At 35.3% G+C, this 61,368-nt stretch overlaps 1 protein-coding gene across 7 annotated transcripts; it reads left to right on the top strand.

Annotated features, from left to right (window-relative positions):
• Positions 1–1,493: 1,493 nt before the first annotated feature.
• On the top strand, positions 1,494–38,917 carry LOC136027478 (uncharacterized). Of its 7 annotated transcripts, none has more exons than XM_065704781.1 (3): positions 1,494–1,727; positions 24,536–25,400; positions 38,748–38,917. In XM_065704781.1, the coding sequence occupies exons 2-3, from the start codon at positions 24,554–24,556 to the stop codon at positions 38,900–38,902; spliced, it is 1,002 nt and encodes a 333-aa protein (XP_065560853.1). In that variant the 5' UTR covers positions 1,494–1,727; positions 24,536–24,553; the 3' UTR covers positions 38,903–38,917. The 7 variants fall into 7 exon arrangements, with proteins under 7 accessions (XP_065560853.1, XP_065560856.1, XP_065560855.1 ...); XM_065704784.1 differs by having other exon boundaries at positions 1,494–1,734; XM_065704783.1 differs by lacking the exon at positions 1,494–1,727 and adding an exon at positions 11,486–11,597.
• The last annotated feature ends 22,451 nt before the right edge of the window (positions 38,918–61,368 follow it).

Below are 61,368 nucleotides of genomic sequence, written 5' to 3'. Positions count from 1 at the left end.
TGTGGTACTTTTTCTCATATATGACCAAATTGAAAGTATAGACGCATAAAATGCAATTGCAGGATTTGTATCACATTGAGATATATGTCTGGACACTTTTTCCCTTCGTTGTCAAACACCTTCGGTCCTCAGTTTCATCGATTATGAGCAAGCTTTTGATTCTGTTGATAGAACAGCGTTAACAAAGGTCTTGTCGTTATATGGTATACCTGAAAAATACATTAAAGTGATTTGCGCTATGTACGAGAATAATACTGCTGCCGTTAAGGTAAGAAATGAGGTTAGCAACTGGTTTTGTATTTAATCAGGAGTTAAGCAGGGTTGTGTTCTATCCCCCTTTATATGGATCATTTTGATGGACTTTGTCTTAAGGAGCACAGTAAAGGCAATTGGAGACCATGGAATCAAATGGGGAGGAGGAACGCTCCTGGACTTAGATTATACTGATGATTTAAGCATATTAGATGAAAGTGTGAGCAAAATGAACGAATTTTTAGAGGTTTTACGAGTTCATGGTGCTAAAATAGGCTTGAAAATTAATGTTAAGAAGACTAAGTCACTAAGGCTAGGAATAAGTGAAGATGAACAGGTGACATTAGGTAACGAAAAGATTGATCAGGTTGGGAGCTTCAGTTACCTTGGTAATATTATTAGTAAAGATGGTGGGAGCAGTGAAGATGATAAAAGTAGAATAGCTAAGGCCCAGGGTGTTTTTTCACAGTTAAAAAAAGTTTTGAAGAATAGAAAGATAAGTCTACAAACCAAGATTAGAATATTGGAAGCTACAGTGATGACAATGGTCAAATATGGCTCTGAAGCATGGGCACTCCGAAAAGCAGATGGAAATTTACTAGATGTTTTCCAGAGAAATTGCCTACGGATTGTTCTGGGAACCCGGCTGACTGACCGTATTTCAAACAGTAGGTTGTACGAAAAGTGTGGTCCATGAAAGAAAGGTTGAGATGGCTAGGCTACGTTCTACGGATGAAGGATGACAGATTACCGAAGATTGTCCTTTTTGGCCAACCGTCTGGGGCTACACGGAAAGCAGGTCGTCCTTGTCTGGGTTGGGAGGATGTCATAAATAAAGATTTAAAGGAAATGGGAACTTCCTGGGAGGGTGTAAAGAGGGAGGCTTTAAATAGATTAGGCTGGAGGAGGAGCGTGCGTAGCTGTGTTGGCCTCAGGCGGCTTGGTGCTGCAGTGAGTTATTAATAGTAGTAGTAGTTAGTATAATCAAAATATATTTAGATCCGGGATATGCATGTGCTCGCCTACAATTCCCATTCAGCGCTCTGATCAGCTCAGGATACATTTCTATTTCTTTACATTAAAAAAAAGATTAAAAATTGACTTTAAAGTAAATTAAGTACGCTTAGAGAAAACATGCGCGTGTTGCGGTGCAAGCCGTGACACGCGCCAAAAATTTTCGACTGTAGGACTGAAAATCGCTGTGTAGCATGCGAATTTTTGCAGTTGTAGCATTTAAGGAAGTGAAAGCAGCGGCAACTCTGCCGCTGAAATTCAAAAATAACTGTTCCTATTCCAGGAAGTTGAGGCGAAAATTCATCATTCTCAAACTAAATTGAGCTTTTTTTTTGCATCTATCAGTCTGGACTTTCACTTTCCATGTTTCCTTCAGATTACTCATAAGATAAAACTTTGTCTCATGTTTTAAGAACTAGCCTTGCGTAGCTGTGTTGGCCTTCAGGTGGCTTGGTGCTCTGGTAAGCTGTTAGTAGTTTGTAATAATGTTTTTTTCATAGGCTATTTCTAAAATATTGATATAACAGGATATTATAGCCTAATTCCAAACTAGCCTGTTGATCTTGGGATTCCAAATGTAGCATCAAAAATAGCCTAAGAAAAGTACTTAGTAGCCTAGTTTTACTCTCCATAAGTAAACATGGTATTAATACTGTATTCGGTAAGATTCTAGTGTAAAATTCTAGTTAATTGACTTCTTGCTATCTCGGAAAAGGTTTAGGCTAGGGAAATGAAACTTTCAGGGATAGGTCTACAGGCTAAAGTAGGCTATGTCCTTGGAAGGTATTATAAAGTACCCACCTCCACTCCTACTCTCTCTAGAGGCCCAGAAATTTGCCAACATGACAGGTTTACACCTACTGAAATTTTGATAAAACAACATTTTACCTAAATTTTCAGTTACTAGTTGCTTTTTCTTTCCCTTTAGTTCTGAAAATGCAATTCCTGTTATTTGAGTAGAATTTTGAGCCATATCAATGGTTTTTTTTTAAATTTAGGAAATGTATTTGCATATCTTTAAAACCTTATAAATTAGGATTGAGCAAAGTTATGAAGCTGAAAACAATTTTGTTGTACTTCAATTAAGCAGAAGATCTATTTTGCAAGGTTTTACTTTTGTAACACACATATTTTTAAAGGTCATCAAAGTTAAGGGCCCTCTAGAGGGAGAAGGAGTGGAGGTAGTTGCTTCAAAATACCTTCCTGGGACATACTTTAGTCTGTAGATTCATCCCTTAAAGTTTCATTTTCCTAACCTAAACCCTTTCTGAGATAGCAAGAAGTCAATTAACTAGAATTTTACTAATTCTAGTTAAGTGACTTCTTGGTATCTGGGAAAGGGTTTAGGTTAGGAAAATGAAACTTTTGGGGATTGGTATACAGGTTAAAGTATTTCCTGGGAAGGTATTTTAAAGTACCCACCTCCACTCCTTCTCCCTCTAGAGGGCCCTTATCTTTGATGACCTTATAAAAATATGTGTGTTATAAAAGAGAAACCTTGCAAAATAGATCTTCTGCTTAAATAAAGTACAACAAAATTGTTTTCAGCTTCATAACTTTGCTCAATCCTAATTTATAAGGTTTTAAAGATATACAAATACATTTCCTAAATTTTGAAAAAAATCATTGATATGGCTCTGAATTCTACTCAAATAACAGGAATTACATTTTCAGAAATAAAGGCAGAGAAAAAGCAACTGGTAACTGAAAATAAAGAAAAATTTTGTTTTGTCAAAATTTCAATAGGTATAGACCTGTCAAGTAGGCAAATTTCAGGACCCTCTAGAGGGAGAAGGAGTAGAGGTGGCTACTTTAAAATATCTTCCTGGGATATACTTTAGCCTGTAGACCCATCCCCAAAAGTTTCATTTTCCTTACCTAACCTTTTTCCAAGATAGCAAGAAGTCACTTAACTATAATTTTACCCTGCATTCCCATTTTTCAGAAGGAAAAAAAAAAAAAATTCTGCAAACTAGGCTACTTCAAAGCATTTTTTAGATACTTTTTAATACTATTCTTTAAGATGCACCAATAAACATTATGGTATTTGGGTATAAATTTTACCACTAGGTAGGGGATTATAAATTTTATTGGTGCACCTCAAGGAATGATATTAATAAGTATTTTAGAATGTTTATATTACCTTTCAGAATTTTATAGTTTCCTTATAGATAGTAGACTACTAAAAGTTTACCATCATTGCTTATTATGGTAATACCTTTTGGAGCTCTGGTAAATTGGTTATTATTATAATCTGTTTGTATCAATATTTTAAAATAATAAAATATTAAAGTGTACTGTAGGTAGAGGGTAAGGTTAAATAAATTTTTAGTATTAATGCACAATTAGGGTCATTGAGAAGGAAACATGTTAACAAAACAATTCTTACTTCATAATATGCAGAAAAATAATAGTTAACACATTTTCAGGGCACTTCCAGTATATTTTATCCCCAACCTCTCCCCCTAATATATAAATATATAGGTGAATAATATATTTGCCTTGTGTTTTTTTTTTCTGTTTCTTGATTTTGTCAGTATTGATTCAATTTAGGGGTATTAAATTGAGTCAATAGCGATGCATAGAGAATATTTGGCTTCAGCTAAATATTTGCATATTATGGGGGGAGGGGTAAGGTATAGTAAAATTGCCCTCAAAACATGTAAGCTACAATTTTTCTGCATATTATGAAGTCAGAATTATTTTGTTAACATGCTTCCTTCTTAATGGCTTCAATTGTGCAATAGTACCTAAAATGCATTTAGAAATAATTAATAAGTAATTAATTAACTAATAAATAAGTAAGTATTTTTGAATGTTTTGAAGTAGTTTCCAGAAATTTATTGTGTTTCTTATGGGAAGTAGAACTGTTTAAGCATTTAAAAGCAGCTGTTTACACAACACCCAGGTAGCCAATTTTTTTTTTTATGCATAACATGATGTTTTTATTTTTTAGACATTGCCAAATCTTAGATAATCATTTTGATTAAAATTTGTCTTTCATAAACATGGACAGTATGTTCCTATTTTTCAAAATGAGGTAGGTAGTTAAGATTAGCTGATGGCTAGGGTATAGATTTAGTTATTGGCCCCTCCAGAAGGAAACACTATGAAGTTCTAAAAGCTACTTAAAAAAATTATGAAGCATTTATCATTCCTAAAAGCATATGTGCAAATATATAGTGAAAATTATGTATACACTATAATTTCCCATTGGTTGTTGCTGTTAGCATTGCTTGTTTTCTGATAAATTAGTTTGAAGAAATGATGACCCAATAAAAAAATTCTTCAAGTATAGGTTATGTTATTGGTCTGCATGTACCCATATTAGGGTGTGAGATTTTGATAAGGCAAAGTGATGTGCTCTTAGGAATGATATAAGTAAGTATTTTAGAATTCTCTAAAGAAGTTTTCAGAATTCTATAGAGTTTTCTTCTGGAGAGGCTAACCACTAAAATAATACCTAGGCTAGTTATGATTGGCTGGCTGTACCTAAACTTGGATCTTAGCCTGTTTACAGAGCAGTTAAAAAGGGGGGAGGGGGGGGGGGGGTGACCAGGGTAGCTACCCTGAGCAATATGGTGGGGGGCTACCCACTTTGATCCACTTTTTCACTTTGATTTGGCTTTTTGTAATTTGAGTTGGGATGGGGAGCACTGTAATTAATTCTGCTTCACAACAGTTGCTTAGGATTGAATTAATCCATGATATAGTCTGTGTATGATTTAGATACTTAGTTCTAACTTTAAGATCCCTATCCAAGATTTGGCAGTTTTTTTTGGTATTAGTATACAATCTCAACTTCTCAGAAGGAAACAACAAAATTCTGAGAATAACTTATAAAATTCCAGAATACTTGCTTATATCATTCCTAAAAGAACTTCACTCCACTCTACTCTTCTAGCCCAAAATATATATTCTCCATACATTTTTCCATTTCTTTATTTTTTCAATGATGTTTCTTTGCTGTTAAATCTACTTGAAGAAAAGAGTGAAATATGAAAATAATGCATGCAAAATATATAATTTAGACCATACTTTTGCATATTTGTCGGGGGGGGGGGGAGGGTAAGTAAAGCAAAGTGCTTTTCAGAATGATATAAGGAAGTATTCTAGAATTTTTGAAGATGCTTTCAGGATTTTATTGTGTTACCTTCTGAGAAGGAAATACTTCAAGTGTTTCCATATGCTAGATATGTTCTTTTAAATAGGGTGACTCAGTAAATGCTAGTATTCTATGTACTTTTTTCAATATTAAGCCATGCTTTAAATAAAATTCTAAATTCTTATAATGTACAATGTAATTTATTTTATTATGTAGGCTAAAGTTGTACTTAGTTTATATTGAAAATGTTCTGGAGCTAGTGGTAAATCTTTTTGTAAACTATGTAACTCACTTGGATATTCTAAATCAACTTCATAAATTGCCGCTACATTATCCTTATTCATTTCTGATTGAACATAATATCTTAACTGTTGGTAATGGTCTGAGGTATCATTTTCTTTTAAATAGTTGGATATATTAATAAATGTCAAGTCTTTTACAGGCAAATTTTGAAATATTGCTCAACTGTATAAGTTATTAGAATCTAAATACATTAAATAAGTTGAAGGTTTTGTTTTATCAAAGGTTTTCATATATTTATTATTAGCTTTATCATATCTTTTCATACATTGAGATACACCACCTTTCATTCCTCTTTCTATGAATGTATACATATCTTCATCAGAAAATAAGGGAATTTCAGCTTTAAGGTGTTTGAGAAAAGCTTCACATGTTTGTTCTGGTGCTGAAAAGAAGTGCAGCTAAGCTAGTTTACAATTATTTGGCCTACATTTCTAATGATTTTCAAAGACATCTGGTAAAATTAAAACATCACTTTTTAGGTATAATAATAATTTATTTTTAACCCACTAAAATACAAGACAAGCAGAGTAATCTGTTTCCAATTTTGAGTCAAACTTCCTCAAAGAAGTAATAATGTCAGAAGCCTGGAAATGCTGAATTCTAAGACCAGGGTAAATAAAGCAGAAACTTACAATAGCAGAAATATAATATACACAATTCAGCCAGATTTTTTTATATTCAGGATAGGTGAAATACCAGACAGGGAAAGTATTGAATGGTCACAAGAGCTAGTATGTAGCAATGCAAGCACTTTTCGAGAATAATGACCATAATTAGCCACTATTTTACCATAACCCACTTGAAGTTTTTCTTTAACATCTTGTACAATATTGGCCCCAAAAGTTAATAGATTCAAACCAATATGAATGCCTAACCACAGCGATTCAGAGATACAACAGATGGGGAAGTTAGAATACAGAAGACAAATGGGCGTAGACTTTGCATTAAAGACTAGGTGCTCACACCTATCAATATTCAATGACAGACCAGAACTTTGGAAGTTTTGAAATAGATGACATGGAATTCAAGAGGCTAGATCTAGAATGAATTAAAAGAAGTATGTCTTCTGCATATGCAATGTAAGAAACATTTACCCAATCACAAAAAAGGGAGGGCATAATTTTGGATAGCACACTGTGGATACAAATACTGAAAAGATACAGTGAAAGAATATCACCTTGATGCACTCCTGAACAGATTGCAATATTCCCACAAAAATTAGATTGAAACTTTAACTGAACATGGAAATTACTATACCAAAACTGAAGAACCCAAACAACAGAAACGTTGACTCCAGAACTGACTAGGGAAAACATAGCATGAGCCTGAGAAACACTGTCAAAAGCTTTATACAGATCCAGGGCACGAAAATGGGTCACAGAGCCACTGGCTTAAGCCTTTAAAAGGACAGAAGCTAAAACATGGTGGGCATGCTGGCAACCAATATGCCACCTGGATCCAAACTGACTGTGACTGTTATCCATAATTTCTGTTGCAAAAGGTAACAAAACTTAGCCAAAAACTTTGCTAACATTACAGCCCACTGTTATGGGTGTATAGGAATCACAGCTTAAAGGATCCTTTCCACGCTTTAGCACCAAGGCTACTGTACCGCTTAGAAAGGAGTCAGGCTCTAGAGAGAATGCCAAGTACCATTTGGAAAAGCAGCTGCAGGTGGAACACTCAATTTCATGACTGTTCAAAGGTGGGAGACAGCAACACCATCATTATCAACAGATTTTGATTTAAGTTGTTTTACAATTTTAAGCACTTGTTCACAGGAGACTGGGAATACACAGCATAATTAACGACAATGAATATACTAGAATAGTGCTGAATTCAAGAAGCCACAGGAATTAAACCACTAGAAGCAGAGGGTTCCAGCTTAGGGGAATTGATCAGTTTTCTCCATTGGGAAGCAGTTTTGGGAAATTCAGAGCTATTATACCATACACTATGCAGATACCGCTTGAATTCTTCTTTGATCTTCTTTTTAATATCAAAAACATGGCCTACATTTGGGCGACCATAGATGATTTAGATATGAAGCCAGGACTTCCCTCTATTTTTAATACCTTTTACTTCGGGGATATCTTTCCAAATGTAACTACGAATTTTTAAACGAATTCGGACACAAGGGACGGCAGCAGCTTCTGCTTGTATCAAACAAGCAACAATTTGAAGGTAATATGTGTTTAACAGGGAGCAACCATTTGGTAAGTAAACACTAGTGCACAGCAAGCTGAGCAGGATTTGAATATTTGAGAGGAGAGCAGCAAGGGTAGAAATGTATAATGGAAGTTCAATTTTCCTCCATTCACTTTTATAACACCACTTCTTATCAAGCTTGCTGTCAGTTACAGGCAACCGGAATTGTAAAAAAGAATTGGAGACGCTTAAGGATGTTGGGAGATGGTCATAATCACGCTCATTTTCGTCCACATGTACATCCAAAGAAGACACTGTAGCAGAGCATAAACAAAGGGCAATGATGTGCAGAGTTCCACTGTTATGAATGTACATGTGTCTTTTGGAACAATACGGAAACTAGCAGGTAAAGCCTCTAAAATAAGTTCAATGTGGCTTGATTTGTTGCATAAATCACAGTTGAAGTCACCCATTGGAACCCAGTTGTATCCATGACTTTCAATATTTTTCATCAGACTGCTGATGGAGGAGCACACAGTTGCAAATTTCGTCAGAGAAGACAGTGAATCCAAGTTATGAGGAAGGTAAACAATCGCCAATGCAAAATTACTAATTCTAATAGCCAAAAAAATATCAGCCATGTGGTACAATACAGGAGTGAGGGGCAAGGATTGTTTAACTAGGCAAGCAAGTCGACCCGAGGGTCTTCCTTTGGTTTTATGAGCGTTTGTTGTATAAACAGTATGATCGTCACATCTACAGAGCGAATTGATACTGACTTGTGGTAGAAGATGCTCTTGGAAGAACAAGACATAGAAATCTTTTAATTTTTGGCTAGTTGAATGATCTTTGTCCTTTATGCCATTAATGTTGAATGAACGTATAGTTAATTCGATATTGGCAGTCATTTCTTTGCCTTTTGGCTCTTTTTGAGAACATCCTGAATGACATGACACCAGACTGAAAGCAAAATGAGCATCCCCGCAGTTAGCAAACTTTGGGATGCCTTGGCAGGGAATGTCTTTTGTAGACAAATGAGAACCAGGACATCTAGAACATTTTATAGCTTGGTCACATTTTGCTGTTAGGTGATGCGATGATTTACACTTCTGGCAGCAACGAGGAGTCCAAATATGTTCAAAAACTTGGAATATTTCTTATCCCATTTTTAAGCCCAACCAGCGAGCATTAGAGAACGCAATAGTGTCTTGGAAAGACACTTTCACTGAGGTCAAGTTGCCAATCCTCTTTAAAGCCAGTGCAACTAATAAACAGATCTGCTGCTCATGCTTTATCTACGCCTTTCACAATTCCAAAAAAGTCTAGTGTCACAGTTAGTTAGCACGCTAGAAGTAGCGTCACAAAAATCTTTTGTTGCAGTATTGTCAATCCAAACAAAAAGTTTATTGCATGAGTCCTTTACACTATGAATAGCTTCAAGACCGCAGATTTTGGTAATTGCATCTTTATGCTTAATTGGATTGTCCAAATCTGATTTTCGATTTTGTGATGTTTTGATTTGTTTTGATTTTCGAGTTACCACGAACTGTTTGAAAATGTGGAATTTCGTATGTTTAGCCAGAAGACATTTTTCCCCCAGGGGTCATCGTATCGACCAAGTGGTCCTAGAATGTCGCAAGAGGGCTCATTTTAACGGAAATGAAAAGTTCTAGTGCCCTATTTAAGTGACCAAATAATTGGAGGGCACCTAAGCCCCCTCCCACGCTCATTTTTCCCCAAAGTCAACCGATCAAAATTTTGAGATAGCTATTTTGTTCAGCATAGTCGAAAACCATAAAACTATGTCTTTGAGGATGACTTACTCCTCCACAGTCCCCTGGGGATGGGCTGCATGTTAGAACATTGACCAATGTTTACTTACAGTAATGGTTATTGGGAAGTGTACAGACGTTATCAGGGTGATTTTTTTGTTTTTTTTTTTGGGGGGGGGGTTGAGGGGAGGAAGCTATGTGGGAGGATCTTTCCTTGGAGGAATATGTCATGGGGGAAGAGAAATTCGATGAACAGGGCGTAGAATTTTCTAGCGTTACTAAAAAAAAAAATGAAAAAATAAACATTTAAAAAGTTTTTTCAATTGAAAGTAAGGAGTAGCATTAAAACTTAAAACGAACAGAGATTATTACGCATATGAGGGGTTCTTCTCCTCCTAAATACCTCGCTCTTTATGCTAAAGCATTTTTAGTAATTTCAACTATTTATTCTACGGCCTTTCTGATTCAGGGGTCATTCTTAAAGAATTGGGACAAAACTTAAGCTTTAGTGTAAAGAGCGAGGTATTAACGAGGGGACAAACCCCCTCATATACATAGTAAAAATATAAGAATAAAGAAGTTTGTTACGTAAGTTAATTCTCAAGTTACTTATATTTTCTACTATACGTCCCACTCGTCCTGGCCGAGTGGGTTGGTGCGCTGGATTTGGGATCCCTTGTCTGAGAGGACGCGGGTTCGAAACCCAGTGTACCCAATTCTTCAGTTTGGGACGGGGGTCAGTGGCGTGACTCAGTAAGCTTAGCCAGAGTTGACCCAGCTCTAAAAGGGTACCTGGAGAAATCTGGGGAAGGTAAACAGGAAGGGTGTGCGAAAGCGCAGGATGGCTGGCCCCCAACCCCCCCTTGCACTTCCTGGCTGAAGGGCCAAGAAACGGAGATCAGCACCGCCGGTACGGACTGTAAAGTCTAATGCTGTATCCTTTACCTTTTACCTTTTTTATTTTCTACTAATAAAAACGCTCGTTAAAAATCAAAAGTTCTAGTTGCCTTTTTAAGTAACCAAAAAATGGGAGGGCAACTAGGCCTCCTTCCCCACCCCTTATTTCCCAAAATCGTCTGATCAAGAGAAAGCCATTTAGCCAAAAAAAGAATTAATATGCAAATTTCATTTTAATAATTTATGTGCGGATAGCCAAAATCAAACATGCGTTAATTCAAAAACGTTCAGAAATTAAATAAAAAAAACTAGTTTTTTAACTGAAAGTAAGGAGCGACATTGAAACTTAAAACGAACAGAAATTACTCCGTGTATGAAAGGGGCTGTTCCCTTCTCAACACCCCGCTCTTTACGCTAAAGTTTTTTACTGTTTAATAAAAGTAGAATTGAGAGAAAGAGTCAAACTCTAGCTAGAATGCAATATGACTTTGACCCCACATTCTATGGCTGGTCGCGCCCTAGGGTTAGATGTTGGACCAGGTAGAAGGACATTTTACGAAAGTTTTTCAATATGACCGAAATTGCCGCTGGCGAGCCCCTCCTCATTGCTGCAGAGTGGTCAACCCGGAGGAGCAAAGCTGCTACGCTCTCTACGCCACATATCATGGGACAGGAGCGTTGAGTCAAGTAACTTATGTTCGGCAAAGCTGTAAGTTGTGTAATTTTATTCTTTTTCTTCATGAATATTTAAGAAGAACAGCAGAATCTGCCAACATGTCTTCTATCACATGGCGTTAGATTTATTAACTCATAAATTCCAGTACTTCATACTCGCCCAAGTGGTTATATAACAAAAACTCGATCTTCAGCCTCCCACTCTCAATCTTAAATCAATTTTTCTAATATTTTTTATTTATGTCCTATTTAAGTTACCAATTTTCAACGTCATCGTTTCTTTTCAAACATTCTTTGTCGACGCAGGTGATATTTGTTTCCAGTTCGATTATATTTTGGAATTCCTTAGCTCCAGAAGTCAGTAACTATTTGTAAACTGGCCTGTATCAGTCTGTATCAGTGCTTGTTTACCTATGTGGATATAGGAAAAAGTAAGAATTTGAACTTAGTTGAGAAAATGTGGGTACATAGAGCTCTTTGTCCAAACCAGATATTTCCTTTGTCAAAGCTCCATTTCTGTAATAATTTTTAAGTCCCTTTGCCTCTTTGAATCCATGCCTTGCACATCTGCACGATGCATAGGTACTCTTTTGAAAGAGGTGGATTTGATTAATCAGTCAAAAATATGTAGATACATGTGCTTTTAAACCCTAGTTCCCACCAGTATTGGCACTCATGTAGGAATGACTGCGGCAAGGTAAGCGGATATTTTATTGTGTTGCATGAGCTATAAAAAAACGCAATTAATAAGGAAATTGTATAGAAATTATAAGGCAATGCTGTGAAATAATAAGATTTTGGAGAAAAGTTGGATAGGCTTACAAGTCTCTTTGGATCTGGCCCCTCTACCTCTTAATAGATAGGTGTATGTACATGTATTGTGTGCATACATTTCAAATGCTAAATCAACTATCTTCCATTATCCTGCATACTTTTTTTTTAATGAGGAACTTTTGGGAAGGCAAAAAAGAATTTTGTGAAGTATTTTGATACTTCTGTATTATACCGAATACAGTCGAGAAGTTTGCTGAATTTAAGATATCAGAAAACCGGTTTCATAGCCACAAAGACAAATGACGCCTGATAGAATGCATTGGACTTGTACAACTTGGGTTATATATTTATACATTAGGGGGGAGGGTAAGGTCAGGTTGCTTCCCTCCTCCTAATGTGCAAATATATAGCCCAAATTATATGGTTATATTAACTAAAGTATTATATTTTCATCATGTTTTGGTACATTTCATTATGATTAATCTTACTTCACTTCTTGAGTGTGTTTGGTAAAATACACAAGTGCCAGTATTTTATGGTACTACACAATGGATTGATGAAAAGTTTCAGATGGCTCAAGTTTCTTTGATTTGCCCAGAAATTGGCTCCTTTTTTATTCCCCTATTGACTCCACTGAACTCCACTTTTCAAATTGTCTTATTTAACCTTAATTAAACCACTGTATAAGAAAGGTGACAAGAGTGAATGTCGGAATTATCGAGGCATTAGTCTGGTCTCTGTAGGTAGCAAATTACTGAGTAATATGATACTTTTTAGACTGAGACATGCGGTAGACAAAGTTTTAAGGGAAGAACAATGCGGTTTTAGAAAAGGTAGAGGATGTGTCGACCATGTTTTCACTCTTAGGTTAATAATTGAGAAGTCCCTTCGTTGTCAAACACCTTTGGTCCTTAGTTTTATCGATTATGAGCAAGCTTTCGATTCTGTTGATAGAACAGCGTTAACAAAGGTCTTATCGTTATATGGTATACCAGAAAAATACATTAAAGTGATTTGCGCTATGTACGAGAATAATACTGCTGCGGTTAAGGTAGGAAATGACGTTAGCAACTGGTTTTGTATTAAATCAGGAGTTAAGCAGGGTTGTGTTCTATCCCCCTTTATATGGATCATTTTGATGGACTTCGTCTTAAGGAGCACAGGAAAGGCAATTGGAGACCATGGAATCAAATGGGGAGGAAGAACGCTCCTGGACTTAGATTATGCTGATGATTTAAGCATATTAGATGAAAGTGTGAGCAAAATGAATGAATTTTTAGAGGTTTTACGAGTTCAGGGTGCTAAAATAGGCTTGAAAATTAATGTTAAGAAGACTAAGTCACTAAGGTTAGGAATAAGTGAAGATGAACAGGTGACCTTAGGTAACGAAAAGATTGATCAGGTTGGGAGCTTCAGTTACCTTGGTAGTATTATTAGTAAAGATGGTGGGAGCAGTGAAGATGTTAAAAGTAGAATAGCTAAAGCTCAGGGTGTTTTTTCACAGTTAAAAAAAGTTTGGAAGAATAGAAAGATAAGCCTACAAACCAAGATTAGAATATTGGAAGCTACAGTGATGACAGTGGTCAAATATGGCTCTGAAGCATGGACACTCCGAAAAGCAGATGAAAATTTACTAGATGTTTTCCAGAGAAATTGCCTACGGATTGTTCTGGGTACCCGGCTGACTGACCGTATTTCAAACAGTAGGTTGTACGAAAAGTGTGGTTCAATCCCGCTTTCTGGGGCTATAATGAAAGAAAGGTTGAGATGGCTAGGCCACGTTCTACGGATGAAGGATGACAGATTACCGAAGATTGTCCTTTTTGGCCAACCGTCTGGGGCTACACGGAAAGCAGGTCGTCCTTGTCTGCGTTGGGAGGATGTCATAAATAAGGATTTAAAGGAAATGGGAACTTCCTGGGAGGGTGTAAAGAGGGAGGCTTTAAATAGATTAGGTTGGAGGAGGAGCGTGCGTAGCTGTGTTGGCCTCAGGCGGCTTGGTGCTGCAGTGAGTTAGTAGTAGTAGTAGTAGTAGTATGGCACTTAAGTAGTTTTGAGGTGTTTATACGGACGTTTAAGCACCCAGAACTGAACCATAAAGAGGATTCCATTTATTTTTCTAGGGGAAGGAGTGGTAGATACTCATGATAAACTGTTTTGGTCTCAGTTATGGATGTTTTCTTATGTTTCTTATGTAATTTCAATTTCTTGTCTCATTGTACCCAAAAAATATGGCACTTAGTTGTTTTTGAGGTGTTTGTACCTTAAGCAACCAGAACTAAACCATAAAAATAGCGACGAAGACCACACTGCCTTTCCATAACAACAAATACAAAGTAGAGACAATAGGGAAAATCTTTTCAAGACAGTGGAGATTATTTCTGTGGATATTTCGGCCCTATGTCCAAGGGCCGTCTTCAGCACAATACAAGAATAAGAGAGAAAATATATATATAAATGAACTTACGTCAAATTGTGAGCATTAAAACTAAATAATTAAAAAAACACTTTTTAAATTTTTTTTGAAAATAGCCCTAGCATCCTTACTTCAACGAAGTTCAACCAGGACTGGCGAAAAGAATGAAATGAGAATATAAGCTCATTCAAACTAAAGAGAACAAAGTGATCAGATGCCATTTCTTAAAGCTAATCTTGCTTGTTTAGCAGCCTGTCTCAAAGGCCTTTTCGTAGTTGGTTCAGTATTATTATAAATCGGTTTAGTAAAATATTTTGTTAGATCATTTTTAATTAAATTTGAGTATAAAGAATTTAGTGCGTATTCCCCTAAGTCCCTGTTCAAAGAAATATTACTATTTATTTTGAGATTAATTTCGATTGATTCTCGAACCACCTGTTTTATTCCCAAATCATTACTGATGAGTGAAGAGTTTTCAAAAAGTATCATGTGGGACGGCTTATTAAATATATGCCAACCTAAAGCAGAATCAAAGGAGTTGTTGGAACTGTTTGAAATTAAGGCCTTGTCTATGTCATTTTTATGCTGTTGCAACCGTTTGTCTAGATTCTGATGGGTCCTGCCGACATAGTAATTTCCACAATCACAAGGTATTTGATAGACCCCTCTTTGGCGAGTAACTGGGGTCTTATCTTTACCCGAATTTAAGAAATTGATGATTTTAAAATTATTAGTAAAAACTACGTACAGATTATTTTTTGTGCAAATATTTTTTAATTTTGTTCTGATCTTTGGAATATACGGAAGATAGACAATATTTGAGAGCTTATCAGTAGCCTCATATTGTGAAGTATCTTCTTCGATTTTACAAGAATGTCTTTTTATTCTACGGTTAATTATTTTATTGACAAAAGGAATGGGGTATCCATTACCAAAAAGAATATCTCTGATAAAGTTTATTTCTGCATTTATATATGAATCGGAGCAAATATTCAGGGCACGATCAATGAGGGAAGTTACAACTGCTCTTTTAACTTGTGGGGGGTGATTTGAATTAAAGTGAAGATATCTATTGTTTTGTGTTGGCTTTTGATACATAGTAAAATCCAGTTTATCAGCATTACGAATAATTAATACATCTAAAAACGGTACTTTATTTTCAATTTCAACTTCTAGGGTAAACTGCAAATTTCGGTCATAAGTGTTAAGATGATCTAAGAAGCCCCAAAGTTCAGCTTCCCCATAATTCCAAAGTGAAATTACGTCATCCATATAACGACCCCAATAGACGTGTTTAAAAAAATAATAATTCAATGCCCAATTCTCAAGATTCTCGACGTAAATATTTGCTAGTAGCCCGGATAAAGGTGCCCCCATGGGTAACCCATTTTTTTGCTGATAAAAAGAATCGCGAAATTGAAAATACATACAAAACTTATTACAAATTTTAACAAGAGTCATTAAAACTTCACAATCAATTCCTGTCGCTGAAGTCTCGATCAAGTGGTAATTTTCTTCTACTTTATATTTTAATAATTCCTCTGAAATAGTTACATCTATATTTGTATACATGGAAACAATGTCAAAACTACTAACTATTGTGTTTTCTGAAATACTTGTGTTGCTAAGTTTTTTAACCAAATCTGCCGAGTTACGAATATAGGAATTTTGAGAATACAATAAAGGTTTGAAAACTGTGCAAAGCCATTTTCCAATATTGGCAGCGGGGGCTTTAGTACAAGCTACGATAGGTCTTAAGGGAATACCCTGTTTATGTATTTTTGGTAAACCGTAGAGTTTAGGACAGAAACTACCACGGGGAAAAATTTGTTGTATAGTTGTGGGGTGATTTTACCATTTTGTTTTAGCTGCTTTAATTCATTTATAATATTATTCGCGAACTGATCAGTAGGATCATGAGTTATTGTTTTATATGTAATTGTGTCATTTAAATGCGAAAGAATTTTGTTGTCATAGTCTTTCGTATTCATGACAACAAGTGAATTGCTTTTTTCTGCTTTAGTTATTATATTAGAAGGATCTTTTCGGAGATTAGATAGTATTTTTATGTCATGCAAATTTTCCGGTGTGGAATTGGTAGGAGGCTTAAACTTTTTTTGGCTGTTATAGAGAATATTTATAAGACCAGATCTAACTTGATGCGGGTTAGAGACAGAAGGATAGTGTTTATGCAAAGCGGAGTCTAGAGAGGAAACTATATCTGCCACAGGAACCTGTTTCGGTAGAAAAGAAAATTTTGGACCTTTTTCTAGTGTTTCGATTTCCTGGGGTTCCAATGTTTTAGAAGAGAGGTTAACGATAACGGGTCCAGGAGTGAATCTTGGAGAATAAATACGGTTTCTCGTCGAAGATTCATTTCGTAAGCCTTCCAATTTTTTATAGAGGCGTTCCTTGGACAAGCGAAAATCGTGGCTAAACAAATTCCTTTCTAATCGAACAACTTGAGCAAAATCAACGGTGGACAGGTTTTCCAGCAAAAAGGTTTCCAACGATTTTCTCTCTAAAGAAATAATATGTCGTTTCTGTTTTTTGTCCTTAATAATATGGACTAAGGTTTTTAACTGTAGTGTATGGGCAAATTGCGCTTCTTTCCAGGTATTTAGATGTAATTTATATCTTAAAGACTTGGGAATAAGGTTTTCATTTCTACAGGATTCTAAAAATTTTTGTTGATTGATAATATTAGCATGTTTTTTACTTAGACTAATGAAATAAAAGATATCATAGTTCAACTGCTCCCCATAAGCTAGACGAAAATAGCGACGAAGACCACACTACTTTTCCATAACAACAAATACAAAGTTGAGACAATAGGGAAAATCTTTTCAAGACAGTGGAGATTATTTCTGTGGATATTTTGGCCCTATTTCCAAGGGCCGTCTTCTGCACAATAAAAGAATAAGAGGGAAAATATATGTATAAATGAACTTATATCAAATTGTGAGCATTAAAACTAAATAATTAAAAAAACACTTTTTAAAACTTTTTTTTTAAAAATAGCCCTAGCATCCTTACTTCAACGAAGTTCAACCAGGACTGGCGAAAAGAATGAAATGAGAATATAAGCTCATTCATACTAAAGAGAACAAAATGATTAGATGCAATTTCTTAAAGCTAATCTTAATTAGCTTTAAAGCTTATCCGGGCTACTAGCAAATATTTACGTCGAGAATCTTGAGAATTGGGCATTGAGTTCTTATTTTTTTAAACATGTCTATTGGGGTCGTTATATGGATGACGTAATTTCACTTTGGAATTATGGGGAAGCTGAACTTCGGGGCTTCTTAGATCATCTTAACACTTATGACCGAAATTTGCAGTTCACCTTAGAAGTTGAAATTGAAAATAAACTACTGTTTTTAGATGTATTAATTATTCGTAATGCTGATAAACTGGATTTTACTATAAATCGAAAGCCAACACAAAACAATAGATATCTTCACTTGAATTCAAATCACCCCCCCCACAAGTTAAAAGAGCAGTTGTAACTTCCCTCATTGATCGTGCCCTGAATATTTGCTCCGATTCATATATAAATGCAGAAATAAACTATACCAGAGATATTCTTTTTGGTAATGGATACCCGATTCCTTTTGTCAATAAAATAATTAACCGTAGAATAAAAAGACATTCTTGTAAAATCGAAGAAGATACTTCACAATGTGAGGCTACTGATAAACCCTCAAATATTGTCTATCTTCCGTATATCCCAAAGATCACAACAAAATTAAAAAATATTTGCACAAAAAATAATCTGTACTTAGTTTTTACTAATAATTTTAAAATCATCAATTTCTTAAATTCGGGTAAAGATAAGACCCCAGTTACTCGCCAAAGAGGGGTCTATCAAATACCTTGTCATTGTGGAAATTACTATGTCGGCAGGACCCATCAGAATCTAGACAAACGGTTACAACAGCATAAAAATGACATAGACAAGGCCTTAATTTCAAATAGTTCCAACAACTCCTTTGATTCTGCTTTAGGTTGGCATATATTTAATAATCCGTCCCACATGATACTTTTTGAAAACTCTTCACTCATCAGTAGTGATTTGGGAATAAAACAGGTGGTTCGAGAATCAATCGAAATTAATCTCAAAGTAAATAATAATATTTCTTTGAACAGGGACATAGGGGAATACTCACTAAATTCTTTATACTCAAATTTAATTAAAAATGATCTAACAAAATATTTTACTAAACCGATTTATAATAATACTGAACCAACTACGAAAAGGCCTTTGAGACAGACTGCTAAACAAGCAAGATTAGCTTTAAGAAATTGCATCTAATCATTTTGTTCTCTTTAGTTTGAATGAGCTTATATTCTCATTTCATTCTTTTCGCCAGTCCTGGTTGAACTTCGTTGAAGTAAGGATGCTAGGGCTATTTTTAAAAAAAAGTTTTAAAGTGTTTTTTTAATTATTTAGTTTTAATGCTCACAATTTGATGTAAGTTCATTTATATATATATTTTCTCTCTTATTCTTGTATTGTGCTGAAGACGGCCCTTGGACATAGGGCCGAAATATCCACAAAAATAATCTCCACTGTCTTGAAAAGATTTTCCCTATTGTCTCTACTTTGTATTTGCAACTAAACCATAAGGAGGATTCTATATGCTTATGTAGGGGAGGGGGCTAAATGCTTAAGACTAACTATTTTTTATGTCAAATATGGACGTTTTTTATATTTCTTATGCTAAATTATCCTTTCCTTTAAATTCTCCTGGATGTGATAATCTTCATTTTTTATTTCTTATGATGTGAATTTCCTCGTGTCTCTTGCTTATGCCTTTGTTAGATTCATAACTGAATGCAAAATATTTTTTTTGCATGAGATTCAAACTTTTATTGTTAAATATAGAAAAATTAAGGAGCAAAATTCAAAGACTGAAGTAAAGAAAGTAGAAAAACACAAATTATCATGATTAAGTCTGCTGGGTTTAAAAGATCTTGAAAGGCTGTTCTTTGGCTGGGTAATCCCAGCAGTTTTTTGATTAAAAAACAAAAACATATACATTTGCAACACTATTGCCAAAAATTCTGAAATGTTTTCTAGAAATTTTGATGTGTATAGTAGGCACTTTAAATTCTAACCTGATGATTTAACATGCCATAAAGTTATCAGGGAATTTGTCTTGGCAAGACTTAGATAAAAATTGGCGGAGTTAAAAATCGCATTTCGTTGAATGACATTTTGAATGTAGCTACAGGAAACAAATTGGAACACAAAAGCAATTCACTTAGAAAGCTTGGACTAAAAGCAAAGCTTGGACTTTGAAAAGAAAAGCATGGACTTTGGGGAGCAGGCGTCTCTCTTTTTCACCTGTAACTTTTGCCTTTCTGTTAGCACAGTTTGTTTCAGGTAACAGCTCTCAGTTCTTTTAACGAGGCAGTTTTTGTAGGAGTTATTATTTCATTTTAATATGTTTTAGAATAATGTTCCTAGACATTAGGGTTTGGATAAGATGAGGGATGAGGCTGGCTTTGCGAAGGACTTATACAAAGAGAGAGAAAAATCTCAAGATGAAGGAAACAAATAGGATTACGGCCAGTAGAAGGAAAAGATAAACAAACGACGTGGATATTTCGCCTGTATAAAACATGTATAAAAACATTAGCAAATTTTATTGTTAAAGCATTCAGTTAACTTTAACTTCAAACATTTGAAGTTAAAGTTAAGATTTTCTCAGTATACCAGGATTAATACTATTACAAGATAAAAGAAAGTCCATAGATCCTCACAAAGTCGATAAAATTGATAAAAATTATCGATAAAATCAGACACAAATCGATAAATTTGAAAATATACGACACTTGTAAATGATTTAAAATGGAGGTAGAATAGAGTCAATGAAAGTGGAGTTAAAAGTTAATATTAAAAACAGAAGATTAGCTGAAAATTTGATTTCTTAGAATGGAGGTGGAAGTAAGGACTTCTTGGCATTTCTCTTTGAAAAACCGCTCCTTATTGCGTTTGGACGGGAAATAGTTCTTTGATCTTAGAATTTCTTAATGCCATTCATAGACAGCAAAGACCTGTGTAACGTTCGTGGTGTTTATGTCTTGTCTGTTTTAAAAGAAAAGCATAAGACCTTTTTGCTTTGTAAATGGTCATAAGAACCATATTTTGAATTGTTTTGATTGTGTTTGTATTTCCCTAAACTAGGGAATAATACCTATGAGGGAAATCACATTCCAATAAATGACCAACAAAAGATATGTAAATGTGAAGAGCGTCATTTAATGGGCATCTGGACTTTGAAAGAAGCTTAAATCATTAAATCATTTAATGGGCATCTGGACTTTGAAAGAAGCTTAAATACAGTAAGGGATAGGCTTTTTTTTTTTTTTTAATTCTAAGAAATTTATAATGAAAAAAGGTACTATTGGCAGGGCTGCCGAAAAGCTCTTGGAAGTCCCTTAAATCAAGTAACGTCAAAAATTGAATTTAGGCCATTAAATCTCCTTTTCCTTGCTTTGGTTAAAAGGTTGACCTCCCGAAAGCTCTTTGTCTATAACTTTGTTCAAAATTCAAATTATTAGAATTTATTTTTGGTGTCCAAGACAAGAGTTGTTGTTCTAGTTTACAGTGTTATTGCCTCGAAGTAGACAAGTTAATTCCAGTTTCCATAACTTTCCATAACTAATCCCAGCTTCCAAGTAGACAAGTTTCCATAACTGGAATTAAAAAAAAAGTTTCTTATGGCCTCTTCCTACTCCTTATGGGCCTTTCCGTTTGATCCTAGATGGATGGCCAAAAAACAATCTGGCATTCAATCATCCTCCACTAAAATAGAACATAACCATCTTAATCTTTCTTTTATTATAACCTTATAGCCTGAGAAAGTGAGATCGAGCCACATTTTCAGTACAGTTTATTGTTAGCTTTACGGCTAGTTAAACGAGTACCTACAACTACCATTAGACAATTTCTCTAAAAAAAAAAACAAACTAAACAGCCAAGAGTCTATGGTTCCGGACCCTGCTTGACCACAGTCATTATTGGGGCTTCCAGTATTCATAGTTTGGAGACTTATCTTTCTATTTCTTTAAACCTTTGTCAACACTAGGAAAAGACCCTGTGCCTTCGTTATTTCACTTATCCCAGCTTCACTGCATCCAAAATTAATCTTCTTTCACTTCCAAATTGTCAAAAATTTCTCACTTTACTATATAATTTCCTGCACAACTTTTTCATGGAATTACACATTCTCAGATTGTAGTCGTTTCTTCTTGACATTTTGCATCATCATCGATTGAGGCACCGTTCCTATCTTTAGCTGCAACCGATATAGGCATCTTCAAGATTCTCGGTAATTTTCATCCATAGTGTCCATTTCACATTTCCTGATTTCACGCTTTATTGTCCTCTCTACTCTCCTCGCCATCTCTTTATTCTATTTAGATCTGAGACTTGGAAGCTTCTCGCACAAGCCCCATCTCTCTTTCACCAAGCTTAAAAATTTTTCGCTTACATTCCTGGCTGCTTTTGCAATGTTCCCCTAAGACATATTCTGCCACCGCGTAAATTAGTTCTAAAAATTAGTCCATCCATATTGTACATTATCATATTCCAAACTCTTCAGTTTCATATCCTACTCTTCTTGGAAAGTTCCTCTCAAAGTCTCATCGTTGAATCTATCAACGTCACAAATACCCGGGAGACAGCTACTTTATCTAGATTTCAGATTTAAATTAAGCTGAGGTGTCGCTAGATGGGAAGCTTTACCTTTAACATCAATAACGGCACTTACCCTAGTGTCCTCTACCAACACTTTCAATCTTGGATTTACAGTACGTATGGATTTACAGCATTAGAATTACAGTTGTTTTACAGTATAGTACATGATTATTCAGGTTAGCCATCTACCATCATCTTAGTGCCATGTTGACTTTCGGGCCATTTTTATGACCAAATAGGGTATTGGTTATAACTAGATTATTGTTCTATTGTCATTACAGTTTCCTTTCCGTAAATCAAATTTGACACCTTTGTACGACTCTCCATATCTGAAGTCCCCTAAAAACTTACTATATTTCTACCTGGGGTCTTGTCTGTGTTTTCTGTGACTGAATGCAAAGTCCATCTGAGAAACTCTTGTCTCTGTCAATCAGTTCTACAGATGCTTATACCTCGCACTTTTGGTTATATCGTCTGCAACTAAGATACGGCTCCTTTATAACTCTACCCCATTCAGATAAGCCCCATGCAGCCGAACCTCATGCAATTTGACCCTCATTTAATTTGACCCCTGTGCAACTCAACCCAACCCAAGTTTAACTTAATCCCATTTAATTCAACCCCTATGCTACCCCACCTCCCATTCAACTCAGTCCCATTTAACTAAGTCCACATTCAGCCACATGCAACCCACCCATTCAACTAAAACCCTGAAATTAACCAAATCATATGAACCAACGTTCAACTCAACACACATTTAGCTTAACTCCCATGCAACTCAACCCCATGTATCTGATTCTCAGTAAATTCAGCTTAACATTCTAAGACCACTACAATTATCCCTGAAAAACTAAGACATGTCTGTGCTCCCGGACTTACTTCCTATGAATTTATTTACTCATTAGACTTTTATTAATTAACTTAAATTAAATATTACATTTATCGAAATCATTCTTACCATTGCTTCAATAGCTTCAAATGGCAATTTTGCTTCACTAGATGATCTTTTTTCGAAACGAATTTTTAAACCTTCGGTTACTTGAGCCGGGGCTCAATCTTTATATGATTACTTAGTTTCCATTTTGAAATTTGTTTGACTTATAATAATAATAATGCATTTTTACCTTCTTTATAAATATTTAAAATGCACAGAGGAGTAAATAAAAAAAAGAAGAAAAACACCATTGTTAAGTTGTAATTCTGTTGAGTTGCTTTGTTATTCTATTCCGCTTGAAATAATCTTAGTCGCTTGTCTAGATTTTAAGTGAGAACTTCGTTTGTCACATTAGATTTTGTTGAGTGGCCGACCTTTTTTGCTTTGAATTTTTTAATGTTTTGTTTTTGCTTCTTATTTTGTTCCGCGTTGATATCTTTTTAGTTCCTTCATTTTGGGTTTTGTTTCATTTTGATATCCACGTAATTTTTTTTTGTCATTGTGTTTATTCTGTTGTCTTTTCTTCTGTTCTAAACCGTTCTAATTTTCGCTCAGAATATGGGAAATAGATTTCTTTTTTGGGGGAGGGGGGATTTCTCTGATATTGCAGCAGAAAGGAAGCAGTTGTCTTCTTGAAATAGCCGTTTTGTTCCTTCAATTATTTTCTTTGGCCTCATAAAATCCCATTTTCGCTTTTCTTCTCTTTTTTATATATTTTTTTTTTGTGATGGCAGGCCAATGTGGTTTACGTAATTATCTTCTCTGTGCTTTTGGAATCTTAACAAGAGTAGTATCACTGTAATATCAAAGACCCTGTCTTTTTTAGCGATATAAGTACTCCTAAACCTAAGGGTAAGGCCAAGAAAAAATTATAATACCTAAATAACTGTCTCCGAACGATAAACGCGTTCAGTCTTGTTAAAAACTTCTAAACAAGCGTAATGAAAAATATATGGTGCGCAAGCCTTCTTAGCCTAATCAAACTGCCCTTTTATTTTGGCAAGCATACCATGAGTATTTCGAAGTTCCTCCTTAATAGCTTGAGAGTTTTCGTATTCTTAATAAACTCACTAATTGGGAGTCTCAGATATTTTAGCGTATCCTTACATGTGATTAAGGATGACCCGACTGAAAGGGACTTACTTGCCCCATAATTTAGGAGAAATATCATAAATTCGGTCTTTTGAAGCCTCTGAGGAGAGACCTATTTCGGAAAGATTAGATGGGAGAATATTTACAACAGTTTGAAGTGAATCAAAATCTTTAACCAACAAAACAAGTTCTATGACTGATATCAATGAACTGTTCAATCAGGAAAGGGGGCATATATGCAGCGGATAGCACTGTTACATAAAATTGGACTAATAACCGACCTTGTTTGATCCCTACTGGAATACGATTGGTAAGGTGAATCGTCGTGAGTCGTTTCCAGGATATATTTTATTAGTTATATTTTAGTATAATTAATTACTTGTTGTTGATCTAAGTAATTGTGATCCGTATGATTAGATTTAACTAATTATTGTTTTATTGGCAGTTTTCGACATCCTGTGAGATGGGGGCGTCTGAAAGCACTCCTACAAAAGTTCGGACTCCTCTGGCATCACCAGCAATGCGGCCGAGAATATCAAAAGCCGAACGAATTTCGCCCAAAAAAGAAGCCAAAAACAAACTGTCTCCTAAATCTGAACGCAAACAAGATACAGGAAAACCCCATAAAAATGAGAAACAAGTGACTTTTAGTGATAGAGTAGAAAAGAAGAAAATTGGACATCTGAGGCAAGTTTCTCTGCCTGAAAAGCCGGGATCTCCTGTACTTAAAAGCAGTTTGAAGAGTTGTAAAAGCTATCCAACTTCTCCGACGGATGACCGAAACTTTCTTTTTCCTGAGGAGGACGCAGGCGAAAATTTCTGTGATCAGCGCCCTAACTCTAGTAAGAGGAACGGTGTCTATGTTTCAAGTATGGAATTAAAATTAGGCAGTGATTCATCTTTTGCACAAAGTGGACAAGTTTTATTTGTATCAGATAACACTTGTGTTTTTACACGCAATAGAAAAGCAATCGTACCCAGGCCTACAAGTGAGCATTCTACCTCTTTAGAATTTACTGCCGTTAAACATATCCCTGTTTATGTATCAACTGTTGACTCTTTATGCAATAAGAAGCGGGAGAAGCAGACTAGTGAAGTTGAAACGCAGACTGATGATTTGTTGGAGGTGCGACAAAGACCCAAACGGAATGAATCACCACTTAGTCGCTCAAGAAGAAGTAGCGGATATGCGTCTGCTAATGGCTCACCAACGGTTTCACGTATTGAATTACCAGATAACGTTTTTGCTGAGTCAATTAATGGAACTACGGAGCTCAAGCCCAGAAGTAAGCTGCTCCATTCCTTTGTTGGTAAATGGGTTTAATCAAAGGCTCTACAGCGGGTGGGGGAACTTAGAAAAATCCCATAAACAGCTGTTAGGTGACTCCTGCTACCACTCCGCGTAAAAGTTATCTTTGGAAAAAGCACACTAAAATGTGTATATTTTTGAATATTCGTTTACCCAAATAAAAACTAGAAATGCTTGCTTGTACCTAAAATGAAGCTTGATATTTAAAAAAAAAGGATTAATTAAGCGTTATTGCAGAAGAGAAGTTGTTTGTTCAATAAATAGGAAAGTTTATTGTATTGCTTGAACTTCGAAAATTAGAAACTTCTTTCTAGAACTAGGATTTTTAAATATTAAAAACGTTAAACATAAATTGTGAGTTCAGGCAATGAGGATGCCTTAGATCTATAGTGGATGGGTCCCTTGAACAAATCTTAGAGAGACTACCAACCCTCCATCGCATCCCTCTCCCTGCTCAATACCCTCTGTATGCCAGTAGCCCGTGTTATATATATATATATATATATATATATATATATATATATATATATATATATATATATATATATATATATATATATATATATATATTTATATATATATATATATATATATATATATATATATATATATATATTTATATATATATATATATATATATTTATATATATATATATATATATATATATATATATATATATATATATATATATATATATATATATATATATATGCGTGGGTGTGTTTTTAGGGAGGATCAATAGCCTCATAGGTCCTGCCCATACATATTTGAGGGTATGTCAAATATAAACATGTGTTCTATTTACAATAGTGCTAAAGGATTAGAAGGGAGCGAGTTTTCTTGACATAGTTCAGGGAATTTTGTAGAAATAGATTTTATTGTATTCTTTTTTCCTTGGTTTTTTTGTCATCACATCTGAGCGTTTATCGAACTAAAAGTGGAGCGTTTATCGAACTAAAATTCTAGTAGACTTATAGCACATTTTCTAAGAGCTTCTGTCCTGAAAAGCAATGGGTATAAAAAGTTTGTGAAAAAACGCTAGGGAGTTCGAAACGTCGCCTGCGCTCAATATCTCTGGAGCAATATGACTACAATTCCACAATATTTTGTATGTGATTTTTTTTTCGGGTATAGTTGCTAACTACCCACTAGGAAAATATAGTAGTTTGGTCTATATGAAAAAGAGAAAAAAAAATTTATTTTTATTTTTACAGCTTTTTTTCAATGAAGGTCAAAAGTGGAATTTCGGCTTTTATCCAATTAATCCCAACATATGTTCAAAAAAGTTACTTTTAAGTACTGCATCATTTGCATGCTACGTTGAACTTGAATTAAATAAAAAAAAAACAAGTTTTTTGAAATGAAAGTAAGGAGCGACATTCAAACTTAAAACGAACAGAAATTACTCCGTACATGAAAGGGGCTTTTCCTCCTCGACGCCCCGCTCTTTACGCTAAAGTTTTATATTGTTTTTAAAAGTAGAGTTGCGAGAAAGAATCAAACTTTAGCGCAAGGAGCGGGGTGTCGAGGAGGAAAAGCCCCTTTCATATACGGAGTAATTTCTGTTCGTTTTAAGTTTTAATGTCGCTCCTTACTTTCATTTCAAAAAACTTGTTCTTTTTATTTAGTCTCTGAAAGTTTTTGAATAATGCATGTCTGATTTTGGCTCTCCGTACATAAATTATTAAAAGGAAACTTGCATATTAATTCTTTTTTTGGCTAAATGGCTTTCTCTTAGTTTTGATCAGACGATTTTGAGAAATAAGGGATGGGGAAGGAGGCCTAGTTGTCCTTCAATTTTTTGGTTACTTAAAAAGGCAACTAGAACTTTTAATTTTTAACGAACGTTTTTATTAGTAAAAAATATACGTAACTTAAGAATTAACTTACGTAGAAAACTTATATATTCTTATATTTTTGATTATATATGTGAGGGGGTTTGTCCCCTCGTTAATACCTCGCTCTTCATACTAAATCCTAAGTTTTGTCCCAATTCTTTAATAATGACCCCTGGATCAGAAAGGCCGTAGAATAAATAGTTGAAATTACTAAAAATAATTTAGCATAAAGAGCGAAGTATTTATCTCCTCCTAAATACCTCGCTCTTTATGCTGAAGTATTTTTAGAACCCCTCATATGCGTAATAATCTCCGTTCGTTTTAAGTTTTAATGCTTCTCCTTCCTTTCAATTGAAAAAAAAAATCATGTTTATATTTTCATTTTTTTTAATAGTAATGCTAGAAAATCCTGCGCCCTTTTCATTGAATTTCTCTTCCCCCATGAAATATTCCTCCAAGGAAAGATCCTCCCATATAACCCCCTTCCCTGAACCCCACACCCAAACCAAGAAAATCCCCCTGAGAACGTCGGTACACTTTCCAATAACCGTTACTGTATGTAAACATTGGTCAAAGTTTGTAACTTGCAGCCCCTCCCCCAGGGACTGTGGGGGGGGGGTAAGTCATCCCCAAAGACATAGTTATTATGGGTTTCGACTATGCGGAACAAAATGGCTATCTCAAAATCTTGATCCGTTGACTTTGGGGAAAAAATGAGCCTAGGTGCCCTCCAATTTTTTTTGTCACTTAAAAAGGGCACTAGAACTTTTCATTTCTGGGGAACCCCTGGGGAAAAAACACAAAAAAAACAAACAAAGAAACAAACAAATAAACACGCACCCGTGATTTGTCCTCCACATTTTTGTAGATTGGACCTTGAAATTTTTTCTATAGGGTTCTCTGATACGCTGAATGCGATGGTGTGATTTTCGTTAAGGTCCTATGACTTTTAGGGGGTGTTTTCCCCTATTTTCCAAAATAAGGCAAATTTTCTCAGGCTCGTAATTTTTGATGAAAAAGACTAAATTTGATGAAACTTATATATTTAAAATCAGCGTAAAAATCCGATTCTTTTTATATATCTCTTAGCATCGAAATTCCTTTTTTTAGAGTTTCGGTTGCTATTGAGCCGGGTCACTCCTTACTACAGTTCGTTACCACGAACTGTTTGAAAAATTAAACTTTTTTCTTCCCAATCTGATGTCTGATATTCAATTTCAAATAGCTTAGGGACACAAGACTAATTTTATGGGTAGCCTATATCCATTTGATTTTTCTCCCTATGTTTATTTTCCTGACAATGATTGGTGTCAATAGTCGCTTTATTTGTTTTTTTTTACAATTATTCCTTTTCCCCAGATATTGATCCTTACTTTCCGTAGATCATATTCTCCCCTTGAAGAAGAAATAAAAAGATATCTTACGATACGTGCTAAAGAGCCTTAGTTGTTTAAAAGACTTCCAGAGCCAGCTTTAACTTTGATTGCTATCAAGCGAATAATCGACTTGACAAGCCATACTTTGCTTATTGATTACTTATTGATTTATTGATTATCAAAATTACTAATAATGGATATCTTAATTAAATATGGTAGATTCATTCGTCTAAAGCTCTATGGAAAATTATATAGATTTGTCATGTTGGGTTACGTTGCTAATAATAAAAATATATTTTGAATATAAAATAATATTTATTTTAATTGTTAAATGATTAAATAATTATTAAATAATTATAAATGTTAAATATTTGTTAAATTGTTTGTTTTAAATGACTTGCTAAAGTGTCTTAGCTTTTCCAAGGACTTGTCTTTGATTATTATGATCAAGAGTTTTTGAGTCAAGTATTCCTCTTCACTTACTGATAGATTTGTGCTTAGATTATCAATTACAATTCAAATAAAGCTTGTTTGGTTTCATGGAATTACGTTATTAGTCATATTTGCTTGAATCTTTATTCGCGTGTGTGAAGCGAAACAATTTATTGCTGGCAGTTTCGCAGAACTTTATCCGAGGGAGGGGGATAATGTCATTTTTTTTGTATGATACTTTGAACAAGAAGTACCCAGAAAATTGTGAATATTCAATATGTCGGGTGAGAGGGAGGGGAACCGGGCCCCAATTTCCCTTTCCTTTGTCCCTGGTGTATTGCGATAAAACAGTGAATAATTTGGAAAGTTTATAGCCCGTTTGAGTATTCTCTTTTTGATAATATTTAAAAAAGAAAAAATGTGAATTTAGCTATGTTAATTCAAAAACCTTACGTGACATTTTCTGTCAACGTGAGATTCTTGGTCTCCATTGTTAACTCGGAATTATTCTATTGGTTGGCTCGGTTTCTCCTCCTGTATTATATTTGGCTTTCAAAACGTTCAGAAGTTGATGATTTTCTCAAAATGGCCATTTTTTAGTCAAATAATAGATGAAAAAAGTATCTTCTGATAAAAAATTTCGATATATTTATGCCTTTCAAGGCTTAATGAAGGGGTTTCGGGTTTTATCACAGAGCAGAATGCCACTTTAAGCGGCATTTTTGTATATTTCATGGGCTATTAAAATAACTGCTCCCATTCTTGGTTGACGTATCGGGTCCGCTGTCCCTGCCAGCTCCAATGCGAGCAGTATAAAAAGACAAATATTAATATAAAGTTTCTCAATTTGAATGGGAAAAAAGTTAAATCCAAGAAGAGAACTATTTCCATAATTGATATCGTGCTGCTACAATCAGGCTTTCAATGAGGTAGACCGTGTATACAAAAAATATAATGCGAAATACTAATGATGAACGCTTAAAAATGAACAAATACCATTTATAATTATTTAGTATCTTATTAATGACAATAAAATTATTTAGTATCATACTGATGAAAAATAAAAAACATCATAAATCAGTTTTGCGGTTTGATCAGTCACATTGAACATCATTTTGATCACACAATTTGATCATTACTGAATAGATGTAGGCCTAACCTTTACTGTTAGGGAAATTGCTTTTTTTTGTATAGTTATGACTATTTTCTCGATGAAAGTCATTTATTCATTCATACATGGACGCTGTACTTATCTTGAAAAAATGGGCTAAATAATAATAAAAAAAATTATCCTGTTTTTTTTTTATTTTTGAATGAATATGAGCAACTCCAGATGAGAGCATATTGAAAATGAATTAACACAAAGTAAAAGTAATTATAGCTAATATTAATGGAAACAAATTTATTTAAAATACATCGCAACACATTTATGATTCACACATCAAACAGTTCGTGGTAACGAACTGTAGTAAGGAGCGACCCGGCTCAATAGTAACCAAAACTCTAAAAATTGAAATTTTGGATCAAAATTGGAATTTTGATACCAATAGCTACATCAAAAGAATCACATTTTAATGCTGATTTTAAATATATAAGTTTCATCTAGTTTAGTCTTACCCATCAAAAGTTACGAGCCTGAGAAAATTTGCGTTATTTTAGAAAATAGGGGGAAGCACCCTCTACAAGTCACAGAATCTTAACGAAAATTACATAATCAGATTCAGCGTATCAGAGAACCCTACTGTAGAAGTTTCAAGCTCCTATCTACAAAAATGTGGAATTTTGTATTTTTTGCCAGAAGGCAGATCACGGATGCGTGTTTATTTGTTTGTTGTTTTTTTTTCCCAGGGGTGATCGTATAGATCCAGTTGTCCTAGAATGTTGCGAGAGGGCTCATTCTAACGGAAATGAAAAGTTCTAGCGCCCTTTTTAAGTGACCAAAAAAATTGGAGGGCACCTAAGCCCCCTCCCACACTAATTATTTTCCCGAAGTCAACGGATCAAAATTCTGAGATAGCCATTTTATTCAGCGTAGTCGAAAAACCTTATAACTATGTCTTTGGGGACGACTTACTCCCCCACAGTCCCCGTGGGTGGGGCTACAAGTTACAAACTTTGACCAGTGCTTACACATAGTAATGGCTATTGGGAAGTGTACAGGCGTTTTCAGGAGGAGTTTTTGGTTGGGGGAGGGGTTGAGAAGAGGGGGATATGCTGGAGGAACTTTCCATCGAGGAATTTGTCATGGGGGAAGAAAATTTCCATGAAGGGAGCGCAGGATTTACTAGCATTATTAAAAAAAAAAAAAAAAACATTGAAAAAATAAATATGAAAAAGTTTTTTTTTCAGCTGGAAGTAAGGAGCAGCATTAAAACTTAAAACAAACAGAAATTATTACCCATATGAGGGGCTCACCTCCTCCTATTACCTCGCTCTTTACGCTAAAGCATTTTTAGTAATGTCAAGTATTTATTCTACGGCTTTTGTGATTCAGGGATCATTCTTAATGGATTGGGACAAAATTTAAGATTTAGTGTAAAGAGAGAGGTACTGACGAGGGGGCGAACCCTCTCATATATGTAATAAAAACATGAGAATAAAAAGTTCTTTACGTAAGCTAATTTACAAGTTACGTATATCTTTAACTAATAAAAAGATTCGTAAAAAATTAAAAGTTCTAGTTGCCTTTTTAATTAACCAAAAAATTGGCGGGCAACTAGACTACCTCCCCCGCACTTTTTTTCTCAAAATCATTCGATCAAAATTATGAGAAAGCCATTTAGCCAAAAAAAAAAAAAAAAAAATATGCAAATTTGGTTTTAATTATTCCTCTGCGGAGAGCCAAAATCAAAACATGTATTGATTCAAAAACGTTCAGAAATTAAATAATAAAAAAAACAAGTTTTTTCAACTGAAAGTAAGGAGCGACATTAAAACTTAAAACGAACAGAAATTACTTCGTATATGAAAGGGACTGCTTCCTCATCAACGCCCCGCTCTTTACGCTAAAGTTTTTTACTGTTTTAAAAAGAAGAGTGTAGAGAAAGAGTCAAACTTTAGCGTAAAGAGCGGGGTGTTGATGAGGAAGCAGCCCCTTACATATACGAAGTAATATCTGTTCGTTTTAAGTTTTAATGTCGCTCCTTACTTTCAGTTGAAAAAACTTGTTTTTTTTATTATTTAATTATTTAACTAGCCTACAATTCAATTTCTACATTCAGAAATAGTTCCTTACATAGAGGGACCTGCTTACACTTTCAAGACTATATATTAAAAATGGCAACTGTTTACCATTATTCTCCTTAGAAATTTAGCCTCTTTTCAAAAAAAAGAAAAGGATCCTCTAGAGCTATTGCTGGCGCATAGGGCGTCACGTCGACGCATCACTTGCTACGTCTTTTTTACAGGAACAAGTATAAGGTCCCGTGACCTCTTTTTACGCGTTGTGCATTTTTGAAGTCTTCATCTCTCAAAAAAAAGTCCCTGGTACTAATTGACTTATAAACTACGGAACAGTAGAGTCCGGGTATAAGAAACCGGGTTTGAAGCGTGTTTTTATCAGGTTATACAAAAATCATTTTCTGGTTCAGCGTGTCCAACCCAGCAAAACTTCAAAGCATTTTCATATATGGGTTCTAAGCATGTTGAACACTTCTTCAAGTTCAAGTTCTTTATTATTCTTTAACTATACATATTCAAACTATTCACATAACATCCCCGACTGGCTCGAAAGCCGGGTGTCATTCATAATTAGAGCGTAGTTGGGGGGGGGGGAGTAATTCTGAAAAATTAGAAAAAATGAGGTATTTTTAACTTACGAACGGATGATCGGATCTCAATGAAATTTGATATTTAGAACGATATCGTGTCTTAGAGCTCAAATTTCAAATCTTTCTCCCACGGTTGATCAGATCTTAATGAAATATGATATTTGGAAGGATATCATGTCTCAAAGCTGTTATTTTATATCCCGACCGGATCTGGTGACACTGGGGGGGATTTGGGAGGGGGAAACCTAAAACTTGGAAAACACTTAGAGTGGAGGGATCGGGATGAAACTTGGTGGGAAAAATAAACACAAGTCCTAGATACATGATTGACATAACCGGAACGGATCCGCTCTCTTTGGGGTAGTTGGGGGAAAGTAATTCGGAAAAATTAGAAAAAATGAGATATTTTTAACTTACGAACGGGTGATCGGATCTCAATGAAATTCGATATTTAGAAGGATATTGTGTCTCTAAGCTCTTATTTTAAATCCCAACCGGATCTGGTGACATTGGGGGAGTTTGGGGTGGGGGAACCTAAAATCATGGAAAACGCTTAGATTGGAGGGATCGGGATGAAACTTGGTGGGAAAAATAAGCAGAAGTCTTAGATACGTGATTTACATAATTGGAACGGATCCGCTCTATTGGGGAGGGGTTAATTCTGAAAAATAAGAAAAAATGACGTATTTTTTACTTACGAAGGAGTGATTGGATCTTCATGAAACTTCATATTTAGAAGGACCTCGTAACTCAGATCTCTTATTTTAAATCTCAACCGGATCAAGCGTAATTGGTGGGAGGGCAGTTGGGGGGACTGGAAATCTTAGAAAATACTTAAAGCGGTGAGATCAGGATGAAACTGGATGGGAAGAATAGAAACCTGTCTAAGATATGTGACTGACACAACCGGACCGGATCTGCTCTCTTTGGTGGAGTTGGGGGGGGGTAATTTTGAAAATTTAAGTATTTGTAACTTACGAAAGGGTGACCAGACCTTAATGAAATTTGATATTTAGAAGGATCTTGTGCTTTAAAGCTCTAATTTTAAATTCCGACCAAGTCCTGTGACATTGGGGGGAGTTGGAGGGGGAAACCGGAATTCTTGGAAAACGTGAAAATTTGGGTATTTTTATCTTACGAATAGGTGATCGGATCTTAATGAAATTTGATATTTAGAAGGAATTCATGTCTCAGAGCTCTTATTTCAAATCCCGACCAGATCTTTTGACACTGGGGGGAGTTGGAGGGGGAAATCTTGGAAAAACACTTGGAGTGGAGGAATCGTGATGAAGCTTGGTGGAGAGAATAAGCAAATGTCCTTGATACGTGATTGACAGAATCGTACTGGATTCGCTCTCTTTGGGGGAGGGGCTTAGTGATTTGGCGAGTTTGGTGCTTCTGGACGTGCTAGGACGATGAAAATTGGTAGGCGTGTCAGGGAGATACACAATTTGACTTGATAAAGTCGTTTTCCCAGATTCGACCATCTGGGGGGCTAAAGAGAGAGGAAAAATTAGAAAAAATTAGATATTTATAACTTACGAGTGGGTGATCGGATCTTAATGAATTTTGATATTTAGAAGAACATCGTGACTCAGAGCTCTTATTTTAAATCCTGACCGGCATTAAGCCTCTTATTTTCCTTTTTAAATCAATCTATTGATTCATAGAATGTTGTTAGAGCTCATACCATATGATCTCTTGGCTCTTAGCTCTTCTTGCCTCGTCACAAGTGCCATATGAGCTCTTAGCTCTTGTTCAAACGAGGGTTGTCCAAAACTATGATCTGCAGATCCTGTGTTCAGCGCTGTGTTGTCTGTGGGGTGGCTTGTATACAGGGTTTAGAACTCCCATCAGAGTTTGCGTCACAGCATCGTATTACTACTATTGCCTTTGAAGAAAATACAATAAAATAAGTGAAGAAAATAAGTTTTGATTATGACCTTTTGCAATAATGATATATTGACAATGAAATATTTTTAAAATATAACCTGACCCAATAATTATGTGTTTGAATATAGTTTGAAAATTGGTCACTAAAATTGATGCAGTTAACCCATATTAGTTTGGTCTCAAAGCTTCTAATTCTAAAGGATGGTAAACGATATTTATTCTTTATACATTCTAAACAAATATATATAGTACCGGGAGACCTTCGGCTTCGCCGCCGGTCCCCGATCCGGCTACGCGACAAGTTTGTGTATATTGATTCTCATCGTTGCTTGCCTTATAACCGAGGTTGTTGTCCCAGTGAAGCAGCACGTTGATTTACGTCATTTTCCACTTCTCGCATTTTCATGTTAACTTTGCATATTTGTTTGTTTCTCGCAATATTTTTTCCAAGAGATCAATTAGGTTACGGGAGATCCCGTAATTTAAAGGATGTGTAAGGCGTTCTTCAACAGCTTTATCAGGGTCTAAAAAGTACATTTGGCCGTATGAAGATTATTCAAAATCACCTATAGGGGTCTGTGATGGATGTGCTGCTAAATTGGCCTTGTGATGAATTTGTCGAGCTACTTTGAAGCTGAAAACATTATGACTATTGGTAGTTCGTTCTTCGCTTATGTTGAGTGAAGCTAAAACAAAACATGAGTTCACATTTCGGATTCTTTTGTCGAATTCTTTAGAGAGCAAGTGACGCCCTAAGAAAAGACAAACCAATTTATTGGGAAATTGTGGAGATGGCAATCATTTCGACCAAGCAAGCAGCAATCTCCAAACGAATCACATTTGTTAGCTATTCTTTGTTCGGGAAAATGAAGGGCTCCACAGTGAACACATTCAACGTTGAAGTGTGCCAATGACTTGTTATTAATACTTGCGTAATTTATGGCATCTTTGTGGTTTGTACTGGGTTTTGCGCCACAGTTTGTTGGCGTAATAGATTACGAAGGCATTGTTCTGCTAACCAAATACTTTTTTCTTCTTCACTTTCATTTTTGGCCGCCTGATTCTCGACGTTGCTTGTCTTGTAACTCTACAATTTTTTGTTCATCGCTTTCATTTTTGACACATTCTGATACCTGCTTTTGCATGTCTTCCAACCGTGCAATTCTTTGTTCTTCACTTTCATTTTTGGCGCTTTTGGACTCTGGCTGTCGCTTGTCTTCTCATCGCCTAATTCTTTGTTTGTCACTGTCATTTTTAGCACATTCTGATATAACCGCATGCTTCATTGTTCTAAAAATACGTTTTTGATTCGTTCAGATCCTCGTTGTCGCATGGCTTGTAACCGTATATTTCTTTTTTTTTGCTTTTGGCGGCAGGCTTGTATCTATTTGATTCTTTAATTGTGTATTAGCATAATCATCACGTTATCCTTTAGTTTTAAGTCATGGGGTCCCACTTTCGTTTTTTATTCTTTGTGATTGTTGTTGTCGCATATCTTCTAACCGCATATTCCTTTGTTTTTCACTTTTGTTTTTGACTCGTTGTGAGTCTCGCTGTCGCGTATCTTTTAACTGCATATTTCTTTGCTCTTCACTTCCATTTTTGATTCGTTCTGATTCTCGTTGTCGCATTTCTTGTGGCTGCTTATTTCTTCTAACCGCATATTCCTTTGTTTTTCACTTTTGTTTTTGACTCGTTGTGAGTCTCGCTGTCGCATATCTTTTAACTGAATATTTTTTTGTTCTTCACTTTCATTTTGATTCCTTCTGATCCGCGTTGTCACATGTCTTGTAACCATATATTTCTTTGTTTTTCGCTTTCGCGGCAGGCTTGTATCTATTTGATTTTCTTATCGCGCGTTAGCATAACCATCGCGTTATTCTTTAGTTTTATGTCATGAGGGTCAGTTTCGTTTTTTATTCGTTGTGATTGTCGTTTGTCACATATCTTCTAATTGCATGTTCCTTTTTTTTTTCACTTCCGTTTTGACTCGTTATGATTCTCGCTGTCGCATGTCTTTTAATAGCATATTTCTATGTTCTTCACTCTCATTTTTGATTTGTTCTGATCCTCGTCGCATGTCTTAAAGCCGCATATTTCCTTGTTCTTCAGTGTCATTTTTGGATTGTTGTAATTCTCATTGCCTCGTATCATCTAATCGCATATTTGTTTTTTCTTGCTGTCGTATATCTTCTAGCACATATTTCTTTGCTCTTCATCTTGATTCGGTTCGTTCTAATTCTCTTTGACGCATTTCTTGTAACCACACATTTCTTTGTCCTTCACTTTTGTTTTTGACTTTTTGTATTCTCACTGTCGCTTATTTTCTAACCGCATATTTCTTTGCTCTTCACATTCATTTTGATCCTCTTTGACTCATGTCTTGCAATCGTATATTTCTTTGATCTTCATTGTCGTTTTTGATTCGTTTTCCGGGCCCGGACATCTAGAGGCCGGGACCCGGCACTCGGCACAAGACAGGCTTGTATATATTGATTCTCGTCGTCGCTTGTCTTATAGCTGCAAATAATGTAAACTTCTTCTTTATGTCAGGAAGTCAGGTTAGGCTTGATAAAACCTCCCTGGGAAAAATGCTTAAAAGGCATATTATTCTGACAAAATGATGTTTTAAGTAAATAGAAAGTTGTTCATTTAAGAAGATTATATGTGTTCGTTTTTCTTTTGTTTTAAGTCATGAAATGTCAAATAAGCACTAACAATTGAATTAAGAAACTCTTGCTTGAATTTAATTCCTCCTTCCTAATACATCAAAGAATTATCCATTTTATTGACCATGGAATCATCCCCCTTGTATCCCTGGACATGAACGAAACTCCCCAAATTTCGACAGATCGCGTTTGCTATTCTTTTCAAGGATTGGAACTATTCATCCAGATATAACTGGAATTACAACTTCTAGAGGAACGATCAGGCGGCCAGAAACGGGTTTTGCGAGGTATCTATGTGTACTCCTGGACGAAAACCTCTCCTTTCTAAACCACATCCAGGCTGTGGAGCTGAAACTCTCTCGCAACCTTTGCATCATCAGGAAACTGAAGCACGTATTTCCTCAAAAAACCCTTCGTCTACTTTACAACGGACTTCTGAAACCTCACTTGCAGTATTGTGCCATAATTTGGCAGTCAACCTTCAAATTACACCTGAAGAGACTTGACTCAATCCACAAGCGTGCGTTGAAAATTATTGGAAATGTAGACGACTATCTGTCCCTTGGTTCCCTTTACCGTCTGTCGTGTTCAGTTTTTGTTTTTAAATTTTTATCCGGTTTACTTTCATCTCCCTTCCACAATCTGTTTCGGTTGATATCTGAACAACATAATCGAAACACGCGCTCTGCCTTTGACCTTCAAGTGAGACGAACCCCAACAGTACGTTCAGATTTTTCCTCGGATGTAGCATGTGCTAAAGTGTGGAACATGTTTCCAAAAGAGCTGAGATGTAGGAGCTCCCTCGGGTCTTTCAAAAATAATTTAAATAAATATTTAGTTAAAGGTCAATAAGTGAAAGATAAAAAAAGAAAGATAAATTAAATTAGATGAAGTTTAGATTTTTTAGTATATTCAGGTGAGGTGGTTGTACGTCCGGGGAGGGAGGGAGGGAGGAACCCTATGGTTAAGATTAAAAAATCATATAATGAGGAGGCGTGTGGTTGTGTCGAAGAGTGAAGTGGGAGCCGTACTACGTGTTAGTGAAGAATCTTTTATGTTTATGGGTCTCAACGTGAGTTTTGTCACAGAGCAATGTACTTTAAGTTTAGTTATTTCCCTTTTTTTTAATTAAACCCGATTAAACCTTGAACCTTGGAGCCTTTCGAGGAGGAATAAGTGTATTGTAATTCCATTTTGAATTGTATTTTGTATTGTATTGTATTGAATAAACTTCTTCTTCTTCTTATTGGATTTGTTTTCTTCTGGAAGTCATTGTGATTCTCAATTTTGCCATTCCAATCTGTTTGAACTATCTCTCTTTGCACCATTCCAACAAGTTCCTATTTCCCTTAAATTGTGTCTCTTGTAGGTATTATTCCGACTGGACCTCCAAAACCAAAAGAAGAAGGCTGTTATAAACCTACGTCATTTTTTCACATTGATACGGACCCAGCAGATAAACAAGAAATAGTCTATGACAAAAATTGCGAAACAGATGGACTGGTAAGTCTAATTAATATCTAATAATTAAGTACACACTTGTACAACGAAGGGCACGAAGTGAAATCGGGCATACGCGCAATTGGAAAATGGTGGGAAAAATATAATTTTCAGTAGTATCCCTATATGCACTCCGACAACAACCCACCCGCTTCGATCCCAGGTACCGGCACTTTTTTTAAATCGTCCGTATTCCTTCAATTCGTCCGAGAAAAAAATTACCCATCATTCCGAGCAGACATATATCTCATCGTTCTAATGACACGGATGGTGTTATCTCAACTTCTGGGGAAAGCATATTCATGGAAACATTATTATCTGAGTTTTTGTTTGCCAAGTTTTTAATTTAATAACTGAAGTGAGCTTTAGGTGATATGATGTAGGTGATCGTAACATAAACGAAGTTTTGTTATGGATTCTATTATATAATTGAAAGATATCTTTTTGTATTCTAATGGGATCGAGTTGATTACTGATTATTGATCATTGATTATGACTGCAATCGGCTAGGTATCATTTTACTAATGTGATGGTCCTGAGCACATCTGTTTTTCACTTCCGAGGCTTGTGCATGAGTTTGGATCCCCGCATTCCCATCCAGGACCCAATGTCCCCCACCAGGGTCCAGAATGCCTTTCCAGGGTCCAATATCACCCTCCAGGGCTCTTAATATCCCCCAAATTTTTTCCCCTAACCATTTTTTTTACTTTTTTTAACTGAATTTTTTTCAAGTATTTTTTCCATGTCTTAAAATCACATGTACATTCTTTGATTCGTATAAAATTGTTTTAACAGCTAGAAAAATCAAGTGCTTTGTATTGGCATTACATGCGTACTTGTCCCGTTTTTTTAAGGATTCAGCCTCATTCTTACATGCATTCAAAATAGTTTTGTAAATTCATTGATTCGAATAAAATTATTTTAACAGCAAAAAAAGTGGCTTATATGGATATTTCATGCACAATCACCCCGTTTCTTAAGGAATCGGTCCTTTTCTCACATACTGTCAAAAATGGTTCGTACATTCTTGTATTCGTATTAAAGGCTTTTAACAGCTAGAAAAATAATAGTGTTTTTTTTGGGCATTTTATGCAAAGTCGTTCCGTTTTTTAAGGATTCAGCCATTTTTTTGCATTCTATCAAAAATGGTTCGTACATTCCTTGATTTATATAAAACTTTTTTGATAGCTAGAAAAACAAAGTGGTTTGTGCGGGCATTTCATGAACAGTCACCCTGTTTTTTAAGTATTCGGTCTTTATCTTGCATGCATTCAAAAATGGTTCGTACATTCTTTGATTCGTATAAGTTTGTTTTAACTGCTAGAAAAACAAAGTGGTTGGTTTGGATATTTCATGCTCAGTCGTCCCGCTTTTTTAAGGACTCGATATTTTTCCTAAATGCATTCAAAAATGGTTTGTAAGTTCTTTGATGAGTATAAAATTGTTTTAACAGCTAGAAAAACAAAATTTGTTGTGGGTATTTCATGGACAATTACTCCGTTTTTTTAAGGATTCGGCCATTTGTATGCATGTTGTCAAAAATGGTTTTTACATTCTTTGATTCGTATAAAATTGTTTTAACAGATACAAAAACAAAGTAGTTTGTGTTGGCATTTCATGCACAATCGTCCCGTTTTTAAGGATTCGGCTTTTTCTCACATGCATTCAAAGTAGATTGTTTGTACATTCTTTGATTCGTATCAAAAAATTAACACCTTGAAAAACAAAGTGGTTTGTGTGGATATTTCATGCACAATCAACCCATTTTTTAAGAACTCGGTATTTTTCATACAATCTGTTCAAAAAAGGGTTTGTGCATTCATTGATTCGTATAAAAAAAATTTCGAAACTAGTTAAACAAAGTGGCTTCTGTGGCATTTCATACGAAGTTGTCTCGTTTTTTAAGGATTCAGCCTTTTTCTTACATTCTGTCAAAAATGGTTCACACATTCTTTGATCTGTATAAAATGGTTTTATCAGCTAGAAAAACAAATTGTTTGGTTTCGCATATCATGCACAGTCGCCCCTTTTTTTAAGGATTCAGCCTTTTTTCTAGCACGTATTTTAAAAAGGGGTTTTTACATTCTTTGATTTGTATAAAATTGTTTTAACAGCTAGAAAAACAAAGCGGTTTTTATGTTTATTTCATGCACGCTCGCCCCATTTTTTAAGGACTCAGCCTTTTTCTTACATTCGTTCAAAAATGGTTTGTACAATCCTTGATTCATATAAAATTGTTTTGACAGCTAGAACAATAAAAGTGGTGTGTGGGCATTACTTGCACAATCGTCCCGTTTTTGAAGAATTCGGATTTTCTGTCTTAAATACATTCAAAAATGGTTTATACATTCTTTGATTCATATAAAATTGTTTTAACAGCTAGAAAACAAATGGTTTGTCTGGGCTTATCATGCACAACCGCCCGGTTTTTTAAGGATTCAGCCTGTTTTTACGTGCATTCAAAAACGGTTTATTCACTCTTAAAATTCGTATAAAAAATTTTTTTAACAGCTAGAAAAACAAAGTGGCTTGTGTGGCATTTCTTACAATATTGGCCCGTTTTTAAAGGATTCAGCCTTTTTTTTACATTGTGTCAAAAATGGTTTATACATTCGTTGACTTGTATAAAATTACTTTAACAGCAAGAAAAAATTAGTTGTGTGAGTTATTCGTGCACAGCTACCCCGTTTTTTAAGGATCCGGCCTTTTTCTTACATGTATTCAAAAATAGTTTGTGCATTCTTGGATTCGTATAAAATTGAATCAGCAGGTAAAAAAACAAAGTGGTGTGTGTGGAACATTTCATGCAAAATCATGCTGTCATCACCATTTTATGTGCTGTCAAAATGGTTCGTACATTCTTTGATTTGTGTGAAATTGTTGTAACAGCTAGAAAAACAAAGTGGTTTGTGTAGACATTTCATGAAAAGTCGTCCCGTTTTTTAAGGATTCGACCATTTTTCTTAAATGCATTCAAAAATTGTTCGTACGTTCTTTGATATATATAAAATTGTTTTAACAGCTAAAAAACAAAGTGCATTGTGTGGACATTTCTTGAAAAGTCGTCCCCGTTTTCTAAGGGTTCTACGTTTTTTCTTAAATGCATTAAAAAAAAAATGGTTTGTTCATTTCTTGAAATATATATTCATTTCTTGAAAATATAGCCACACTTGTCGATTAAATCAAATTACGCACAACTAGGTCGTTTAATAATTTTTTCCTAGTTCAACATTGTTAACTGTCATGCATAAAGTTTTTTCGCAAATCTGTTTGATTTAAAACATATAACAGAAGGTGATATTTTCATATGGCATGTTCAAATACAAAATTTTAGTAGTTATTCTTATGAAAAATCGCTACTGATTCTGCCCCTTCCTTCGGCTCTTTGGCGCTCTAGGGTGTATCGACGGATTCCTTTTATTAGTTCTGAGCGGCCTAGATTTTCGATTAGGCACCAAATACCATTAATTTCAAACAAATATAAGTTGAATGATAAAACTCGAATTGATTTGTCCCGACGCTGAAATTAAAGAGAGAAATATCAAGGATTGTTCACTGACCAAAAATGGTGGGATACTAAAATATGTTAGATTTTTTGTGTGTATTTATTTTAGTGTACCCATACTGGGGCCCACATCCATCCTGCGCAGTATTTTTGTCTTTTTTTTTACTTTTTGTCGTTGTTTTGGTTAACCAGGTTTTATTTTTGCTATTAATAGCATTACGACGAGATAAATCGTTTTATTTATGATACGTCCTACTATTTACTTATCGAACTTTACGAGCTCTGCTCTCCGTCAGGAGCTAATGTTTAAATTTTGCAATTTTACCTGAAATAAATAAACAGTTAAGTAGGAGAATTAAACCTATCTGAATCGGGATTTTGACTCGGATATATGCCCAGATATTTCTTCTCATTTTTATAAGAGTAATAGCTATTTACCCGAATATAGTACCAGAATTGTGGATAACCTTGTGGTTGAGCGATCGGGCAGGATTTACGATTTGCCATTTGGAACCGTGTGTTTGGAATGTACTTCCGACAAGTATTAAGGTGGCTGAACAATTAAATGTAAGGAAAGATTAAAGAAGTATTTATTGGGAGGGGGATTAGAGATCATTGTTTTTTTTTCTTTTCTTTTTACAAGAGAGATTGATTTTTGACATTTGTTCTATGTACTGTTATTATATTTATGTATATATTTATCTTATGGAGTTATTTAGTTGAATTTACGGATAATGATTGCAAATTTATACTTATAGAGTTATATTTATGGATATATTTATCTTATAGAGTTATTTAGTTGAATTTACGGATATTGATTGCAAATTTATATTTATTGAGTTATATTTATGTATATATTAATATTATGGGGTTATTTAGTTGAATTTTCGGATAATGATTGCAAATTTATATTTATAGAGTTATATTTATGCATATATTTATCTTATAGAGTTATTTAGTTGGATTTGCGGATAATGGTTGTAAATTTGTATTTATAGAGTTAAATTTATGAATATGTTTATCTTATAGAGTTATTTAGTTGAATTGGGCCAACTGCCGTGTTCACGCGTCAGATGAGTTACAAACCTTCTCCCAGTAATGGGTTAAATTGCATGGTGAAGCAGAACACCATCGTGGGAGGATCCTCTATAGGAGGACAACTGCGGCAGGGCGTAAGATCCAGATTTATGGACAACGGCCTCTGTAAAGGGCTGCCTCGACCCTTTCGGGGTACCTGCAAGACTGGGAAACTTGCGGTCAATTTTTCCCACTTGAGGAGTGGCGCCCCTCGAGGAAATTATAGCCTAGTAAACAACACAGCACTCGTACGGGATTCTGATTATTGGATAATTTTCTGGGCTTGGTTTGTTTTGATGGGCGTTTTCGGAATGAAAAACCTCTTCCTAGCTGATTTATCTACTATGGGCTGCCTCCCCGTTGTAGCATAATATTTGTAGGCATGAATATATAATGAGTCGGAGGTAATAGGCTTGGGACTGTCTGTGCAGGATTTCGACTCTTGTTGATAGAAGAGCATCGCCAAGTGCTGAAAACCATGTTGTGACCAAGATGGGCCCAGGATTGCACAAAGCCTCCAACTTACTGGAGGTCCCAGGGACTTCTTGCTGTCCGGTTCTAAGCCGGCTTAAGCGCTTCGGTGTAGACTTGAGAAGATATGTTGGTCCCCATCCTGCACTGGTATCCGGGATCACTGCTTTTCTTGAGGCCAAAATAATTTCAAAGATTTAAAGAACATGAAAATTGGAACTTGGAATGTTACGACGTTAAAAAATGACTATCGCATCGACATTTTGACTGACGAATTCAGGCGGTTTGAACTGGATTTATTAGGAGTTTCAGAAACTCATATCCCAGGGGTAGGAAGCATGAAATTAGGGGACATAGAATTTGTTTACTCAGGAAGGAAGGATGGGGTACGTAGACAGGGAGTAGGGCTCATGATGAACAAGGAAGCTGCTAAGTCTTGTTTAGGCTGGGAAGGTATTAATAATAGAATACTAATTGCTCATTTTATGACTAAAAAGTTTAGGGTATCAGTTATAGTAGTATATGCCCCCATTGAACCAACTGATGGAGATACTAGTGACTCAGATGAATTTTACTTACAGTTACAGGGGCAAATAGACAGGGTACCAGGTAGAAATATGGTGTTTTTGCTAGGAGATTTTAATGCCCAGGTTGGTAGAAATAGGGATAGATGGTATCCTAGCCTAGGTAGTTTTGGTGTAGGAAAAGAAAACAGTAATGGCTATAGGCTTTTGCAATTTTGTAGGTATAACAACCTAGTTATAACCAATACGGTGTTTGGTCACAAAATGGCCCATAAGTTGACATGGTATTCACGTGATGGTAAGACAGCAAACCTTATTGATTATGTTATTGTAAACAGAAGACTAGCAGGATCAATACAAGATACTAGGGTGTATAGGAGTGCCGTTATTGATGTTAAAAGTAAAGATCACCATCTAGTAGTGTCTAAGGTTAATTTAAAGCTGAAATTTCGGAAGAGTAACTCCCTCCCGGAAAGTTATGATGTTGGTAGACTTCAGGATGAAAATTTGAGAAAAAAATTCCAGGAACAGTTGAGTACTAAACTTGAGGGTTTAAAATTTGACAATGTGGAAGATGGATGGAATAATTTCAGAAAAACAATTTGTGAAGTTGCTGATGGTGTCCTAGGGAAGAGTGCTAAGACAGCAACTAGGAATATTAGTGAAAAAGCTTTAGGTTTAATAGCGAGTAGAAGGGGTTTGTATAAGAATTATCTGAGCGATAGGTCGTATGAAAACAAAAGGAATGTAAAGAAAGTGGAGAAAGCATTAAAATATGAACTAAGGAGATGTGAAATGGAGGCGATGGATAAAATTGCTGAGGATCTGGAAGATGCGGCTAGACGGCATAATAGTATAATATTATACTGGCATGTTAATAAATTGAAAGGGAGTAGCCGATCCGGACTAGTCCCAGTTAAAGATAGAAATGGGGCCACAATTAGTGATAAGGAAAAAGTTAAAGAAAGATGGGTGGAACATTTTGAGAATGTGCTAAACCGAGATACAGTTGCAGGAAAAGATATAGATGAAAATGAAAAAGTTTGTGATACCTTGGATGTGAAGGAAGATTTGTTTAGTGAGGAAGAATTAGCGACAGTACTAGAAGGATTAAAAAATAATAAGGCCCCAGGTGCTGATAGTATGATTAATGAGTTCCTTAAATATGGTGGCTCTGAGGTTAGGAATAAGCTACTGAAGATTATGAACATGATTTTTGAAAAAGGGGAAGTACCCAATGATTTTAGGAAAACCTTAATTAAACCGCTGTATAAGAAAGGTGACAAGAGTGAATGTCGTAATTATCGAGGCATTAGTCTGGTCTCTGTGGGTAGCAAATTACTGAGTAATATGATACTTTTTAGACTGAGACATGCTGTAGACAAAGTTTTAAGGGAAGAACAATGCGGTTTTAGAAAAGGTAGAGGATGTGTCGACCATGTTTTCACTCTTAGGTTAATAATTGAGAAGTCCCTTCGTTGTCAAACACCTTTGGTCCTTAGTTTTATCGATTATGAGCAAGCTTTCGATTCTGTTGATAGAACAGCGTTAACAAAGGTCTTATCGTTATATGGTATACCAGAAAAATACATTAAAGTGATTTGCGCTATGTACGAGAATAATACTGCTGCGGTTAAGGTAGGAAATGAGGTTAGCAACTGGTTTTGTATTAAATCAGGAGTTAAGCAGGGTTGTGTTCTATCCCCCTTTATATGGATCATTTTGATGGACTTCGTCTTAAGGAGCACAGGAAAGGCAATTGGAGACCATGGAATCAAATGGGGAGGAAGAACGCTCCTGGACTTAGATTATACTGATGATTTAAGCATATTAGATGAAAGTGTGAGCAAAATGAATGAATTTTTAGAGGTTTTACGAGTTCAGGGTGCTAAAATAGGCTTGAAAATGAATGTTAAGAAGACTAAGTCACTAAGGCTAGGAATAAGTGAAGATGAACAGGTGACCTTAGGTAACGAAAAGATTGATCAGGTCGGGAGCTTCAGTTACCTTGGTAGTATTATTAGTAAAGATGGTGGGAGCAGTGAAGATGTTAAAAGTAGAATAGCTAAAGCTCAGGGTGGTTTTTTTTCACAGTTAAAAAAAGTTTGGAAGAATAGAAAGATAAGCCTACAAACCAAGATTAGAATATTGGAAGCTACAGTGATGACAGTGGTCAAATATGGCTCTGAAGCATGGACACTCCGAAAAGCAGATGAAAATTTACTAGATGTTTTCCAGAGAAATTGCCTACGGATTTTTCTGGGTACCCGGCTGACTGACCGTATTTCAAACAGTAGGTTGTACGAAAAGTGTGGTTCAATCCCGCTTTCTGGGGCTATAATGAAAGAAAGGTTGAGATGGCTAGGCCACGTTCTACGGATGAAGGATGACAGATTGCCGAAGATTGTCCTTTTTGGCCAACCGTCTGGGGCTACACGGAAAGCAGGTCGTCCTTGTCTGGGTTGGGAGGATGTCATAAATAAGGATTTAAAGGAAATGGGAACTTCCTGGGAGGGTGTAAAGAGGGAGGCTTTAAATAGATTAGGTTGGAGGAGGAGCGTGCGTAGCTGTGTTGGCCTCAGGCGGCTTGGTGCTGCAGTGAGTTATTAGTAGTAGTAGTAGTATTTTAACAGCTAGAAAACAATGGTTTGTGTGGGCACTCCATGCAAAATCGCCCCGTTTCTTTTTTAATAATTCAGCCCTTTTCTTAGATGTATTCAATATTCATTGTAATCGTGTGTATATTCTTTGATTCGTATAAAATTGTTTTAGCAGCCAGAAAAACAAAGCAGTTTGTATGGGTATTTCATGCACAATTGCCCCGTTTTTAAGGAGTCAGCCTTTCTCTTACTTGCGGTCAAAAATGGTTTGTAAATTCTTTGATTTGCAAAAACTTGTTTGAATAGCTAGAAAAACAAAGTGGTTTGTGCGGACATTTCATGCAATTTCGTCTTGTTTTTAAGGATTCAGCCTTTTTCATACATGCTGTTAAAAATGGTTTGTACATTCTTTGATTCATGTAACATTGTTTTAAATTGCTAGAAAAACAAAATGAGTAACTCAATAAGTGTGCGCGCACGCTTACTAAGCCCAAACTAACCTAACTAAAAATCAGTTAACATTATGTAATCTTCGTGAAAAAAAAATCACTTGTGGCGCCATCAATTCAATTCTGTACAAAGCAAAGAATTTACAAACCATTTCTGAATGCATGTACGAAAAGGGCTGACTCCTTACAAAACGGAACGACTTTGCATGAAATGCCCACACAAACTACTTTGTTGTTCTAGCTGTTAAAAGAACTTAAAATAAATAAAAGAATTTACGAACCGTTTTTGAATGCATCTAACAAAAACACTGACTCTATAAAAATGGGGGCAATTTTGCATGAAATATCCATATTAACCACTTTGTTTTTCTAGCTTTTAAAACAATTTTATACGGACCAAAGAATGTACAAACCATTTTTTGAATGCATCTAAGAAACAAGCTGAATTCTTAAAAACAATAGCTAAGAGTTCCTATGGCACTCTTGACGGGCAATTGGATCCTGTCCTAGTTATGTCAATCATGCATTTAAAGCTTGAGCTTATTCTCGAACTCGCCAAATCTCTGGAAATCCCTCCAACTCTTCCAAAAAAGATCGGATCTGGTCCGGTTATGTCAATCACGTATCTAGAACTTTTGCTTATTCTTCCTATCAAGTTTCATCCGATCTCTCCACTTTAATCGTTTTCCAAGATTTTCGTTTCTCCCATCCACCGCCCAATGTCCCCGGATCCGATCCGAATTGAAAATTGAGCATCTGAGACGTGGTATCTTTCTATATAACAAGTTTCAATAAGATCCGATCTCCCATTTGTGAGATAAAAATACCTCAATTTTCACAATTTCCTCTCCCTCCAGCCCCCCAGATGGTCAATTCGGCGAAATGACTGTTATCAAGTGAATTTGTGTAGGTCCCTGACACGTCTACCAATTTTCATCATCCTAGTATGTCCAGAAAGACCGAATTCGCCAAAGCACTCGAAATACACCAATACCCACAAAGGACTTGTGCTTATTCTTCCCACCAAGTTTCGTCCCGATCTCTCCACTCTAATCATTTCCAAGATTTCTGGTTTCCCCTCCAACTCTCCCCAATTTCAGCGGATCCGGTCGAGATTTAATATAAGAGCTCTGAGACACGAGTTCCTTCTAAATATCAAACTTCATTAAGATCCGATCTCCTCTTCGCAAGTTAAGAATACCTCATTTTGTCTAATTTTTCCGAATTAACCCTCCTTCCAACTCCCTCCCCTCCTCCAGATGGTTGAATCGGGGAAGCATCTATTTCTAATTTAATCTGTTCTGGTCCCTGATACGACTGCCAAATTTCAGTGATCGCTACATTGATCACGTATCAAAACTAGCAAAACCGGGACCGACAGACTGAGCGACAGACAGACAGACCTACGGACAGAAATTGCGATCGCTATATGTCACTTGGTAAATACCAAGTGCCATAAAAACGGGGCGAATTTGCACGAAATGTCTACAAAACCCACTTTGTTTTTCTAGCTGTTAATACAATTTTATACAAGTCAAAGAATGTACGAACCAATTTTTAATGCATTTAAAAATAAAAGTCGAATCCTTATAAATTGGGGCGACTTTTCATGAAGTGTCCACGCAAACCACTTTGTTTTTCAATCAAGGAATGAACGAACTATTTTTGTATGCATGTAAGAAAAAGGCCGAATCCTTAAAAAAAAAGGGCGACTGTGCCTGAAATGGCCATACAAACCACTTGGATTTTCTAGCTGTTATTACAATTTTATATGAGTCAAAGAATATACAACCCATTTTTGACAGCATGTAAGGAAAAGGCCGATTCCTTGAAAAATGGGACGGCTTTGCTTGAAATAACCACACAAACCACTATTGTTTTTCTAGCTGTTAAAAGAATCTTATACGAATCAAAGAATGTACGAACTGTTTTTTACAACATGTAAGAAGAAGGCCGATTCCTTAAAAAACGTTTTTTTTTGCATGAAATATTCATATAAACCACTTTATTTTTTTAGCTGTTAAAACAATTTCTTCGATTCAATGAATTTACAAAACCATTTTGAATGCATGTAAGAATGAAGTAGAGTCCTCAAGAAAACTGGACGTGTTTGTATCAAATGCCAACACTAAGCACATTATTTTTCTAGCTATTAAAACAATTTTATACCAATCAAAGAATATACATGTGATGCAAAGACGTGGGAAAAAATAGTTGAAAAAATTCAGTTAACAAAACTCTTGGAGGGGGACTCGGGTCCCTGGCCTGGGACGTTGGGTCCTCGATGGTTGTGTGAGAACCCAAACTCGTGCGCAAGCCTTGGTAATGGGAAACAGATGTGTTCAGGACCATTACATTACAAAAATTATACCTGGCCGGTTGTAGTCATAATCAATTATCAATAATCGGCTCGATACAACTATAGTACAGAAAGATCTCTTCCAATTATATAATAGAATCCATAACAAAACTTCGTTTATTAGACATCATGTCACATCAAGCTCACTTCAATTATGGAATAAAATACTTGGCAAACTAAACTCATAATAAAGTTTCCATGAATATTCTCGAACTATTTTTGTATGCATCTCAGAAAAAGGCCGAATCCTTAAAAAAAAGAGGTGACTATGCCTGAAATGCCCATAAAAACCACTTTGTTTTTCTAGCTGTTAAAACAATTTTATATGAATCAAAGATTATAAAACCCATTTTTGACAGCATGTAAGAAAAAGGCCGATTCCTTATCAAACGGGACGGCTTTACTTGAAATACCCAAACAAACCACTATTGTTTTTCTAGCTGTTAAAAGAATCTTATACGAATCAAAGAATGTACGAACTGTTTTTTACAGCATATAAGAAGAAGGCCGATTCCTTCAAAAGCGGGTTTTTTTGTGCATGAAATATTCATATAAACCACTTTATTTTTTTTAGCTGTTAAAACAATTTCTTCGATTCAATGAATTTACAAAACCATTTTTGAATGCATGTAAGAATGAGGCAGAATCCTTAAGATAACTGGACGTTTTTGTATCAAATGCCAACACTAAGCACTTTGTTTTTGTAGCTGTTAAAACAGTTTTATACCAATCAAAGAATATACATGTGATGCAAAGACGTGGGAATAAATACTTAATAAATACTCGGTTCCCTGACCTGCGGCGTTGGGTCCTGGATGGTTATGTGGGAACCCAAACTCATGTGCAAGCCTCGGTAATGGGAAACAGATGTGTTCAGGACCATTACATTACAAAAATGATGCCTTGCCGGTTGTAGTCATATTCAATTATCAATAATCGGCTCGATACAATTAGAGTACAGAAAGATCTCTTCCAATTATATAATAGAATCCATAACAAAACTTCGTTTATTAGACATCATGTCACTTCGAGCTCACTTCAATTATTGAATAAAATACTTGGCAAACTAAACTCAGATAATAATGTTTCCACGAATTTCCTTATCTCCGGAAGTTGAGATAACACCATATGTTTCGCATGAATCATGTGATATATGTTTGCTCAGAACGATGGGATATGTCTCTGCTCGGAATGACGGAATATGTGTCTGCTCGGACCAATTGAAGGCGTATGGAGGATTTTAAAAAGGAAATGCAGGTACCTGGGATCGAAGGGGGTGTGCTGTTGTCGGAGTGCATATGGAGATACTACTATTTTTTATTTTCTTATCTACTGAAGCTCTTTTCTCTGTTGTTTTATCCTCAAATTCGTTCTAATTTGGCATTGAATAATGAAGCCCCAAAAGTTTTGACTAGAAAATATAATATAAAAGAGAAGAGAGTGGTCACTGTTACGAACCTAAATCGAACGACTCAACTTGTAAGTTTCTTGGGTGACTAAACCTTGGCTTGATTTTAATTTCAATTTTTTGTTTTTTTTTTCTTTGAAGTTTATAGGCTCATATATGATCCCTAAAACTATTATTTGCTCCCAAAACGACAAATAAAATTGGGAATTTGGGTATTAAATAATTTCTAGAACCCTTTTTAAAAATATGCCGAAAAAAGTCTGTTTTGTAATGTGTGAACAAATTAAAAAAAAAAGGCAATCTTGATTGGGATACCGACATATCTGGTTTCCCAAATGTTCTCAGCTGTTTACTTTCAGTAGTTCGTCAATATGGCAACTTCTCCACACTTGTAATGAATTCTTCCGCAAAGAAATTCCAGGAAATGATTCCAAAGAAAAGAATTCTTGGCAGTGCTCCGTGGAATTTATCTCGGTATTAAATTGTCAAAGTCCGGGTACCTTCTTTCAAGTCGAATTTAAGGATGACATAATTAAACGACATTGATCGAGCTCGTGAATAATTAACTAGAATCGTCTGGTCATTTTTTTAGAGTGTGACAAATTTCATAGGAAAATTTGTTGCTGACATGTAGTTATCATAACTCTTTATCTCGGTTTTTAGTATTGTATAAGACAGCTTAGGTATAAGACAGAAGCCTCACAATTGGCCGAATAAAACTTTCATTTCTAGTTGTCCAAAGTATAGATAAAGTAACTTAGGGGTGGTATAGGACCTTGTTCTGATTTTTTTTCTTTTTTCCTAAAATTAATTCATTCAGAAATATTAACTATTTTGTTCACCGCCTCGAAAAAATGAGTTTAGTCTTGTTCGAGCGTGTGTACTTTGTTCAGGAGGGGTGGGGGAGAATTATATGGAAAACGTTATAAATTGTGAAAAGCCATTGATTTTCGCAGAGAATTTGAAAAAGGAAAGAACTACCTCCTTGATTGATAACGCAACAAAGAAACAGCTGAATAAAAAAGTACTTTTGTATGAATGTCGAAGAAAAACATGTAAAAACTATGCAATATTCAGGCATATGCGAAGGGGGCTTTTCGCACATGCCCCCTCCATCGCTGCCAGGAAATCGTAGAATTTTTATGATTTCCCTATAATCCCTTATTTTTCATAAGATGTGCTTATTTTGGCACTGTTCTTGAATTTTTATTTTTTTGATTGCAGTATTAAGGTTGGGACGAATTAAGCTTCGATACACCTTATAGTTCAAATCTCTTTTTTCTTGTCCTCTTGGATTCTTGGAGCTTTTGGATGTGATAAGAAAAATATCCAACATTTCGTTAAAAAAAAAAAACTTCGATTCAGCATTTTCATTTTGAAAATATTGAAAATGATGTCAACTATTATTGAGATTTTTCTTTTTAATTTTGGAATTACAGTTATTTTGATATATTGATTATATTGGATATGATCATATTAATTGCTATCAATAATATTTTACAATTATATTAAAAGAACTGTATTAATTTTAGAATATAAGAATAGTTTAAGAATTTTTCTACGTTTTTACTCTTCTAACTTTAACTTAGAAAATTCCTTGATTTGGAATTTTCAGTCTAGAGTGCCAGCCAATGTAGATTTACTAAAAATTAACGACAAATTTATAAGTTTCGTTTGGCCTATTGAGCTTCTCAAGTAGTGTTTTATTAATTTCAGTTTGAGAGAACAATCTTCCTTCCCTAGTGACTGTACAGACAGGAGTGTTAATAAAATTTCTAAATTTACAACATAATTCAAATCCATAGCAATTAACTCGTTTTAAAGTCTATTTCCATTTATATTTGACTTGTTCTCAATCGATAGTAGTTTATTAAGAGTAGAAATAGAAAGAATAAAAAAATACGAAACATTAGAAATTCTAACAAAATAGAAATAAAGAAACATATTGTATAGAAAAACAAATGCAAAGAAATGCAAATAGCAGAACAGGAATATGTACAAATTAAAAGTATATACAAAATAAAACAATTCCAAACTTTCTATGATGAGAAAATCCCATGAGGGTAACTCAAAGTTTACAAATCTGTACATATAGTTATGATTTTATAGAATATGATTTTTTTTATTTATATGGGAAATTTATTTTATTTATTATTTATGTTTTTTTATTCTATATGGGAATAGTTATGATTTTTTTTAAATGCATTTATTCTTTTTAAGTTTCCTTTTTTTCTTATGAAATTTTGTGTCTTTTCATGTGAGAGGGAATTCATCCCCTTATACCCCTTCCCCCTCTGTTAATGAGGGCAAGGACATGGACTCCCATGGGGGGCAGCCCCCCCCCCCTCCCTGGCTAATTGATGATGACTTATGTTTTTGTTATGAATTTCTATTATACTGCATTAGAATTGCCGATTAGATCAGATAAGCCCCCACTGAAATTCACCTCATGGGTGCCCATGGGCAAGGATTCAAATTGCTCAAAAATCTTAAATATTATGGTTATTGCGAATAATGTGCTCTGAAGTAAAGGCTTGAAATAAGAATTCTTGTAAGCTTGATTAATGGTTTTTTTCCCTTTTCTTGTGTTTGTTAAGTCTTATTTCTCATCTAATATGAATATAAAAGAATTATATATTCATAGATTTCTTAATTCATATAAATTTTTGTAACTCTCAGCCAAACACTAATCTGAAATTATCTATCAGTATAGAGCAGGAACTAGGCAGTATATCTGAAGCAAATATTTTTCCCTGTACAATCAGAGTCAGCTGGTTCCCAATGCTCACAAGAGAGTCTACTTTTTTTATGCCTGGCCTTCGGTAGGCTCTTAGGCAAGTCGTGGTAGGAACAAAGTCAGTCTGTGACATTTCTTGTTACTACATTTGAATTTAAAGCATGTGAAGCATGGATCAAGATTCATTAAGTCGTCTGTTTTAAAGGACTGCTTTAAAAAGAGATATCAAACTTATCTGAAGCAAGGTGACATTTCTTCAATGGTTCTAAAAAATCGACCTTGCGAAATAGGAGCAAAAGGTGATATCAGAAATACTTCTCGAAATACCTTTCGTAGGCTCCGAAAATCTATCAGTCTATATCGTGTTACAACGTATTATTTTTGTATTTTACTTTGCCACGACAGAGTAAACCTTGAGTGTGTAGGGAGTGCATTTTGGTAATAACTAATAACTTAACCAACGTCAATTAGTAAAGAGCAAAATTTGAGTCGGCAGGTGGTTAAATTGGAATCAGAATTTTTTACGATTCTAAATTCTTGAAAACACCGATTTTCTAATTACCGATTCTGTTTCCCATCACCGCTTGAAAGTTCTTCCAGGCTAGGATTTACGCATAGACCCACTAGGCCAGGGCCTAGGGGCGCAAAAAAAACATTGAGTGTTTTTTTTTTTTTTTTTACAAAACTGGACTGATGTGATTATCGTCGAAGTGCTGGGTGGTGCACTTTGCTGCTGCGCTGCCTATTCACAGAAAAGTGATTTTAAAACAACACTGAAATTCCATAACAGCTTCTAAACTGTAATATATCTCCCAAGAATGGCACCTTAGATCTCGGTATCACCTCCCTCTTGCACCACTTTTGGCTCACCACTCATCAGTTGCCTTATGTTCCTGGCTTCCACTATCCCCGAATTTTCGGGGATTTCCTGTAAATCTCTGTGTCCCCCAAAAAAATTGCTTGGGCCTAGGGGCACCAAAGATTTAAATCTGGCTCTCAATTCATCATTTAATCGATTCATTGTCATAATTATGCTACGAAGCTAACTTCTAACTTGTGTTATTTAATGTATATCTAGGAAACTCTTTAGCCTTCACATGGGACTTTTTATTGGCGATCAAATGAATCAATACAAGGCTATTTTCCCTTGAAGGACAAAAACAATGTCTTGGAGTAGGCTATATTTCAAGCTTTTAAAGGATAGGTAATGGTCTTTATCTGCTAGGTTTAATGGTAGAAAATATCAAGGCATAAGTGTCGTAAAAATTCTGTAGAAACCCAAAAATAACCATTGATTCAGCCATTATTGAGCGTGACGCGTGTGAAGAACTAAAAATCTATGTGACTAAGAAATAAAAATAGAAGACACGGTCTAGGGTTATTGTAGGCTATCAACGGTTAAAGTTTATAGGATAATTAGGGTTATCCTTAATTAATTAGGGTTATGGTAGAAAATATCAAGGCATAAGTGTCGTAAAAATCCAGTAGAAATCCGAATATAGCTATTGATCCAACCATTATTGAGCGTGGAGCGTGTGAAGAACTAAAAACCTGTGTGACTAAGAAAAAAAAATAGAAGACACGGTCTAGGGTTATTGTAGGCTATCAAAGGTTAAAGGTTATAGGATAATTAGGGTTATCCTGGCTTTGGGTCATTCCAAAAATACAAGAAATTCCAGAATATGTTCTATATATTCGGCTAATTTAGTGCTATTGATACAATGAATATACGATATTCAATCAGAAGGGCAACTCTTGTTCAGGCGCGTAACTCAGTTTATGAGGTTAAATGAGTTGTAGCCAAGCTTTCAATCCTAGATCTATGAGCCCTGAGGAAAACAACCGCTTTTTGAACAGACTCTCTTTGATATTTCATAGAGAGTATTAGAGCCAGGTGAATGGAACTTTCAGAACTTTTATATGAATGAAGCCCTCAAATATCAAATTCTGAAAGAAAATATACATATGAAGTCCTATGGACAAATAAAACTAAACTAACCTAAAACAACAAACCACTAGATTAGAATAAACCTTTTCTAAGCAACGGTGAGAAGTGCCGTATATACGTTGAAAGGTATTTTCTGTTAATTTTTTACTCTTTGTTTATTTTCGTGTACCGAGGACGGTCGAACGGAGGTTTCTGTCGAGAAACCTGCTTATATGTTCTTCCTATTTTTTCGCTGGCTGGAAATATCCTCGTTTTCTTCTTCTTCACAATTTGCTTCACTTCGTCATGCATAGTCAGCGTGGTAATATTTATTAAAATTTTTAGCTTCTTTCAATTAGCTCCACGGATTGTTTTTAGTATTTCAAAAGAAGTTTGTCTAGAAGGCAATTATTTAGCCTATGTCTAGGTTGAGTAGTTCTAGACTTTCAGAAATAACGTAAACTGCTCGCCACTGGGAGGTCTTGGTGAAAGTGTATCAAGCCTGGTGGGGAGTTCTGCACGCGGTGGAATTGCGCGGCACACACGGCGCTTCAAGATTTACACGATGTGGTGGAAAGTGACGACCTCTCGGTGCATGCACCAGTTGTCATTTATTTTTCTTGTATGATGAATATAGCGACGAATATATTGAGCCAAATTTGCACTATTTTGATTTTTAAAAAATTACTTAGAAATATTGTATGCCTTGAGCATGCTCTTGGAACAGTCCTAGTCATTGATTTAATTAAATCGGGGACACATTCTCTCGAAAATTTTGTTGTGGCCGAAAAAGAGGAAAACTTGTAAAGGTTTAAGCGGTGGCGCCAATATGGAACGTGCCATTTGTACCACCATGATGCCCTTTCCCATATTTTGAAAAGTATGTTTTTTCATACTGTTACGGAAAAATGGTTTTGAGGGCATTTTCATTGGAAAAAAGTAAAAAAAATTGCCACCCATAGGTTTCGAAAAGGAACATTTTGCCCCCCTCTCCCACTCCCCTGTATTTCCTTTAGATTGTTCCAATGGTCTCTAGGACGCAATTATAGAATAAGTCTTCAAAGCTTTCTATGTTTTTCTAACGAGGGAAGCATAAACTGTTAATATGGTATATTTTACGTTGTAGATGGCATTGTAGTCCCATGGACAAATAGGTCTTGTGTAGCTCTTTACTATTTTTTCCAAACCGCATTTCGCTCCAATGACATGCATGGAAGTGCGATTAAAAATTTAAAGATTCAAACACATTAAATATAACAGAAACGTAATTAAATATGCTGATGAACATGCAATATCAGCTATTTCACAAAATGAACAAAACTCCAAAAACAGGTCATACTAAAAAAAAATTGTGACGAGGCATAAAACTGTAGTCTTGATTAGGACTGGAAAGGGGGAAGGTAAGTTATTGCCTTAAGGGTTGCGTTGTCTGTGTAAGTTTTTTTTCTGTGGTATTTTTCTGCAGTTGTATGATTTTAAGGATTCCGCATAAGATGGAAATTTCCGATAAATCGGTAACTGGGATTCGGTCTCAACCACCTGCCGTATTAAATTTTGGAATTCGGTTCGTATTCTTTTAGATTGGAAAACGCAAAAATAGTAACATGACAAAATTTCTTATTTTGGTGCAAATTAGTACTGTATGCTTAAATAACATTGCTTGTTTCACTATCCTTAACTATATAATCCTTATAATCCTTTTAATCCTGATAATATAATCCTTATAATAATATATACAAAATGCCTTCATTGAGCATTCATTACTAAAATAAGATAATGAAAAAAGATGGCATTTTTTATTTAAAATTTCGAACAGAATTGATGCTAATCATGTAGAAGGTTTTCCGCATAAGGATTCTAAGGATTGTAAGGTTTTAAGGATTCCACATAAAATGAAAATTTCCGATAAATCGGTAACTGGGACTCGGTTTCAACCACCTGCCGTATTAAATTTTGGTATTCGCTTTGTGTTCTTTTAGATTAAAAAATGCAAAAATAGGAACATGACAAAATTTCTTATTTTGGTGCAAATTAGTACTGTATGCTTAAATAAAATTGCTTGTTTCACTATCCTTAACTATATAATCCTTATAATATAATCCTTAACTGGCTAAATAGTGGGCGGAGTAAGTAGAGGCTCTCAAGGGATGATAAGGCATAGAGGTGCGTACCCAAGAGGGGCTGAAGCTCCGCTTCCACCCCCAAAGCTCTTCCGCGTTGTAAAGATGTGCTATAATACTACAGAACACTTGCGATTTTGTTGAATTTGTTTATTTTGATTTTTTTCAATATAAATGTTAAAACCTGGCAATTGTTAATTTAGAGTGCGTATTTGAGTAATTGTTGCAACTTCATCATCCTTTTTATTGATTTACATTTTTGCTCGACATATTCGTGTAGAATTTTGCTAGCTAGTCAGTCATAATCAATTAATAATAAAAGGCTCGATACAATTAGAGTACAGAAAGATCTCTTCCAATTATATAATAGGATCCATAACAAAACTTCGTTTATTAGACATCATGTCACTTAAACTCACTTCAACTATGGAATAAAATACTTGGCAAACTAAACTCGAATAATGATGTTTCCATGAATTTCCTTATCTCCGGAAGTTGAGATAACACCATATGTTTCGCAGGAATCATGTGATATATGTTTGCTCAGAATGATGGGATATGTCTCTGCTCGAAATGACGTAATATGTGTCTGCTCGGACCAATTGAAGGCGTATGGAGGATCTTAAAAAGAAAATGCAGGTACCTGGGATCGAAGGGGGTGTGCTGTTGTCGGAGTGCATATAGAGATACTACTATTTTCTATTTTCTTATCTACTGAAGCTCTTTTCTCTGTTGTTGTATCCTCAAATTCGTTCTAATTTGGCATTGAATAATGAAGCCCCAAAAGTTTTGACTAGAAAATATAATATAAAAGAGAAGAGAGTAGTCACTGTTAAGAACCTAAATCGAAAGACTCAACTTATAATTTTCTTGGGTGACTAAAGCTTGATTTTAATTTAATTTTTTTTGTTTCTTTCTTTGAAGTTTACAGGCTCATGTATGATCCCTAAAACTATTATTTTCTCCCAAAACGACAAATAAAATTGGGAATTTGGGTATTAAATCATTTTTAGAACCCATTTTAAAAATATGCTGAAAAAAGTCTGTTTTGTAATGTATAAGCAAATTTAAGAAAAGGCAATCTTGATTGGGATACCGACATATCTGGTTTCACAAATTTTCTCTGCTGTCTACTTTCAGTAGTTCGTCAATATGGCAACTTCTTCCCTTCTTCCTCCTCTTTTTTTCCCTTTATGAAGATCTGGGCTCTTAGCCCCCCCCCCTCTCAGTCCTCACTTCCTATTGTGATTGTTTTGTAATATAACTGTTAAAACCTGCCAGTTCGGTAATTTAGAGTGCGCATCTGAGTAATTGTTATGACTTTATTTTTTATTTTATTGATTTATATTTTTGCTTGACATATTCCTGTACAAGTTTGTGATCCTCCTTTTTTTCTTTCCCTTATAAGAATTCGGCGTCTCTCCCCCCTCCCTCACGATTTGATTGCTTGGTATGCCCAAGAAGACGTATAAAGCTATTGATTGTGTATTTGGAATGGTTTGAAACATCTGAACTAGTTCCAAAGGAAAATAAAAGGTGTTTATACCAAATAATAATCCATCTTTGCTCATTACTCTTCAATTCGTTCTCTTTTTTGTATTTGTTTTTCAAAGCAAATTAATCTCTATATTTCCGTAGGAATGAATTGAGTTTTGAACGATAAAAGGTTTGCCTTTTAAAGGATTGTCATAAAGGATTACTGTAAATAAGAAAGAATAAGAAGGAGCAAATACGGCCGGTAAGAAATTGTCGCCATCTACATGGTATGCCCTCAGTCTACTCAATACGATTTTCTTTCAAATGGAAGAAATGAGTGATATTGAAATTTCAAACTAATACATTTTTTTGTATTTGGCCGATTGCTACCTCCTCAGTCACTTGCCCTTTACGGTAATGTTTTACTTGTGCTTTACTGAAAGCATTTTTGAGGGCAACTAACATAGCTATTTGGTAATTACAAAGGTTTTACTTGTCAATGCCTTTTCGAAACATTTGAAATGAAAATTGTTAAAAGTAAATGTACATCAGTTAGCCTCTCCATACTTCTTTGTTCATTCTCCTTGCTTCTGAAGTAGCCTATCTGGGAAGTAATTCAAACGACTGGATATTTATGGTGGGAGGGGGGAGTCCCTCAAACTCAGAATAATTTCCGTTCGATTCAAGTTTCTATTTTGCTTTTTATTTTCAAGTGAAAGAACATGTCCATTTAATGAACTTCTGTTTATTCAACTTCTGTTTATTCTGTTTCTTATCAGATCCCGAGCTATCTGAGTTAGAAGGGAGTGGGGGGGGTGCCTGCACAATGCAGACGATTGGTCCGCATGCGAAAGAGTTATTTTGTTTATTTTTATTCTCCCCTCATATACGCAATAATTTCTGTTCTTTTTAAGCTTAAATGTTGCTTCTTACTGTCATTTGAAAAAGTTTGTGTTTTATTTAATCTTAGACAAGACTGGCTATTTGCTATAATCTAGAGTGAAAAAGATAGATTGGGCCGTCCAGTGTGTTTCTCCACAAAGGAACTGAGCAATGAGGATAGGATGCTCATGAACCTCCTCTATGAACTCTGGAACCTCCTGAAATGGAGGCTCCATGAACCCTTTTCATCCTAAATTAAAATTGTGTGATTGGGAAAGAGGATATAGACATTGGAGGACTTGAACCTGCCTTTTATCTTGTAAATAAGAGGGTCATTTGGTTAGACAGAATATTTTGATCGAAATAATTTAAAACTAATATTACATGAAATAATTATGGAAGGGATAAATTTGTCGAGAGGGGAAATGGAGCAAGTTTTTTTTTTAATCCTGCGTGCGCGTCAGGCTGTGGTCAAAATCTCGCTGCCGCACTCATTTTTCTTGGGAACTGGTAACCCATAAGGTAAGAAAATAGACACATTTTCTCAGACTTGTAACACTTAATGAGTAACTTCGAATTTTAATTGTACGTATTTGGAATCACCATATAAGGCCTAATCTGTTAATTTAGGATGCATGATCAAAATTTTGAATTTTGGGTATTCTTAGCACGAGTCATTCTTTACTTAAAGTCCGTTACCACAAACTGTTTAGTATAGCCAAGGAACCGACAGGGTTTCGGGCTGTCTTGGCTTCAGGTGGCTTTGCACTGTGATTACTTGCTATTAGTGCTATTAGTAGCAGTTATGTCTTCTTTGTTTATTCCTAATTTTTGGCCAGTACCTTCAACAGAATTGAGTTGGTTTTCGGGAAAAAGAGTCTGCTACCCCTTTCAGATTACAGAAGAGATTGTATCCTTTTAGATATTCTACAACCGTCCCAAAAGTAGAATCAAT

Source organism: Artemia franciscana, chromosome 5 (assembly GCF_032884065.1).
Source record: "Artemia franciscana chromosome 5, ASM3288406v1, whole genome shotgun sequence".
Lineage (NCBI taxonomy): Eukaryota > Metazoa > Arthropoda > Branchiopoda > Anostraca > Artemiidae > Artemia > Artemia franciscana.
The sequence above is the reverse complement of the archived record's forward strand: the minus strand, read 5'-3'. Positions and strand labels throughout refer to the sequence as shown.

Excerpts from the sequence above, each read along its gene's own strand:
- LOC136027478 (XM_065704779.1), top strand. Across the intron at positions 25,401-38,747 it reads GCTGCTCCATTCCTTTGTTG|GTATTATTCCGACTGGACCT; the intron begins GTAAATGGGTTT and ends TGTCTCTTGTAG.